This window comes from Lagenorhynchus albirostris, chromosome 1, assembly GCF_949774975.1.
Source record: "Lagenorhynchus albirostris chromosome 1, mLagAlb1.1, whole genome shotgun sequence".
Classification (NCBI taxonomy): domain Eukaryota; kingdom Metazoa; phylum Chordata; class Mammalia; order Artiodactyla; family Delphinidae; genus Lagenorhynchus; species Lagenorhynchus albirostris.
In genome coordinates, this window is record NC_083095.1 from 55,358,730 (window position 1) to 55,430,818 (window position 72,089).

Here is a 72,089-nt window from a genome sequence, read left to right on the forward strand (position 1 = left end):
CTACAACATAATACTTAATATTCCCTAGAGCTACATATTGGCTCAGGTATGCTAAATTTTAAATAATTTTAAATAAATTCATATTTATGGCTAAATTAAAAAAGTTCAATTTAATTTTTAGAATTCTCAAACAGAACAGGTGTAAAGTTCAGGGAATTGAACTATCCAGTTATTATCTCACTGTGGAAAATCTCCCTTTTCCTTTCCTCTCTCTTCCTGCTCTTTCCTTACCTTACATATTTGATGAGCACTGACTATGTGGGTGGCACTGTGTTAGGTGCAGAGGATATAAAAAGATTAAACAGCTCCTGTCTTTAAGGAGTTTTCAATTAAGGGTATAAACATTCTTGAAAATTTAACTTCATTTGAAGAAAGTAAACTCAAAGAGATTTAAAAGGAGAAAAGTCTTTGTGACAGCACACATTCAAGTTTAATTATTAAGAATCCCAGAAGCAAGATATACAACTGTATTCTTTGTCTAATGTGCTTAAGAGTGACTTTACAATCTATTAGCTCAACTACGAGAGCTGTCAAGTTGCTGGAATGAAACAGGTAGCCTTGTTTCTTCCTGAATTATAGAGACAGCAAGTGGGAGTGGAAGACCACAGGGGACAGATCTTTGAAACTGTCTCTGATGTCACATTAACAACCACTTTCCTTTTCCTTCTGAAGTGAAAATAAAGCTAAAGGGGTAAAAAAGGGGGAAATAATAGAAACATTTTTATAGTTGCTCTATATAGCACAAGTCAATAATTTCAGGAAGATATTTGAAGAATTTCTTTGTCTTGTGGTTATTTATCTTTTCCAAGTCAAAAGAGTTTAGCAACATGACAACATAATGAACAGTTCAAAAACACTCATAGGTGACCATTTTGCAATCAAAACATACTTTATAAATCCCTATTATTATTCCCCCTTGCTCTTTTTTTTTTTTTTTAATTTTCTGTCTTATTCCGTTTAAAGGATTTCCTTACTCAACAACACGTCCTTTCAGTAGCTCATGTCTATAAAATCAACTGCCAATGCTAATTGCAGAGGCATTGTACATAGACATTGAGGGGAGACCTCAGGGATAACATTTCTATCTTAAGTTTTGTAGAACCTAAGACTGCTTTTATCTTTTAATTCTCTCTGCAGCAGCTGCATTTATCTTTCAGGAACAGATTTGAAATGTGAGGAAAATGCTAACAAATTTGCCAGTATGTAACCTTTCCTTTCCAATATCATTAAGGATTAGGATGAGTGACTCATTTCTTTATATTATCCATATGCAATTGTAGTCATTACTGACCCCTTAATTATAGCTATTAGATGCCATAAAATTTCAAAACACTTTGCAACCTTCCTATTATTTGCAAACCAAGTCTTTTATTTCAGGGGTGCCAATATTACTGCTCCAATGTTCAAGCATATTTCCTTAATAGTTAAATTTTGTATCCTTCTACTCATGGAGGAAGATAATATTAATGAGGAATATCTCAAATGATCTCCCCACTGCCATGATCCCCACAAAATATTCATTTTTAATGAATAATAAATGTAAAGAAATGGACATTTTAAAAATAAATGCCTAGAAGTCAAAGTCTGCTTTAGTTACAGACAAAATCATTGATATGCCTGATTGAAAATTACCATTTTTTAATTCATTTGGATAAGGGTTATGTTGTCAAACTCAAATTCATGTGCCCAATGCACAGTGAGGCCAAACAAACTGAAACATTGGAGTGTGGAGCAGACAAAGGTTTATTGCAAGGGTCAAGCAAGTAGTATGGGTGGCTCATGCTCAAAAGACCCTGATAAATTTCAGGGAAGGGTTTTTAAAGGCTAGGTGAGGGAGAGAGTCACAGGGTGTGTGATCATCTGGTGCACAATGCTCTGGTTGGTTGATGGTGAGGTAACAGGGTGGTGTCACAAGGGTTAACATCAATGCTCAGGCTCCAGCCAGTCTGAAGGTTATGTGTTCATGGTCATCATGCAGTTAATTTCTACCATTTGGTGGGAGTTTTAGTATCTGCAAAACAACTCAGGAATGTGTATCAGACACTGTTATATATGTCCTTCAGGGAGGAACTAAAGATTCTGTGACTCTGCTATATGGCTGATCTATTGTTTAAATTGTTACCAGTTCTCCTGGCTCAACTGCTAGTTTTTGTTACTACATTTCTTCTGTCATTAATTCTTGAGCCAGTTTTTTTGACTCAGGTGAGGCCTGGGAGACTAAAGTTTTTCTACAGTCATGAGGCAGGCAGAGGACATGAGGAGGTAGGGTCTGTCATGGGAAGACCCCATAGGGTCCTGCTCAGTCACAGTAATAATAATAATAATAATGGCAGCTAACATTCAATTTGTACTTACTATGTGACAGCCATTGTGCTGCCTTACTTGGAATATTTCATTCATTCACACAATAATTGTAATATCTACATTTTATAGATGAGGTTAAACACAGGTGGAAACTGACACAACTAGGATTCGAACCATTGTCTTCTAGAACCTGCTGCTCCCTCCTCCATACTCACATTAATCACTATAATATAATTTGTTCTTTGTTTACCTTTCTATCCAGGTGCCTCTGAAGAAGAATGTAAACTAATTTATTTGGGATGCTTAGAGCTATATTTTGCATGATAATGATTTTCTTTCTATCCTTCAAATTGCCACTTTATTTTCTATCCATAAGGTCTATGCATTTTTATGTAATTGTTTTTTTTTTCTGAGAACATGGTTGCTTATCTCTGTATTCCCTGTTCATAGCACAGTTAGCTCCTGGCAAACAGAAGACACTTAGTAAATATTTACTGAATGAGTAGATCTGCATATAATTTTTATTTAAAAAATTGATCAATCTATGCATGTAATTTTGCTAAAACTTATTATCCAATAACGGTTTCAGAACACCAATAAGGAACATCATCCTAAGTCAATAAGTCCACTTTTGATGCACTAAGTAACTCTGACTAATTTTTTAAGAAATAGCACTACTAGGTCAAAGGGTTTAAACATTTTCAAGTTTTGGTAGATATTGGCAAAATTCCAAAAAGCTACACCAATTTACATTCTCATCAAAGAAGTAGAGGTAGAAAAAAAGCATGATTAGATAAAACATGACTTGATTTACTGCTACAACAGATTACTACAATATTCTGAGCAAGCCACCTGAACTATGTGTAAGAGTTTCTTGATAAGATCCTGGATGGAGATTTCATTGCCTCTTGTAATTACAATTCAAAAGTAGCCACAAGATGTATAAAAAGCACTCAAAATTCAAAAATAAGAAAAGAAACCACCCAATTCAAAAGTAGACAAAATATTTGAATAGACTTTTTACCACAGAAGATATGAGGATGGTAAACAAGCACATGAAAAGATGCTCAACATAATATGTCATTAGGGAAACAAAAATTAAAATTACAGTGAGATACCAGTACACATGTTAGAATAGTTAAAACAAGACAAAACAAAACAACAAAAAGTTGACATTAGCCATTCCTGGTAAGGATGTGAAACAGTTGGAATGATTGTTCATTGTTGATGCAAAATGGTACAACTACTTTGGAAAACAATTGAGCAGTTTATTATAAAGTTAAATGTATTTGTGCCATATGATTCAGCAGTCTCACTACTAGGTATTTACCCAAGAGACACAAAAGTTTATGTGTACATCAAAACTCATAGTGCATGTTTATAGCAGCTTTATTTATAAGTGCCCAAAACAGAGACAATCAGTGTCCTTCACCATGTGAGTGGATGAACCAACTATGGTATATCCATACAATGAATCATTAATCAAATGGAATAAACTATTGATACAAACCAATAACATAGATAAATGTCAAATGAATCATGCTAAGTGAAAGAAGTCAGACACAAAAGGCTATTGTATAATTCATTCTCTTTCTTCTCTCTCTCCCTGTATAAAGATATGAGATAAAGTTATTTTTAAGGCAGGATAAGAAAATTTTTGAATATAAAATTCTCTCTGCCCATTTGGGCCACTATCTCTCTTTAGTGTGCATTGTGCATCTCCATTATGCATTAACTAGACCTCCTTAGAAGACACAGGAATGCCTGCTCAACTGAAAAGAGCAGTTCTCCTGGTGCCAGCGAGGTAACTCCTTAAGAGATAACATTCCTTTCTAAATCCTGTAAGGGGTCACGATGACCCACTACTCGCCTTGTATCTGCAGATCTGGACTATGTAAACTGTCAATCTGTTACTTTGATGTGTGACCCTTTGTTTTGAAAACGTGTATAACTGTGCTTTGACCTCTAACCAGTGGAACAATCCTCAGGGCTTTCTGAAAGACTGTCTGCCAGGTTATAACCCTCAGGTTGGCTCGAATAAAATTCCCTACTTCTTTCTTAGACTGACTGTTAATTAATTTTTCATCGGCAGTATAAACATTCTGGAAAAGGCAAAACTATAAGCACAGAAAAGAAATCAGTAGGTAGCAGGTTCTAGGGATTGGGAGTGTGTGAGATGTTGACCACAAAGGGGCAAAATGGGAAAATTTTCTTTGACTGATAGAATTGTTCTGTTTCTCGATTGTGGTGGTTGTTCTAAGACTTTATGCATTCATTAAAACTCATAGACTTCTATACCAAAAAAGAGCAAATTTATTGTATGTAAATTAAAAGACATAAAAATTCAAATGAATAAAAAACAGAGGAATTACAGAAGCTCACTTTGACACCTGCAAGGCATTGAGAAGGCATTGTGTAGCCTGGTGTGTGCAGGTGTCTGTGTGTGTGAGTGTGTGTATTTTTTGTTGTTGTTGTTGTTATTATTATTATCACTACCATTGCCTTGTAGTACCCAGATTTAGTTAGGTAACAAGAGATGATTAGGCTTGTTTTCTCCTCTATCGTTTCCAATTTGGACCCAGAGAGAAAATTATTGCTAGATTTGCATTTTGTTGCTGTGAGAGTTTGTCTTGATTTACCCCTCTCATTTTATAAAGAGATGCTCATTTAGATTGATCAAGGGGGCTGATATAAAATCATCCAACTTACTTTGGAATCAGAATCTGAAACAGATCTAACTTATTTGTTTATATTCCTATTTAATCAATTTCCCTGTTTTAGCAAGGTTATATACTAATATAACTCCTCATGTATTAATGTTGCTCATAGCTTCAGTCTTTGGAAATCTTGGGTATTTTGTATTGCTGTCATATACTTTTGGAAGTTAAAATTGTCCTTCAGTTAAGTAAAGACAAGATTACCTAACTGCAGCATTAATAAAATTGCAACTAGAAATTCATTTAAGTTCCTCTGAAGAAAATACACTTTTAAATTAAGGTCATATAATTACCATTTTACTCGCCTTAAATTAAACTAGATCAATCCATGTACAAAAAACATTAGAAGTAAAACCATGAATCACTCTTTACTTTAGATGTTTCTTACTTAGATTTTGATTTTTGATTTGACTTTATATTTTGAAGTGTTATAATATTACACATTTAGATTGTGGAGTTTTGTCAAAGTTGGCTGAAAGGTATACCCAAATCAGATTTTTTAGAAGGTGAATGTCTGCTCATCATATAAAAGGATTAGAATCCTGTTTTTGTGTTCAAATTGAGAAAACATTCTTGAGATATAGACTCAGTTCAGGTGTTATCACAGCTGGACAATCTACTTCCCTGGGCATTTATTAAAAGTAAAATACTGTGGAGAGGGCAAACCTCCATAAAGGAGTAGAAAAATGGGAAGAAGCTTAGTCAGTGTCATTAATGTTTATGATAATACTAAGGTGACAGTGAAGGAAGAGAGGTGAGAATAGCATCACCCAAAGTGATATTTTTTCCCCTTAGAAAATGTTTTCCCTGTAGAAACTTTTTAGTAATTATTATTCCATTGCAATTTTGCTTTTTGCCTTTATTTCCAATTAAAAAGATAAAATGTAATCATATAGCTTTTTAAAAAAATGAACAATCTGAACAAGTTTTAAGCTATGGCATTGAGTCAGTTACTAAATCTAAAGTATTATTGAAAAATAAAGGGATTTATCCCTCAAATTATACTTATTGCAATTATAGTTATTCCAACAGCAGAGGTTATTTTACTTAATATTAGTGAGTTTTAACTTTATTAGACAAAGTAGCTTTAGCTATGCTGAGGGGAAAAAAAAAAATCAAACTCTTACCCAGTGGCTTTAAATAACAAAGGTGTACCTCCTGCTAAGGCTATAGCAAGTTGCAGTTTGAGCTGCTGTCCTGCACAGCTCCTTTCCAGGTAGGGGCTAAGAGGCCCAGACCCTTCCATCTTGCAACTTTGTTATCTTGAAGTCTATTCCAACAGCATGGAAGGAGAACACAGAGCACAGAAAAGGCGCACCTGATCTTTACTTCCTCAGGCTACAAGTGATGCAACCCAGCTGCTCACATTCTGTCAGAATTGTCCATATTATGGTCTCTAGATGCAGGGAGGCTGGGAAGTGAAGCTTAGCTGTGCTTGTGAGAATATGAAATAATTGGATGAATAAATAGCATTTTCTCTGCCACATATTAAAAAAAATGTTCATGGCATTTTCTAGTTTCTAGTAACATAAACAGATCCATTTACTTTGAAAAATGAAGTAAATAAAGTGGCTTGATTTTTTTGGATGCCCAACCACCATTTTCTAAGAATAGTTTCAGAGCTAAAATTTGGTCAAAGAATTTCAGACACCTTTGTTTTAGATCCAGTACCTTTTTACCACGGATAATTTAGGAGCTGAGTCATGCACTTGATTCGGAAGGAAGAAATGAGTTCTGATTAACAGTATCTCTGAGGTAGTTAATTATTAACATATATATCATATATATCTATATATCTATATTATATCTGAAAAGAAAATAAATCCTGAAAAACAATGTGCTTATATGAAAGAGATGTGAATGTTGGATTTCTGTGAAGCCATAGGATATCTTTATTTGTATTAAATCTATTTATTATTTTGTTTATTTATCCTCTAATTCATTCATGAACTCAGTAGAAAGTTATTGAGTCTCTAAACATAGGCCAGACACCCTGCAGAGCATAAGGATAAAGATGAAAATAAACATGTTCCCTCCCTTTGAAGAGGTTCTAATCTAGTTGGGGAGAGTTATTTCTCACTACTTAAAAACAAAAACAAAACATAAACTATAGAGTCAAGCAAGCACTTTGAAATAGAAAGAATTTGTTCTGCAGGGGAGGAAAATTTGCCACCCTAAAATATATCTCTTTAGCATATTAATCGTTTTTAGCTGGTTACATTCTGAGAAGTGGCACTCTGAAAGGCTCTGAACACCAAGTAGGAGTTGCCCCTTTGTAAGAAACATTTACATTTGTAAGGGAAATTCCCATTTGTAACGGTGTCTCCCTCTTTGTCCTGGAAGAGGAAGATGACCAAGTCTGTTAAAAGTCTTACCAATGGAGAAGGCAAGACTTAAATCTGCATCACAGTCACCCAGTTGCCAATACTGGTAACCTCCCAAAGCTGACTCTCCCCACCCTAGCATCCTCTTTAGGTGAGGAAAGTATTTAAGGTAAGGACTTTGGCCATTTTTGTGATTTACTCAGTTTTCCTGGATTTCTTAGGTATATATGTTATTAAACTTTGTTTGGTTTTCTCCTGTTAATCTGTCCTATGTCAAGTTAATTCTTAGACCAGCCAGAAGAACCTAGAAGAGTAGAGGAAAACTTTTTCCTCCCTGACAGTTCAAAGTGCCACTGGGGACAGAGATGAGGGTGCTACTAACTCTGCTTGGGAAAGAAATCAGATTATATTCTTACGGAGGGATGGGCCTATGTTTAAGATTGTTGTATATTTTCTATAAAAGTTTTGGAAAACTGTCACTGAATTTGTTTAGAACTGAGTAGGATGATAAGTGTCCTCACAGTATATTTGAATGAATAGTTCACCAACTTCAAAGACCATTTTGGGAATAAACAGATTTTTCTTTCTGGCTTTGGATATATGCTCCTAAATTGTAATTAGGCATACATGACTAGGTAAATATAGATTTATATAATCTAATTGCGGTATTATTTATTTTCAAAAAATATTTTATTTAAAAAATCTTTGAGATAAAACATGGATATATTTCCATTAAGAATAGAGCAATATGGCAGCACTTATGTAAAATCTCATATTTTTCAAAGTCAGTATTCCTTCAGAGAATATGAATCATGAACATGAACATGCTGTTCTTTTGAATTTAATAGCATCACATAACTTTTCTACAGAAAGTTTGACATTAAAAATCATGTTAGTAATGGTACTTATGATGCCGAAATCTCAGCCTCTGTGCACTGGTGCTGAATTGAATATTGAAGACAGAGTTTTGGGTGAAGTAGAAAAGAATAACTTTATTGTTTTGCCAGGCAAAGGGGGACACAGCAGGCTCCTGCCTCAAAAATTGTGTGTTCCAATGAGGGAGGAGTTTTATGGCAATGGCTCAAGGGTGGGGTTGCTGATAAGATTAGGGTGTGTGTAGGACCTGCACTCCTTTAATCCGGCCTCAGGTGGTCTTCTCTGGAATGAAGAATGCTGACATCATCCATTTGTTGGGGGTTTTAGTTCTGCAAAGAGCTCAAAGATATTGTTATGTGTATCCCTTGAGGTGGAACCAGGATGCTGTCCCAAACCTGCACTATTGTTTTTTTGGCTACTCCTCCCTTGTCTCTGCATCCCCTCCCTTCCTTGTAGCAACTGTTCAAATCTGCCCTTTGGGACTTAGGGAAGGTCATAGAGGCTGGAGTCTTTTCCCTAAAGATAAGGAACGGGAACACAGGAGCCCCAAAGGGTCCTACTCGGTTTCACTTACAAAGGATAAAAAGTTACGTTAAATTATATTGTCATTAGTTGAAAAACACTATTTCTGCATTTTTGCCCTTGCAGTTGTCTTCTCGTATACTCTCTTTCTGCCCCCCTAAATTGTATATGTGTTCTTTCTCAGAATTAAAAGTTTTCTTAATATCATTATATTTTATAGATATTATCAAAATTCTTGCAGTCAGGATAGGCATATTTAGGTCAGGTTATGGGGCAAATGGCATAAGACATATTGAGAAAACAGTGGTTCTGGGAAATGACAGACCTAAAGGGTATGACATGTTGTTGGCTTAAACAATAGTCTAGAATGACGAATACCTATTAATATGTGTTCTGAGGGCATATGAACAGTGAGGTGACAGAATATGTTATAGTTTGAATTGGACAGGTCAGGTAAGATACAGAGGTCCAGGAGTAATAGAAGTTAGCATTATAGCATTAAGCTGAATGAGAATAAAAGACATTACATGGTGAGAATAGTTAGATTTTGTTCATTTACTTGTGTGTGTGTGTGTGTGTGTGTGTGTGTATACGTGCACGTATGTGAATGTGTTGAGTGGGTGTGAATTTATTTCCTGACTTTATCAAAAAAGGATTCAAATCAATTATAAAACACACATGCTAAAACCTCTGCTTCTGGTCAAGATGGATTAACAGGGACAGAGTAGGATGCCTGAAACAAATGCAAGACAGGATAAAATGATGTAACCAAAAGCTGGTTCTTTGAGAAGACTAATAATATTGATAAACATCTAACTAGATTAACCAAGGAAAAAGAGAGAAAACACAAATTAGGAATAAAGAGAGATGACATCACTACAGATTCAGTAGATATATTTAGGGAATATTATAAATAACTCTATGCCAATATATTTGACTACTGAGAGAAAATAGATTCCTTGAATAACATAAACTATTAAAGGCTCACTCAAGAAAAACTAGATAATCTTAAAAGCCTTATATCTGTTAAAGAATTGAATTTGCATTTCTTAACACAAAGAAAACACCAGGAAATTTTACCAGACATTGGGAGAAATAATATTAATTCTACATAAACTCCCCTAGAAAACTGAAGAGGACTGAATACTACCCAATTCATTTGATGACACCAACATTTAAAAAAACAAAAAAACAAAAAAGAATAAAACAACTACACAATATCCTTTAAGAATATAGATGAAAAATGAATCCTTAATAAAATGTTAGCAAACCAAATCCAATAATACATAAGTTGAACATATCATAAACAAGTGGATTTTATCTGAGAAGGAAAGGTTGTTTGCACATTTGATAACTAACCAACGTTCAGAAAAAAAATACACGATCATCCCAATAGACACACAGAAATGCAATTGACAAAATCCAAACTCCATTGCTGATAAAACTGCCAGCAAACTGGGAATTGAAAGAAACTTACTTATTGATAAAGACATCTACAAAACTCCTGTTGCTATAGTCATTTTCACAATATTGATTCTTCTAATCCAAGAACATGGTATATCTCTCCATCTGTTTGTGTCATTTTTTATTTCTTTCATCAGTGTCTTATGGTTTTCTGAGTGCAGGTCTTTTACCTCCTTAGGTCTTTTACCTCCTTATTCCTAGGTATTTTATTCTTTTTTTGCAATGGTAAATGGCATTGTTACCTTACTTTCTCTTTCTGATCTTCCCTTGTTAGTGTATAGGAATGCAAGAGACTTCTGTGCATTAATTTTGTATCCTGCAACTTTACCAAATTCATAGATTAGCTCTAGTAGTTTTCTGTGGCATCTTTAGGATTTTCTATGTATAGTGTCATGTCATCTGCTAACAGTGACAGTTTTACTTCTTCTTTTCCAATTTGGATTCCTTTTATTTCTTTTTCTTCTCTGATTGCTGTGGTTAGGACTTCCAAGACTATGTTGAATAAGAGGGACAAGAGTGGACATCCTTTCTTGTTCCTGATCTTACTGGAAATGCTTTCAGTTTTACACCATTGAGAATGATGTTTGCTGTGGGTTTGCCATATATGGCCTTTATTATGTTGAAGTAGGTTCTCTCTGTGCCCACTTTCTGGAGAATTTTTATCATAAATGGGTGTTGAATTTTGTCAAAAGCTTTTTCTGCATCTATTGTGATGATCATATGGCTTTTATCCTTCAATTTGTTAATATGATGTATCACATTGATTGATTTGCATATAGTGAAGAATCCTTGCATCCCTGGGATGTCCCACTTGATCGTGGTGTATGATCATTTTAATGTGTTGTTGGATTCTGTTTGCTAGTATTTTATTGAGGATTTTTGCATCTATGTTTATCAGTGATATTGGCCTGTAATTTTCTTTTTCTGTGATATCTTTGTCTGGTTTTGATATCAGGGTGATGGTGGCCTTGTAGAATGAACTTGGGAGTGTTCCTTCTGCAATTTTTTGGAAGAGTTTGAAGAGGATGGGTGTGAGTATTTCTCTAACTGTTTGATAGAATTTGCCTGTGAAGCCATCCAATCCTGGACTTTTGCTTGTTGGAAGATTTTTAATTGCAGTTTCAACTTTATTACTTGTGATTGGTCTGTTCATATTTTCTGTTTCTTCCTGGTTCAGTCTGGGAGGCTTGTACCTTTCTAAGAATTTCTCCATTTCTTCTAGGTTGTCCATTTTATTGGCATATAGTTGCCTGTAGTAGTCTCTTATGGTCCTCTGTATTTCTGCGGTGTCAGTTGTAATTTCTCCTTTTTCATTTCTAATTTTATTGATTTGAATCTTCTCCTTTTTTTTCTTAGTGAGTCTGGCTAAAGGTTTATTAATTTTATTTATCTTCTCAAAGAACCAGCTTTTAGTTTTATTGATTATTGCTATTGTTTTTTTCATTTCTATTTCATTTATTTCTGCTCTGATTTTTATGATTTCTTTCCTTCTAGTAACTTTGGGTTTTGTTTGTTCTTCTTTCTCTAGTTGCTTTAGGTGTAAAGTTAGGTTGTTTATTTGAGATTTTTCTTGTTTCTTGAGGTAGGATTGAATTGGTATAAACTTCCCTCATAGGACTGCTTTTGCTGCATCCCATAGGTTTTGGGTCATTGTGTTTTTGTTGTCATATATTTCTTTGTATTTTTTGTTTTCCTCTTTGATTTCTTCAGTGATCTCTTGCTTATTTAGTAGCATATTGTTTAGCCTCCCTGTGTATGTGTTTTTTATACAGTTTCTTTTCCTGTTATTTATTTCTAATCTCATAGTGTTGTGGTCAGAAGAGATGCTTGATACTATTTCAGTTTTTTAAAATTTACCAAGGCTTGATTGGTGACCCAAGATGTGATCTATCCTGGAGAATGTTCCATGTGCACTTGAGAAGAAAGTGTATTCTGCTGTTTTCGGGTGGAATGTCCTATAAATATCAATTAAGTCTGTCTGGTCTGGTGTCATTTAAAACTTGTGTTTCCTTATTTATTTTCTGTCTGGATGACCTGTCCATTGGTGTAAGTGGGGTGTTAACGTTCCCCACTCTTATTGTGTTACTGTCGATTTCTCCTTTTATGGCTGTTAGCATTTGCCTTATGGATTGAGGTGCTCCTATTTTGGGTGCATAAATATTTACAATTGTTATGTTTTCTTATTGGATTGATCCCTTGATCCTTATGTAATGTCCTTCCTTGTCTCTTGTAACAGTCTTGCCATCCCTATTAAATACCAATGGCATTTTTCACAGAATTAGGACAAAAAAAAATTTACAATTTATATGGAAACACAAAAGACCCTGAATAGCCAAAGAAATCTTGAGAAAGAAAAACAGAGCTGGAGGAATCAGGCTCGCAGACTTCAGACTATACTACAAAGCTACAGTAATCAAGACAATATGGTCCTGGCACAAATCCAGAAACATAGATTAATGGAACAGGATAGAAAGACAATAGATTATCCCACATACCTATGGTTACCTAATCTATGACAAAGGAGGCAAAAGTATACAGGGAGAAAAGACAGTGTTGCTGGGAAAAATGGACAGTTACATGTAAAACAATGAAATTAGAACACTTCCTATCACCATATACTAAAATAAACTCAAAATGGAATAAAGACCTAAATGTAAGCCTAGACACTATAAAAATCTTAGAGGAAAACATAGGCAGAACAATCTTTGACATAAATCACAGTAAGATCTTTTTTTGACCCACCTCCTAGAGTAATGAAAATAAAAACAAAAATAAATGGTACCTAATTAAACTTAAAAGCTTTTTCATAGCAAAGGAAAACATAAACAAGATGAAAAGACAACCCCCAGAATGGGAGAAAATATTTGCAAATGAAGGAACTGACAAGAGATTAATCTCTAAAAATATACAAACAGCTCATGCAGATCAATATCCAAAAAACAAACAGCCCAATCAAAAAATGGGCAGAAGACCTAAATAGACATTTCTCCAAAGAAGATATACAGATTGCCAACAAACACATGAAAGGATGTTCAACATCACTAATCATTAGAGCAAGGCAACTCAAACTACAATGAGGTATCACTTCACACCAGTCAGAATGGCCATCATCAAAAAATCTACAAACAATAAATGCTGAAGAGGGTGTGGAGAAAAGGGAACCTCTGGCACTGTTGGTGGGAATGTAAATTGATACAGCCACTTTGTTGAAAAGTATGGAGATTCCTTAAAAAATTGAAAACAGAATTACCTTATGACCCAGCAATCCCTGTACTGGGCATATACCCTGAGAAAACCATAATTCAAAAGACACATGCACCCCAATGTTCATTGCAGCACTATTTACAATAGCCAGAACATGGAAGCAACCTAAATGTCCACCAACAGAGGAAAGGATAAAGAAGATATGGTTCATATATACAATGGAATATTACTCAGCCATTAAAAGGAATGAAATTGGGTCATTTGTAGAGATGTGGATGGACCTAGAGTCTGTCATACAGAATGAATTAAGTCAGAAAGAGAAAAACAAATATTGTATATTAATGCATATATGTGGAATCTAGAAAAATTGGTACAGATGAACCTATTTGCAGGGCAGGAATAGATACACTGATGTAGAGGACGGACAAGTGGACATGGCGGGGGGTGTGTGTGTGAAGGGGGATGTGGGATGAACTGAGAGATTAGCATTGACATATATACACTATATGTTTAAAACAGATAGCTACTGGGTACCTGCTGTATAGGGCAGGGAGCTCAGCTCAGTGCTCTGTGGTGACCTAGATGGGTGGGATAGGGTGTTGGTCGGGAGTTCCAAGATGGAGGGGATATATGTATACATATAGCTGATTCATCTTTTTGTACAGCAGAAACTAACAGAACATTGTAAAGCAACTATACCCCAATTAAAATAAAAAATCCCACTGCTAACATAATACATCATGATGAAAGAAGGAATGCTTTTCCCCTATGATCAGGAGAGAATGCATTCCCCTATGACAAAAATCAAGGATGTCTTTCACTATGTCTATTCAGCTTTATATTAAAGCTAGTAAATAAGTTTATCAGGCATGTAGAAACAAGATCAATACATAAGAATAATTGTATTTTGAAATTACTAGCAATAAATATTCACACATTGAAATGAAAAACTATGCCACTTATAGGATCAAAGTTATTAAATACTTAGAGGTAAATCTGACAATATGTAAGATACATACATTAAAATTATAAAATGTTACAGAAAGAAATTAAAGAAAGCCTAAACAAATGGAGAGATATACCATACTCATGGTCTGAAAGATCAATACTGTGATCAACAAATTCACAGCCAAAATCCTAGCAGGATATTTGTTTTGGTAAAAATTACTAAGTTGACTTTAAAATTCATATAGAAATGCTACAGAATGGTTATCACAAAATTGGGTTTGCCTCTTTGTGGGGGTCGAGCCAAAAGACACAACCAAGTGAAAGATCAAGAGAAGGAAGGAATTATTACTTGCAGCAAGTAAGGAGAGCACCAGGGATCTTTCCCAAAGCAACATCTCTCTGAACAGCAAAGTTGGGGAAGTTTTAAGCTAAGGGTACATGTATATTCACGAAGGGACTCATATTCAGTGTCTAAGCTTTAGTTGATTGAAGTCAGGAGGGTCAGAAAAGGTCCTCCTTCCTTAATTTCCAGTTGATCTGGTGGTTGAGCACTTCATGCTAATCTTTAACATTGAAATAGAACTGGGAGTCTTTACAACTGATATATTATCTTTACTATTGTTACTGTTGTTGCCTGATAACAGTCCTTTGTTCCTACATTCTTTTGTTCCCTTAATGTTATTAATTGCTGGGACCTGTTCAAGGACAAGCATTGTGACCAGGCTTAGATCACAAAATGTCTTAGGCCAAAAATATCTTCTCTTATGTCAAGAAAGCTATGCTTGGTTCTCTTTCTCTGGGGACCCTCTACCCTATCTGTGTACAGAACTACATGTAGCCCCCAAATTTAAAGATGCTTAACAAAGAAAAAAAAATGAATGGCTAATACTACCTGATATCGAGGTTTATTATAAAGCTACAATAATCAAGACAGAGTGGTATTGGCATCAAGCTAAACAAATAAAGCAACAGAATAGGAGGAGTCCAGAAATAGACTCATACATATGAAAAACATATTTGACAAGAACACAAAGGCAATTAACTGGAGAAAGGGTCATTGCTTTCCAGAAATAGACTGGTATAATTGGATACCTATATGTCAAAAACAAAACAAAGCAAAGAACATGAACTCTGATCTTTAGCTTGCATTGTATAAAATATTAACACAAAATGGATTATAGACCTAAATATAAAACGTAAAACCATAAGACTTCTAAGAAAATAAGTCAGTTTGGCTAGAGGATTTGGATTTTTTTTTTTTTTCATTCTGCAACTCCATGTGTTCTTCTGAAGTGCCTGCATGTAGTGAAAACACACTCCTTTTAGCTAGAGAAGGTAATAACGAAGAACCTAAAAACACTGGAGACAAACTTGTTCTAAATTATAGTCTTGATTAGGACACTCTATGTTTACATTCAAATGTAATCTCTAAGGGGGAGCATTCATTTTGATAGTGCCTAAGATAGGACCTTGCAAAAAGTTGGCAATTAATGGGTACATTTCTTGGGTAAGGTGAAAAATTCTATAAACGGTGTCAAAGAAAAATTGTACTGGACAGAGTTAAGCAGGAAAGAAAGACATTATTCGAGGCTATTGCAACAGGGTAGAGAGATTAAACCTAATTCTGGGGAACAAAAGGCCAGAGGATTTTTAAGCCCTGGGGCAAGCTGATGGAAAAGTACTGGAGGACTTCAGAGGAGGTTGGTCAATGTGTTAGGCCATCTGTGTTTGCTAATTGGAATTTATGGAAGATAGGCTTCTGTCCTCCCACAAAGACTGGGAGATAGTGTCCCTATCTTTCTTGATGATTACATTTCAAAGGAATGGCTCCCAGGTCCCTGAGAAAAACATTCTTGAATTGTAAAATGGACAAAAGGCTAGGAGAAAATTTATATCTCAAAGGGACAGAGAAATAATTTATGATTGAAAGCTTTCTAAAGTACTTGATCTAAGAAAAGGGAGGTCAGAAGTTTATAGTCTTAAAAAAAAAACCTGTTTACAATTTAGTCAAACTGAGGGGAACTTTAAAGGCCTCAGGCCATCTTGGTCAACAGATTACTGGGAATATCACTCAGAAGTCTAGCCTACTTAACCTTTGCTGTTTTTGACAATTGTAGATTTAACTACTCAAAAGAGGATGAAACTGATTAACATAAATCCATCATCATGATGGAAAGCAATAACTTAGAGGACGGGTATATGTTATCTTTTTATATTAAAATACATGCAATTTTACTTATTTTAAGGACCTGAAATACTGCAGCATAATACAATGTAATAGTTCTACTTGAGGCTCATTACTGTGATTTATGATGATTTGGGTTTTGTAATAATGATTCTTTTTTCTGACAGCTAAATGGATTCTAATTTTTTATCCTTTTAATATATCTGACTTTATTCAACACAGTTGGCTTTACTATGAATATATTCAAAAATTATAAAATATTTTATTTTGTGGATTTTTTAATGTATAAAATTAGAAATTATGTGTTAATCTCAAAAATTTATGCCACATTTTGCTAAATTATCATGTTGAAATAATATATTCTGAAAAGAGTAACTTAAAGTTTTGTTCATTTTTCTAACATAGGGTAGAAGAATAAAAAGTACATACTGCATGTTACTTTCTTTTTGTAATTAATTTTTATTGGAGTATAGTTGCTTTACAATGTTGTGTTAGTTTCTACTGTACAGCAAAATGAATCAGCTATGCATAAACATGTATCCCCTCTTTTTTGGGTTTCCTTCCCGTTTAGGTCACCACAGTGCATTAAGTAGAGTTCCCCATGCTATACATTATGTTCTCATTAGTTGTCTAATAGTACTAATAGTGTATATGTGTTAATCCCAATCTCCCAGTTCCTCCCACCCCCCTCCCCTTTCCCCCTTGGTATCCATACATTTGTTCTCTCCATCTGTGTCTCTATTTCTGCTTTGCAAATAAGATCATCTATACCACTTTTCTAGATTCCACATATATGCATTAATATACAATATTTGTTTTTCTCTTTCTGACTTATTTCACTCTATGTGACACTCTCTAGGTACATCCATGTCTCTAAAAATGACCCAGTTTCGTTCCTTTCAGTGGCTGAGTAAAATGCATGTTACTTTCAAGAAAAACATTCATTTTTTGAAATATTTGCATTAATTAGGTATGGACTGAAAAAAAATGCACAACCTAGAAGTTGAGAATTATGTTTTATTTGGCAGACATACTGAGGACTTAACCTGGGGAGATAGGCTCTCAGATAGCCCTGAGGGACTATTCTGAAGAGGTAAGGGAGGAGCAAGAATATACAGAAGTTTTTGCCAAAAAACAAACAAACAAACAAAAACCAGGTAGTTAGAACATGAAAAGATTACTATTAATTAAAGAAACACCAGAAGTCTTGTGTTCATGAATTTAGTGCTTTTCTATGTATGGGAAGATGCAAGAGAGTCTGAGCTCATTGAAATCCTTCCTTTGATAGGCACCTTAATTATCTAGGTCCAGTATTCTGCTTTCTGCAACCTGAATCCCCTCAGGGTGTCGGCCCTGCTGCAGTGGCCAGTGGCTCGATGGCTGCAAAGTCTATTGTTTTTGATATCACAGGCAACATTCTTTGTCCACAGAGGTGAATTTAAGAATTAAGTGATATCATCAATTATAGGAAATGCTGATTATGTACAACTTTTGTTGTATTATATACAACTTTGTTGTAACTATGGAGGTTACAGTACTTGTGGTAAAAGTGACTTAGAAGGAAACAGAGTGACCCAAGGCAGTCAAACCCAGGCGATCACCTGAATAAGTGAGAATTATTCCCAAACCCTGTAAAAGACTGGAGAAAAATTTACTAAAGAGGTTGGTGATGGGATAAACATTTATCATTTCCTGAGCTGAAATTTCTGCAAGAGTTCATAGGATCAGTTTGGAATCCTCCACAAGGAAAAAGAAGCTCCTATAATGAATTTAAGGATCAAGGCGTAACACAATTATTACTTCTTTCATATTCACTTTGCCACAACTTGAAGACAGAAGCACAGAGCCTGTGAGCAGCGAGGTCCAGGAACAGTTTCAGCCTCCCCACTGCCATTGCTCAGAGCCAGCAGGACTCCTCTCCATCCACCACCATCCACTTCTGGCACAAGCTTCCAGTCACGGATGAAAACATGCTGGTGCAGAGGCCAAACTGAGCAAGCAAGCTGAGTGATATGTTGACATGGCAGCCTGCATGAGGTCTGTAACTGAGCAAGAAGCCAAATTACTCTTCTCTCAGTAGCTTATGAAAATGTTCTGGAGCCCATAGATCATCTTGGAGGTTGTCTCAAGTACTGAGAAAATGATGGAAGGTTCCAATGGCTTGAGAATACAGAGCGAAAATTGAAAGTGATCTCCGAGATATCTGAAAATGATTTACTGTCTCTTTTGGAAAAAATTCTTCATCCCCAGTGTTTCACAAACCCAGAGCAAAGTCTTCTACTTGAAAATGAAAGGAGACTACTACTGTTACTTGGTCAGTTTACTGCTGGTGATGACAAGAAAGGATTATGGGTCAGTCACAGCAAGCCTACCAAGAAGCTTTCCAAGTCAGAAACAGAAAATGCAACCAAAAACATCCTATCGTATTGGGTCTGGGCTGTAAGTTCTCTGTGTTCTATTGTGCGATTCTAAACTTCCTGGAAAAAGCCTGCTCTCTTGCAAAGAGACCTCTTTTCCCCTCCAGTTTTATTTAAATATAATTCACATATAACACTACATGTGTTAAGGTGTACAAGCTTTAAAAAATGTATATGTTGTAAAATGATTAAAATGTAAATGTAAAATGTAAATGTAAAATGATTATCATAGTAAGTAGAGCTAACATCCATCACCTCATAGAATTATAATTTTTTTTCCTTGTGATGAGAACTTTTAAGATTTACTGTCTTAGCAACTTTTAAATACACAGTACTGTTAACTATAGTCATCGTGTTGTACATTATACCCCAGAACTTATTTATCTTACAACTGGAAGTTTATACCATTTGACCATCTTCACCCAATTATGCCCCCACCCCCAGCAACCACAATTCTGACTCTGTTTCTATGAGTTTATTTTAGATTTCACATATAAGTGAAGTCATATGATATTTTTCTTTCTCAGTCTGACTTATTTCAGTTAGCATAATGCTCTCAAGGTCCATCCATGTTTTTGCAAATGGTAGAATATCCTTCTTTTTAATGGCTAAATAGTATTCCATTGTATGTGTATAGTACATTTTCTTTACATATTCATCTGTCAATAGACTTAAGATTGTTAAGTCAGCTTTTGATGAAGCCATTGCTGAACTTGATATGTTAAGTAAAGAATCACACAAAGACAGCATGCTAACAATGCAGTGACTGAGAGGCAGCTTGACATTGTGAACGTTGGATGCCCAAGTGGACAAGGCTGAAGCAGGAGAAGGAGGGGAAAATTAACCAGTCTCCCAACTTTTGTCTATCTCATTCTGAAATTTACACATTTGTTATCCATACTTTCCCACAAATAGATTTTTTTATGACAAGTATATGTTAATTTTATTTGAATTTCTATTTTTTCCCATAAGATTTTTATGATTAATGATAGGGGAATAGAATCAGTTAACATTTAGAAATTTACCTGCTTTTTCCCTTTTCTTTCTGTCTTTTTCTTTTTTTAAAATTTTACATTCAGACTTGCTTTGTTTTTTCATTTATTCAGCTCTTGTTTTAACAAGATATTTTATCTTGCTGAAATAAATTTTGTTGTTTCTTCATATAGGTTTTGAACTTTTGTTACCTTTTCCTACCTATTTTATCATTTGGCTATTGCCAATTAGATTTTTTTTTAATTGAGATATAATTGACATATGACATTAGTTTCAAGGTGTAAAACATAGTGATTTGATATGTATATATATTGAAAGATAATTACCACAGTGTCTAGTTGACATTCATCACCACATATAATTTTGTTTTCCTGTGATGAATAAGTTTTAAGGTCTACTCTCTCAGTAACTTCGAAATATACAATACAGGCATATCTCAGAGATATTGTGGGTTCAGTTCCAGACCACAGCAGTAAAGTGAACATTACAATAAAGTGGGTCACATAAATTTTTTGGTTTCCCAGGGCATATAAAAGTTATGTTTATATGATACTGTAGTCTATTAAGTGTGCAATAACATTATGTCTAAAAAAATAATGTACATACCTTAATTAAAACATACTTTATTGCTGAAAATGCTAACCATTATCTGACAATGCAGGATTGCAACAAACCTGCATTTTTGTAAAAAATGTAATATCTGTGAAGTGCAATAAATTCAAGTGCAATAGAACAAGGTATGCTTATACCATATTATTAACTATAGTTGCCATGCTATATATTATATCCCATGACTTATTTATTTTATAACTGGAAGTTTGTACCTTTTGGTGTCCTTCATCCATTTCACCTGTCCCCCACCCCCTGTTCCCCTTTGGAAACCACCAACCTGTTCTCTGTATTTATGCATTCATTTTTGTTGTTGTTTTTTGTTTTTTAGATTCTACATATAAGTGAGATTGTATGGTATATCTTTCTCTGACTTATTTCACTTAGCATAATGCCCTCAGGTTCCATCCAGGTTGTTGCAAATGGCAAGATTTCCTTCTTTTTTATAGCTAAATAATATTCCATTGTATATATACATACCATATTTTCTTTGTCCATTCATCCATTGATGGACACTTAGTTTGTTTCCATGTCTTGACAATTGTAAATAATGCTGCAGTGAACGTGGGGGAGCAGAGAACTTTTCAAGTTAGTGTTTTGTTTGCTTTGGATAAATATCCAGAAGTAGAATTTCTAGGTCATATGGTAGTTCTATTTCTAATTTTTTGAGGGAACGCCATACTGTTTTCCCTAATAGCTGCACCAATTTACATTCCCACTAACAGAGCACAGGGATTCCCTTTTCTTTATATCCTCATGAACACTTGTTATTTCTTACCTTTTTGATAATAACCATTTTTTTGTGTGTATGTGTATGTTGGCTGCTTTATTTAAGGGCCGGTGACTGACAGCTATCCCCAACCCAGCCCCTCCCTCCTCTACAAAAGTGGCCAAACCTGAAAACAGGCCGCTCTGCCAGGGGGCCTGTGGGGCTGTGGCTTGAATCCCAGGCCACAGGCCTTGGAAGGCAGGGAAGGAGGATGGGCAGTCAGTCCAGTTCAAATGGACAAATGCTGGTGAGGTGGGGGAAGATGCTAGAGAGTCCTGAGGCAGCCTCTGCTGGGCTTGCCCTCACCTAGGATGTCAGGACACTGGTCCCTGGAGGAGCCAAGACCCCAAAGCCAGGGGGCCAGGTGCCAGAGGAGGGAGCAAGTCAAAGGCTTTTGGAGCCAAGGGAGGCAGTTCAGGACCCTGGAGCCCAGCAACCCTTCAACACTACCCCATGCTCACGAGGACACTGCCAGAGTCACACCTGCAGCCACACCCACACTCACACCCACACCCACATCCATGCCAATTCCACATACACACAGGGCTGCAAAGGCCCTGGACCCACATCCTGGACCCTGGAATGTCTCTGGATTGGTACCCAGCAGGTGAGGCTGCCAAGGGGGTGGGTCCTCTGTGTTGCTAGTGATTGGCTGCCTCGCAGGCCTCTATCCAATCACTGTACACGTCCACTGGTGTGTACAGATAAGTGATGGGCATCTGGAATTATTCTAGGCACATGGTACAAGAGATGACTCCAGTGTTGTGGGCCTGGTCCATTTTCATGTCACAAGACTTCTCGTGGTTGCAGAAGGGGCAGGTGAACTGGGCATCTAGGGAGACTGTCATCTTCTTCTTGGGGGGTGGCTTCTGTTTTGACTTTCTGCGCACCACGTCTGCAGGAGGGCAAACCTGCACTTGCCGACCCTCGTTGCAACAGCCTCGTTCACCCGGGAGACAGTGACTTCCAGCTGCCGGCAGAAGCCGATAACAACCATTTTGACAGGTGTGAGGTGATACCTCATTTTGGTTTTAATTTGCATTTCCCTAATGATTAGTGATGTCGATCACAATTTCATGTATCTGTTGGCCATCTGTATGTCTTCTTTCGAAAAATGTCTATTCAGATTCCCTGCCCATTTCTTAATCAGATTATTTGTCTTTTTTGCTATTGAGTTGTATGAATTCTTTATATATTTTGGATATTAACCCTTTATTGGATATGTGATTTGCAAATATTTTTTTTCCATTCCATTGTTTGCCTTTTCATTTTGTTGGTGTTTTCCTTTGCTATGCAGATGCCTTTTAGTTTGATGTAGTACCACTTGTTTATTCCTGCTTTTGGTATCAAATCAAAAAAAATGTCACCAAGACCTATGTCAAGGAGCTTAAAGCCTGTTTTCTTATAGGAGTTTTATGATTCCAGATCTTATATTCAATTCTTTAATCCATTTTGAGTTGATTCTTATGTATGGCCTAAAATAGTGGTCCAGTTTCATTCTTTTGCATGTGGCTGTCCAGTTTTCCAAACACCATTTATTGAAGAGACTGTCCTTTCCCTGTTACCTATTTTTGGTTCCCTTGCCATAAATTAATTGACTGTATATGTGTTGGTTTATTTCTGGGCTTTCTACTCTGTTCCATGGATTTATGTGTCTGTTTTTATGCCAGTACCATACTGTTTTGAGTAATATAGCTTTGTCATGTAGTTTGAAATTGCAGCACATAATGCCTTTAGCTTTGTTCTTTCTCAAGGTTGCTTTGGCTATTTGAGGTCTTTTGTGGTTCCATAAAAATTTTCAGATTGTTTCTTCTATTTTTGTGAAAAATGCCATTGGAATTTTCATAAAGATTGCATTGAATCTGTAAATTGCTTTGTGTAGTATGGGCATTTTAACAATATTAATTCCTATAGTCCATGAGCATTGAATAGCTTTCCATTTTTTTGTGTTGTCCTCAATTTCTTTCATCAATGTCTTATAGTTTTTCAAGTATAAGTCTTTTACCTCCTTGGTTAAATTTACTTCTAGGAATTTTATTCTTTTTGATGCAGTTGTAAATGGGATTGTTTTCTTAATTTCTCTTTCTGATAACTTGTTATTAGTGTAGAGAAATGCAACTGATCATGTATATTGATTTTGCATCCTGCAACTTTACTGAATTTATTTATTAGTTCTCAAGAGTTTTTTGGTGGAGTCTTTTGGGTTTTCTATATATAATATCATGTCATCTGCAAATAGTTACAGTTTTTTTTTTTTTTTAAAGAAGATGTTGGGAGTAGGAGTTTATTAATTAATTTATTTTTGCTGTGTTGGGTTTTCGTTTCTGTGTGAGGGCTTTCTCTAGTTGTGGCAAGCGGGGGCCACTCTTCATCGCGGTGCATGGGCCTCTCACTATCGCAGCCTCTCTTGTTGTGGAGCACAGGCGCCAGACGCACAGGCTCAGTAGTTGTGGCTCATGGGCCTGGTTGCTCCACGGCATGTGGGATCCTCCCAGACCAGGGCTCGAACCCGTGTCCCCTGCATTAGCAGGCAGATTCTCAACCACTGCGCCACCAGGGAAGCCCCAAGTAGTTACAGTTTTACTTCTTCCTTTCTAATTTGGATGTCTTATACTTCTTTTTCTTGTTTGAATATTGTGTCTAGGGCTTCCAATACTGTGTTGAATAAGAATAGTGAGAGTGGGCATTTTTGTCTTGTTCCTAATCTTAGAGGAAAAGCTTTGATGTTAGCTGTGGGCTTGTCATATATGGCTTTTATTATGTTGAAGTATGTTCCTTCTATAACCACTTTGTCGAGAGTTATTTTCATCTTGAGGTGATCAATATGGAGATGTGAAATTTTTATACATAGTACTTTTGCTATGTTGTGGCTTTGCAAGGACTTGTGTTAAAACTGCTTCTATGTCTAAGGAAAGAAAACTGCCTGCCTATTGGTTTGTCCTGGTGTGGGATAGGAGATAAAATCGGTTCCTATCAAAGATTTGGTTGTTGTGGGTATTTTAAGATTTGGAGAAATTATAGGACTATAGTAAAAATAGATTCCCAATGGATATTATTACCAAACATGTTTGTTTTGCCTGATGCACAGCAAGCCAAAAGGCTGAGACACTGAGGTTTGTAGCAAAGAGAGAGTGAATTGGTAAGGCATCCAAGTGAGGAGATGGGAGAGCAAGCCTCAAATCTGCCTCCCCTAAGGTAAGGGGGTTGTTGTATTTGTGTATAAAGAATAAAGCAGGGTGGTCTGAGTCACGGGGAGTGTGGGGAGCTTGGGGAAATGTGATTGGAAAAAAGTGCAATAATCATTGTTCTGCACAGGCGTAACTCAGCTACAGGCCTCTGCACATTCAAAAGGTCACTGAGTGGACACTCCTCCATGTCCAGCTGGAGGGTCAGTGGGCCTATTCAGTCTTAACCAGCTCAGCTGGAACTTGACACAGCTGACTCTCAGCTCAGCTTGTGCTAGACATAGGTGACTGCACATTCCTGGAAAATAACTCGGGCAAACATCTTATTGTTTGGGCTATGTGCAGCTTGGAGGACATATAAGTCTTAAAATGACCTTAATTGGTAAGGGCAGATGAAATGGATTTAACCCAAGATATCATTACATTTTGAACCATGTGTATCTGTGGAGTACAAAATCTCGTCATGCATACCTTTGACTACAGCTGCAGAAGTGTTCCTTTAGACAAAGTTGTGATCCAATTTTGTCTGGAGAAGGGCAGAAATTATTCATATTCCATTGTTTGTAAAGTTACCTGTTGTTTTCTTTCATTAGTTTGGTAACACTCATTTTATTTGCATTTAAATATTTTAAGCAACCTAAGCACAAATGTACAAGTAAAGATGTGTTAAAATGAATTTCTTGATATCCATTATTTCATGGATATCAAGCAGAAAAGTAGAACAAAAGCCCCCAAAAAGCAAAAAATGATTTTTGCTTTTGTGATTTCTTTGAAACTTATCTAACCTGCATGTTCTGTAAAAACAGTGAACAGTGGAATAACTTGATATGGTGGCTAGATTTATTTAATATTTTATGAAATCTTTATGAACAATCCAAGTATAATTGTTCAGAACATGTGTATTAAGTTGATGTAAGTGGAATAAAAGTTTTATGAATGAAAAAAAACTAGAAACATGAACTCTCAATTTTTCTTTTATTCCTCAGTTTAATATTAAGGAAGTACATATTATGTTTTTTTGTGTCAACATTTATCTTAGAAGATGCTTTCATCGTTTTTCTCATGCTTTCAGGTTGTTCTTTTGAAACATGACTGATTTTAATATATACTTTCCACCACTCTTTGCATTTGTTGTATTTATCGATTTACAATGCTTTATAAATTTTAGTTATTTGTTCTAACAAAAATAACTTTAGTATTGCTCATATAGGATCCAAAAATTGTCTTATTCGTTGGTGAGGAAATGAACATGTGAATATCCTAGAATATCTTTTTTGTTTGTTTTTTTGCGGTACGCCGGCCTCTCACTGCCGTGGCCTCTCCCGTTGCAGAGCACAGGCTCCGGACGCGCAGGCTCAGCGGCCATGGCTCACGGGCCCAGCCGCTCCGCGGCATGTGGGATCTTCCCGGACCGGGGCACGAACCTGTGTCCCCTGCATCGGTAGGCGGACTCTCAACCACTGCGCCACCAGGGAAGCCCTAGGCATAAGTTTTTTAATTGCACTTTGCTTTATTGTGCTTCACAGATACTACATTTTTGACAAATTGAAAGTTTGTGTCAATTCTGCATTGTCAGACAATAGTTAGCATTTTTTAGCAGTAAAGTATTTTAAAATTAAGGTATGTACACTGCTTTTTAGACAAATTACTATTGCACACTTACTAGACTACAGTATAGTGTAAACATAAGTTTTATATGCACTGGGAAACCAAAAAATTCATGTGACTTGCTTTATTCCAATATTAGCTTTATTGTGGTGGTCTGGAACTGAATTTGCAAAGTCTCTGAAGTATGCCTGTATTTACTGACTGATTAACAACCTTAGCTTTTTATTTTATGAGATGTTGGGGGAAAATCTCTGAGTTGTATTTGAAGAATTTGATCTACTTTAAGAGAAAATTCATACCTTACAGTACATTTTAGTTGGTAGGTAAGATATAAATAAATATCAGAGGGTTTTAATAAATTAAAGGACAGCTTTTACTATAGACTAATATTTGACCTTATAGTAGAAATAATTTTATAATGAAATACATATGTATCTGTGAGAGGCTGAATATACAAATGGAATATGGCCAGGCCATAACTAAAACATAGAACTCTGATCCACATCCTTACTAGCAACCAGGCAGGGAAGCCAAACCACAACCTCTGTAGCAATCAGCCCCCAAAGGCAAAACTTGATCAATAACTGCCAACTTCCCTAATTTTTGCCCTGCTTCTAACTTCAGACCAACCAGAGGAAATGAAACATGCTTCCCTAGCCAATCACATAGGGTGCCCTTCTTCTAAGTTAGCCTGTCTCCAGATTCCTCATGCTGACAGCTTCCATTCAGGGTATACCTGAAGCCTTTTCTTTTTTCCACTTTAAAGCTTTACACTTCCGTTACTGCCTTTAAATCCCTATGAAATGCAAGTGATGGTAATGGACTCTAGTTCTGAATAAAAAGCCTTTGCTTGTTCACATACAGGTGGTGTTCACTTATTTACACAACTGGAAATGTAAATGTATGGAATACTGAGAATTATAAAATCCAAACTATATCATCTAAGATTTTAAAATAACAATTTCAGGGTATAAATTACTTCGAGTTAAATAATCTCATGATGGTAAAAATTTGCTGACTCTCAACTAGAAATTGAGAAGCAGTCAATTCTAATTTACACACTAGCTTTCCAACAATTTCTTGATTTTGAAATATGGAGTTTCACATCCACACTTATAAAATTAACTGAGATCATCTGAAAGTTATTTTAATACATAATTTATAGTGGTCCTTTGATTCATTAACCCAGAATAATACCTGGTGATTTAAAGTTTTATCCAGAAAAGAATTTTGACTTTCAGTTAGTTGGTAAGGAATATCCAATATTTAGATAAGAAATTCAATTTTCTTTTCATAGAAGCCAAGATGATTAGAGTCAGAGAGCCAGAGGCACTATGCTGTTTCATTTCAACGTATACCTAAACCAATTCTGTTTTTAAGTATATATTTTACTTCAAGAAATTTCATCTGCCTTGAGATCCATAAACTCACACTATTGCATTCATATTTATTGCTTTTAAAGTAATTATTGTGCTAACTAATACATTAAATTTGTTCTGTTAAATATAAGAAGACTTAACTTTATAAAAATCTCCCTGGAGTTTTCTCCTGGACTATTATTTAGTTATGTTCAAACACAAATTATAATAGCCAATAACATAAGAATGTTTCTGGAGGGCTTTTAAAGAAGAAAGAAAAATGAAAAAACACCTGGTAATGTGTATTTCAGTCAGGAAATCCAAGGATTCACTAGTGGTTTTCAACCTTTCCTAGCCTTTGTAATAGTGATAAATACAAACACATATAGTGTTTATTATGTGCCAATTATTGTTCTAAGCACATTATAGGTATGAACTCACTAATCCTTATACCAATTCTAGGAGGTTAGTGTAATAATTCCTTAACACTTCCTTTAGATTTATAATTTTTGTGACCTAAATCAATGGCACTTATATTTTAGATATGAATGTAATTTAAAATTAAAAAGAATGGGAAAGAGTCACAGAGTGTTTTCACCAAGTAAAGTTATAAGAACTACCCACCATCATCAACACAACTACTATCTACTGTCATCACTTTTTCATTGAAAACAAATATTTAACATCAAAACAGTGAGCCTAGGGTGCTTCCCTGGTGGTGCAGCCTGCGCTTCGCTTCTGGAGCCTGTGGTCTGCAACGGGAGAGGCCACAACAGTGAGAGGCCCACGTACCGCAAAAAACACAAAACAAAACAAAAAACACAGTGAGCCTAAACTCAGTAAAGAGCACTCTTACTGAAAAAAAAAAATGCTTTATAGAAAGCTCATTTTATTCCTCATTTTTGTCAGATGTTTACATGGATCAATAAAAGCTTTATTGACAACCAAAGACAATCTGGTTTTACTTGAAAAATATATTAGAAATTTTAAAGGGTCTGACTAGTTGAAGCCAAAAACAGTCAATCCTTTGTGAATGATACTAAAAACATTCAAATTTCCCAAGTTTTGTGTGAATAAATTATAAATTAATTGGCTGGTTGAATTCTTTTTACTTTATTTATTTATTTATTTTGGTCTAATGACTGAGCAGTGTGAACAGTAATAGAAAAAAATAAAGCCACACAAAGAAATGAATGCTCATCCATGCTCATTTGTCTGTAAAATTGTGAAATAAATGTGTTTTGCATATTGAGCAGTCAGTTCATTTTCCTCATGCCTGCCGTTAAGTTATATGGTTTCTTGATCTGTGAGTTAGCACTTGGTTTTCCAGGGTCCTCTACTTTGACTTTAATGTCACTACATCCTTGGGAATAGTAAGCATCACATTTGAAGCTCCAGGGATTTGGTGCCTGTCTGTAGAGCATACAAAGCATAACTCAATGTTTTTTTTTTCAAGAGTTTAGCTTTCAAGCTGTGTTAATTTGTTATTTGGTTGCCACACTGATTTTTTTTCTTTTATTAATTATATCTTCGGCTCTTTGGTTGGTCTATAATAGGGATATATTGATTATTCTTGTGGATGAGTAATTGAAGTATAATAGTTCCAAATTCTATATCCAGAAATCAGGAAATAGCTAATAACTTGAATCAGTGTCAAACTGTACATTATTGGTTGAAGAGAGTTGGATGATAATTCAACTCTGCAAAGGGATAAATGATCACTTGAGAATAACATTAGTACTGGATTAATGTCTTATTGATTTCTGAGAAAGAATGGAAATGTGGTCATGTTTTCTGCTTTTAAAGAGGATATTTCTGGGGCTTCCCTGGTGGCGCAGTGGTTGAGAGTCCGCCTGCCGATGCAGGGGACACGGGTTCGTGCCCCGGTCTGGGAAGATCCCACATGCCGCGGAGCGGCTGGGCCCGTGAGCCATGGCCGCTGAGCCTGCGCGTCCAGAGCCTGTGCTCCGCAACGTGAGAGGCCTTTGTATCGCAAAAAAAAAAAAAAAAAAAAGAGGATATTTCTTTTGGAGAGGTTATTTTTATCACATTAACACCTTAATCAAAATAATCAGAAAGTGACATGATTACGTGACTATCAACTAGCAAACTGTTACTCAAAAATAACTGAAACAATATTGTGAGTGTGACTATGGAAATACCAATTAGGACAAGTGGATTTGGTTGGTGATTCATATATAGAGTTCATAGAGGAAAACATCCTAGTAAAAATAGTTTTATACCACATAGCAATATGTTTGATCTCAGATATTTCATTTTATTTGAAAAATTAGTTTAAAATAATTTGTAATAAAACATACTGTAATGGGCTGAATTGTGCCCCCCCCCAACAAAAAAAAGATATGTCCTAACCCTAATGCCCAGTACCTGTGACTGTGAATTAATTTGGAGAAAGGATCTTCACAGATACAATTAAGTTAAGGGTCCCAAGATGAGAGCATCCTGAATAACCCAGGTGGACCCTAAGTCCAATGAAACATGTCTTTCTTAGAGACACAGGGGATAAAGCCATGTGAAAATGGAGGCAGAGATTGGAATGATGTGTCCACAAACCAAGAAATGCCAAGGAATCCTGCAGCAACCAGAAGCTAGGAGAAAATCATGGACAGATTCTCCCCCAGAACTTCAAGAGTCAGCCAATCCTACCAGCACTGATTTTGGGCTTCTGGCCTCTAGAACTGTGAGAGGATATTTTTTGTTTTTTTAAGCCATCAAAATTGCTGTAATTGGTTGCAGCAGCTCTAATAAACCAATACATACACTTATGCAGAGACTAAAATGTCAGAAAATTGAAAAACTAAAATAGGAAAGTAGTTATATCATATTGATTCAACAAGAGCTAAGTAGAGAATTAACTCTGAGTCATCCCAACTTTTATCTCATATCTATATTAACAAGCTTAAATAAAATTAATTGAATTTGCAACAACTCATGATTTCATGTTACATTCCAAAATCATTAAAGATAGAGGAGTAATACAAATGAATACAGTGAAGTCCAAATTTATAAGCAGAAACTGATTAAAAATGAAAATTAATTTGGAATTCAACCATTTAAAATATCTAGGGAAAATACTTCCTGAAACAAATATTTAGGGGGAAAGTCATTTGGGAAACCTTTAAATGCTTAAGCAGAACATGAAAAATATTAACCAAATGTGATATTAATTGCTGTGAGGTTAAATAGCTAACAGCAGAACAACCATCTTTATGCACAAAGTCTTTCTAGTTTTCAGTCAATTATTGTTTGTATAATTAGTAAGCAATTTCATCATCTATGTTATAGTTATTTAAAATCAAGTCAAAAATAATTCCATTATAGTTTGGGGAGATGTTCTTATGCCTTAAGTTAGGCTGACTCATAAAAAAATGCTCCAAAATTTATCTATTTAGACTTAACCAAATATGTTTTTAAAAGAACAACTAACTGACATAATTTAGATCATAATCCTCTTAAAAATATTTTAGAAAAGGGTTACGTTGTATTTAAAAAAACTCTATCCAAATTATATAGAATCTGGATGGTTACTGTCATTGCCAAGTATTATCAAAATAATTGTATTCATATAAATGCCCGAATTTTAAATCCTTCATAAGCTTCACAGAACATAGAGTTCTCACTAAACAAACAAAATATGGCATCAAGCCAAGGGAATGAAGAGAATTGAAATCTCACTTTGGATAAATGTGTAGTTAATTACTGTTGACTGATTAATTCAACCCTTTTATTTCTATTCTAAGCTTTTCTTATTTGATATTAGAATATATAACAAATGGAGTTTCAAGAATATATTTTGAAAGACACTGTGTCAAAGTAAAGGTTATCTCCTGATGAGATTTTTAATTAATTAAAGTTCAATAGAAGTTTAATATTAAAAATGTTACTGTAAATATGTTTGGTAATGCTACAATTTGTTCTGATGTGCTACTGAGTAAAATAAGTTTGTAAGGCGATATGAAAATATGTTTTAATAACTGAAGTTTTCTTCATCACCTTGTATTAAGCATATTCTGTAAAAGTTTTTAAGTTTTATAAATTTTTATTGCAGATGAAAGTAAGTATTTAGAAAGGGTATTGGAGAGATATGTTTTAATGGTTTATCAGTTTTAGATTTGATTCCTTGTCCTACAACCTACAATACTGAATAAGCTAATCAATGTAATCACATACTAAATGAAGCAGATTAGGTACTCAATAAATGCTATTTATTATTTATTTTTTAAAATTTATTTTATTGAAGTATAGTTGATTTACAATGTATTAGTTTCTGCTATACAGCAAAGTGGTTCAGTTTTATGTATATATATATATATATATATATATATTCTCTTCTACATTCGTTTTCATTACAGTTTATTACAGGATATTGAATATAGTTCCCCATGCTATACAGTAGGACCTTGTTGTTTATCCATTCTATATATAATAGCTTGCATCTGCTAATCCCAAAATCCCAATCCATCCCTTCCGCACTCCCCCTCCCCTTTGGCAACTGCAAGTCTGTCTTCTATGTTTGTGTATCTGTTTCTGTTTCATAGATAAGTTCACTTGTGTCATATTTTAGATTTCACATATAAGTGATATCATATGGTATTTGTCTTTCTCTTTTTGATTTACTTCACTTAGTGTGATAATCTCTAGGTCCATCCATGTTGCTGCAAATGACATTATTTCATTCTTTTTCAATGGCTTAGTAGTATTCCATTGTATATATGTAGCACATCTTCTTTACCCGTTAATCTGTCAATGGACATTTAGGTTTTTTCCATGTCTTGGCTATTGAGAATAGTGCTGCCACGAGCATAAGGGTGCATGTATCTTTTTGAATTATAGTTTTGTATGATTATATGCCCAGGAGTTGGATTGCAGGATCATATGGAACTCCATTTTTAATTTTTGTGAAGAACCTCCATACTGTTCTCCATAGTGGCTGACCAATTTACATTCCCACCAACAGTGTAGGAAGGTTCCCTTTTCTCCACACCCTCTGCAGCATTTATTATTTATAGACATTTTAATGATGGTCATTCTGACTGGTGTGAAGTGATACCTTATTGAAGTAGTTTTGATTTGAATAAATGCTATTTCATTTTTTCTTTATTCATCTTTCCTAGATGTTCTAAGTTTTTTGGAGTTGTACCCATTCTCTCCTTTTAATGTCTGAAAAAAATTGAAGATATTAGTGGATTTTAATAAACTTATTGATTATTAAAAATATATATCATATCTTTTAAACTTTATTTATTAAGTAGAAAATCGGCATGGATTAGAGTTCATGTGTTCTCTTAAGTAGTAGGATAAATAGCTGGGTATTTCTGATATTTTCCTGACTGATGTCAACATCAGGGTGGAGACATTTATAAATATCTTTGCCTTAACATTCCTGACCTCTTGAACTCCATTAACCTTCACCTTCATGCAATTTCAACAACCCAGTCCCATGAACACACATTGAATTTTGTTATCTTTTAGAATTGCTATTTTTCAAAATTTTTAGAAACATAGTGTTTTTTTGCCTACCACTTTCACTACTGTTGCCCCACTTAATGGAATCTTTGACCTCATGGAGACTCCTAAGTCCTTAATCACCTGACTACTTATTTATAATTATTTTTACTAATTTTGGGCCTTTCCTGCCTTCACTTTCTTCTCATATTAAAGCATATCATATGTTCAATATGAGCCAACGCTGTTTTTATTACAATCAGTAGAAAAACAGTTAAGTCTTTTTAAGGCAAAAACATTAATAACTACAGGAAAGGCAAGGTTTAGCTGGTGCTCGTGGAGCACTGGAAATGGATGGTTTATTCAATAAATGGTTCTAAAACAATTGGCTAACCAGGTGGGAAAACAAACTAAAATATTAATTTAATTTGTATTTTATTTTTTACATGGAAAAACAAATTTATAACTCTAAAAGGAATTACAGAAACATTTTAAAAAATAAAATCAGGGTAGAGAAGAATTTCTTAAAGGACAAAAAGGGAAATATTTCACAACCTTAAATTTTTTAATTTATATATATCTGTACCACAAGAAATATTATAAACTCAGTTCAAAGCAAGCTGTAGATTAAACATTTGTAATGCATACAAGTGATAAAAAGTTGATAACTAGAGTATGAAAGTAATTTCTACAAATCAATAAGAGAAAACAAAAAGAATGGAAAATGGGCTAAAGAACATTGTATCAGTCAGGGTTCAATAGGAGTCATATGGTACATTCAAAAGGGGCTTTGACGAGAGTTCAATACAAGGACTGTTTACAAAGGTAAGGGCATGATTTTGTAAACCAACTAGGAATAGACTAATTCTGTAGGGCCAGCAGAAGAAGAAAGAAAAATGAAGGGGGAAAGAGAGAAGTTATCAGAACACAAAAAGAATAAGAGGGTCACCTGACAGGAGCTGTAGCCCTTGGCAAAGGAGCACAACCAACCCACGGGCAGTCTGCAGGGGAAATGCCAATGGGACAAATATCCAATATCACTCCCTTCCTAATCTCTGAGATTTTTGCTAATGGCTCCGATGGGCAAAGCCACCTGGAAGCCAGAGGGCATGGAAGCCAGCACCTAACTTGCACAATTAAATCTCCAATTAAGGATGTCAAATCTAAGTTTCCAACAGCCTAAATTTTTGCCCAGATGGGTGATAAGAGGGATTCTGTTACAAATAGGTTTTAAATCAAAGGGACTGATTTGGGTGTATGTCGTTAATAGGGTGTCAGGTTGTTTGCCAATTAAAATATCCATGCCTGAGGATATTACAGAGTTCCAGAATTTGCCTATAGGCAGGCCCTCCAATTGGACCAGTTACTATGGGCGCTTTGCTCCAGTACTTTGTTTGGTGATGGGCAAGCCAGCAAGATCTCTGAGTGTTAGAGATTATATTAACCAAACTGAATGAAATGGAGAGAGAGAGAGAGAAGAGAGAATTTACCATAAGCTAGTTAGGTTGAGAAATGAAAGGCTATAGAGTGGTGAAAAAGAAAGACATTTTTTCTCATTGACATAGGACACATTTAAGATGTAATAGAGAATGTGTATCCCATATGTAAGCCTTATGAATTTGGTTCATGACACAGATATTGGCTATTCTGAAAAGCCTTACATTATATTCTATGTTTATAAGCCACATCCAGTCTTGCTGCAAATAATGGTGTCAACCAACAGATAAATTAGTGAAACTCTTGGATGCACTGCTGATACTGTGTTGCCATAGTATCACCATGATATGTGATCTAAGTTATTTTTTCCTACTCATCTACCATGGGATCTATCATATGCATTACACACAGTGTTTTGATGTCTGAGAATGTTTCTGAACTTATGGGACTTTGAATGACCTGAACCACTATCAACCCCTGTGATGAAGACTGAGTCTTGTGTGGAAGCACCCAGTTTCAGTAGGGAACAATAATAAAGTAGTACCTCATTGGCCAGGTAGTAGTAACTGCCATTGTTTAAAGAAAACTGCATTATGGTGGAGGTAACCCTACGGCTTCTTAGTTACCTGATTGATATGCATGCCTGTGAACAGTGCACTTAAAACACTTGGAAGACACTTTAGCATCTTAGTGCAAAATCGTTCCATAACATATTTTTTAAATTAAATCTTAACATGATACTCTATAGAGACTATTCCTGTGGCTGATTAATTATATAATCTGGGGGACAGAGGAGCACTTTCTTTGAATAGTGGTAAGCATGTAAAAATATTAGCTGTGCCTTAGACTTTTCTTTAATTGCTTAGAGTACTATCAGTTTGTGTGACACAGAGGGAAACAAAGCTAGAGATTTGCTTTAAAACAAACAACAAAAACAAATCTTATTCCTCCATGTAAAAAGCATAATATGAGCCAGAATTAGCATAAAACTTGCCAACTGCCCTAAGAAGAGAACTTCTCCAGACTATAGTAAAATCAGATTAGAGTAAGTCATTCCATCTGCAGGACTTGCTAAAGATATCAGTGGAGATTTCATCTGTTTTGAGAGAGAAAGGGTAGGCTTCTTTCACAGCGTTTCTTATGAGAACCTTATGAGTGTTCTTCAGCCTCTGTTTAAAGTTGGAGGTACAATAAAAGAAGAAAAATTAATAATTATGCTACTTAGTGATATGCTAGTTAGTGTTGACACTCATTAGTGACGATACTAGGAGGTAATATTATCTATTAGTAACCTCAATCTCCTCCATGCTATTACAGATATAGAGTGTTTCAATTATTGGACTTGTTACAGAATCTTAAGATTGGAAAGGGCCTTAAATGATCATCTAATCACACCAACAAGTTGGTGTTTGAATAATTTCTATAAAATTCCTGATGGGCACAGCCCAACCTTTGCTAGAATACCTACTATGAAAGGGCATTTATCTATTACCTTCCAAAATTGCCCACTCTCATCTATGAATAGGTTTGATTTTAGATGTTCTCTCTTGTGCATATGTCTCCTTATGACTTCTATTTAGTGTTCTTGGTTTGACCTGTATGAACCATAATAAAAAATGTCAACTCTATCTTCCACAGGAAAGCCTGTCTATATTTAAGGTATCATGATTTTTGAGATTTCTTTTCATCTTGGGCTGAATCTTCTGTACCACATAAAAAGTGAAGCTTATGGGTAGGGTGTGCCTTTAAAAAGTTGTTTATCAGGTAGTATTTGTCTTTAATAACACCTTTCTAGAGCATTTACACTGGTACATCTTCTTCATCCCAATAAATGCCATGTTCCACTTAAGGTACAGCCTTATTGCCACTTCTCATCAACATCTCCATCCATCCCAGCATTCACTGAGCAGTGAGATGGTAACATCCTTTTGATACTAGTTCTCCTATCATCAATTATTATTATTTATTTTATAACTGTGCTCGTGTTTCTATTTTATATTGAAAGGTCTTAAGAGTGGGGAAAAGCTGTATTTTTATCTGTATCATCCTCAATAATCATCTTCATCTTTGCAATAGCTAACATTTATTACCTGCTTACTGTGTGACAGACCATTTTCTAAGTCTTTACATGTATTAACATTTCAAAATAACCTCATGAAGTAGGTACTAGTGTTACCCACATTTTACATATGAGAAAACTGAGGAATAAGAAGGTCAAGCAATTTTCTCAAGATTACATGCATCATAAGTGTTGGAAACATTATTCGAACCTGTGTGGTCTGGCTTCAGTGTTCAGCATCATAACCACTCTGTTACACTGTCTTCTACAATCTAAAACCTTCATTGGCTCTCAACAGACTTTCCTTGGATGAGTTCATCTGTGCCCCGGTGTTTAACTATCACTTAGATACCAGATCTATTATCTTTTGTGCTTCAGATCTTTATTTTGAACTGTAAAGTGTGCGACTCTATATGGAAGCACTATGTCCAACTTGATCTATCCTAAAATGTGTTCATTATTTTGCATTCAAAACCCTGCCTTCTCTTGTGTCCCCTCCTTTCATTAAATGGAATCATCATATATCAGTTTGCCCAAGCTAGAGATCTAGGCTTCCTCATAGATTCCTCCTATTCTCATGCTCTACCACTTCCAATTAATCTCAGAGTCCTGTAAATTCTAGTTCTTCAATATCTGTCTGATCAGCCCTCTCCTCTCAATTTTTACTGTGATTACTTTTGTTCACAATTTTTCACTTGGAGTATTGTAACTTTAGCCTCAGAAAAGTCCTCTACTCAAATGTTGCTCCCTTCTAGTGGATTTACCACAGCACAGCCAGGGAATTTCATAACATAAAACTGATACTCTCATGTATCTGTTTAAGATGCTTAAATGCCTCCACCTCCCCCTTTCAGAATAAAAGACAGATTCTAGCAAGTCAAAGAAACCCTTCATAATCTGGCTTTGTTCACCTTTCCAGTCTTACACGTTGTCATATATTCTTAAGCAACTTGCTATACACTGTTTTCTCTGCCTAGGATGACCTGACCCTCATGGCCTGTCCTGGACCAGTTCCTGTCTATTTTCTGAAGATTAGTTCAAATGTCACCCTCCCTTGGAATTGTTCCCTACAGACATCTCCACTCCAATATCTGATTAATTTCCCTCGTCGCTCTGTTATGTACATCTATGCTTTTTCTATGTGATTTCAGCAGCATAGTAATGGTTGATTTTTACATTTTCATTCCGTTTACCTCATAGCCTGTGAGTTCCTTGAGGGCAAGTATTACATTTGCTGTTGTTGTGGTCCTAGTATTTAGTGCCTGGGAAATAGCAGACCTACAACAAAACTTAGCTGGATGAAGGTCAATAATGCCTCCCAGTCTATTAACAGAAATGAGAGGGCCTACGTCCAGGATGGGAAAAGGTTCATCCGTGCGCTAGTTCTCACTGTTTGAGGAGCTGCCTGGAGCATAATGCTGACATGGATTCTAAGGCGACATTTAGGCTCAGTGGAAGTGTATTAGAATTTATTACTGGTATTTATTATGGGGGATACAGAGAAGTGGCATTTGCCTATCTTGATACTGATCTAACAATATTTTTCATTAGGATTTGCCTTCAGATAGGAAATACTCAAAGCCTATGAAGACATTAATATTCCCTGGAGTTAATTTTTAAAAATAATGACATCTTTGGGACTTGTTCCAAGGGCTGGAAACTTGCCTTTGTCCTTCAAATTATACCAATTCTTCCAAAACTAGGAAGCAGCATAGTATGGTATTTAATTCCCAGGGTTGGGACTTAACTTGAAGCTTGAAGCTCTATTTTAAGCTCATTAGCTTGAAGCTCTATTTTACTTCTTATTACTTGCTTGACCTTGAGCAAGTAGCTTAAAACTTTCTGAACTCAGTTTCCTCATCTAGAAAATGGGAGTAATAGTGCTAATATCTACTGTTATTATAATTCTACCAAACTCTACCAGAATAGTTCTAAACAAGTGTGTTCTATATAGAGACAAACCAAATACAGAGCATTACAGTTTAAATCTAATTACATGTGCCATTGGTAAGTATACTCAAGTTATATAGTGTAGGACTTCACCAGTGCCTTTATGTAATGCAGAGTGTAATTGATTCACAGTAGAGCTAAGTAATTCTAAGCAAGTCAGTTTATACTCTGAAATAGGCAAATAATGGTAAGTATCACTATTGAGTTCCTTCTGAATGCTGGGCATTATTTAGGTCCTTTATACATCTGCCGAAATATGTGTAAAAGTCTTAGAAGAGTGTTTGACACATTAATAAATGTGCTACTAATAGTATTATTTATAATCTTCACAAAACTAAACAGAGAAGGTGAATTTATTTGATGTTGAGATATATGTTAAACTATTCACTATAGTTAGCAAAGGTAGAGTCAATCCTTGTATTTACTGAGCAATTCATATGTGACAGATACTGATTCTAACTTTAATAATCTCTAGATAATATCTTACCCCATGTAACCATTATGGGACCATGTGATAGTTCCAAACATTGGTGAATGACCACAGTAATAGTGCTCGGGTTAAGTTGAATATAATGACATGTTACTAAGAAGAGTTAATAATGCAAATGCTTTTCCAAGGAGGAACTTGGGGATACAAGCTTATTGTGGAAATCTCATCCTGTGGCCACTATCCTAATACTGGGTTATATAATATTATTACTATTACTAATCTCTCACAAAGATCAGGATTTTAAGGGAGTGTGAAATTATTAGAAGGAATGTATTTCTTACCAAAGTAGATAAGATAATAATTTCTTGATTTTACCTGGAGAGGGGAAAAAGACAGCTTTAGGAAATCTGAACCTATCCTTTAAAGCCAAATTTCTACATAACTGAAAGTTACCCTTGAAAGGGTTTGGCCTTAAGAAAAGCTGAACATTTGATCATGCAGACACCAAGCCCGTGATGCCTCACAACGCAAGTGTTTGAACCAGGCTTCTCAAAACAATAATGAAGTGTGTTTAACAGCTCTTTCATTTCATTTTGGAGTTGTTAAAAGAATATTAAAGTCAAATCATGGAAATGAGATTCATCTGTATAAGTACATTTAAGTCGGGATTACATAGAGATGAGTTTTCTAAAAGTATCTCCACTTCTAAGCGTTTGAAGGTGGTTCTTAGTCACTTACCCCAAGTTAAACTTCATTGCATTGGGATCAGGCTTTTGTCCTTTATTTTTAATAACAAAAATCACACCCAGCAGTGTGACAGCTAAGGCAGCCCTGGAAATTAGCATTTTGCTGAGGAGAAGGAAAACCTTGTAAGTAGCTTGGTTAAGGTATTTTTTAAGCTTTTTTTTTTTTGTAGCTTTTCGTGGTTTTAGGACTACTGGCCCGTGCAGCTGAATGCGCTGCAGTGGCTAATTTAAAGTTCTAAGGGAGTTTAAAGCAGCATGCATTTTTCATCACAGATAGATTAAAAGGTTTTTAAAGTATTCTACTTACTCATAGGCAGCTGGAATCCAGTAGGATTGCATATCTGCTACGACTTCAGCAAATATCATTCCCAATTTGGCCCTTAAAGGACAGCACTAGAAATTCTTTACACTTTTCCTACCTAGAAATAGACGGCAAATTTCGTGGCAACTTTAGCTGTGAACTCTTCATTTCAGGGCTCTACATCTTTATTTTAATATGTATTGCAGTTCTTTATTTGTGTGCCCAAGAAATACTAAATTCATGGTGGCTGTGAATGATACGGATCATTGTAGCTCCCTTTAAACTGGGACTACTTATAGCATGTAAGAACTCGTGACCACAAATTACATTAGTGTAGTTTTCACTACTTTCAGTTCTCCATATAGGCCGCAGTAGATTGATTTCTACACACAAAAAAATGTACTTTTGGTGGTCTCACTGCCATATATGAAAATGCATCCTATAAGTATATTGTCTAGGCAGTGCACTGTATTGATATCAATACTGCCTCTTTATTCAAAATGAGAATGGTTTAACAAATGTAGGCATGTGTAAGAGGGAAAAAAAGATGTCACAACAGAGGGGTCCTTCATATAGCAGAGACGTTGCTGTCCCCTGATGTCTTATATAAATCCTGCAGCCTCAGACCTACTGTAGATATATAATGACATGTTATCAAAACCACATCATTGAGTTAAAATGGTCGATGTCAAACTAATTCTGCCTCACCAGGTATTTCTTCCCATTTATAATACCCTTTTTAAAATAAAAAAGGGTCCAACAATTCAGAAGTGTATATAATAGGGATGATATACAATTGTACTTCAAGCTGACTGCAAGCAACGTGTCAAAAAAACAAAGCTAAATTCTGAGTAATAAAATCCATCACATGATTGATATCTTGCATTAAGTGTAAGTTGAAGAAAGCAATTTTGTTTATGGGGAAAGTCTTGGCTTGGCACGTTTTTCATGTCACATAAAGATGGAAATCTTACCTTATGGTTGTAGATTACAGTTATATTTCAGCTTCTGTCATTGTAAAAGGACACACATCTCTTTTAAAATAAGAACCATTTTCTTCTGATAAAAATGAGCTCATTTTAATATAGTTCTTTCTTCCAGTACATATCATGTTCTCCTTTGCTTTCATTCCCATGTTAACTCTTTTATGATATTGATTTTACTGTGGTTTAGTAAACGAATGCATCGTCTAAGAATTTTCAGAGTTTCCAATTGCTGTGTGTTTGTGGGCACTTCATGGCAGAAACAATGAGTTACAGGTAAAGAATTTACCTAATATTTAAGAATACTGCGAATTGAAGAAAACTGGGTCAATGTATTCTCATTTTTCTGTGTAGAAGAGAAATGAGTGGTAATATTAAAAATCTTGTATAATTTTGGAAATTTATCAATTCTGATTTCTTTGTATTTAATACTTTAAAGTAAAGCTTTCTAAAAATGCACAGTATTTTATAGTTTACAAAATGCTAACACATATATCATTGATCTTCATCTGTCCTTTGAAATAAGAATTAATATTGTTATGATTTTTATCTTCTTGTTTTATATACCAGAAAACTAAGGCTCTATGAGGTTAAATAATCTGCGCAAAGCTGACCCTCTAGAATTTAGCAAACTCTAGTATTTTGATGTAGTAGAATTCTAAATGATTTAAGCTCACTTGACTTCTGACTAAAATATGGGTACACCAACTCTAGCATTGGTGTTAACCTACTTTGGCTAAATTAGAGCTAATCAAAAAAGTTTTAAATCAAAGTTTTGTTTTTGTCTTTTTTTTTTAGAGGTATAAGAGAATGGGAATCGCTATTGAAAGGGATGAGGAAGAGAATTCTTACTTCTGAAGTAGTAAATGTTTTCAATATATAGTTAATTAATGCTTAATAAATATTGAGGAAAATAGAAGTATCAATGCTACATCACACCTGTGTAAAATTTGTGAAAGCTGAGCTGTGTATTCTCTCTTTGGACTATCTTTGTATATCATGCAAAAGTTACTTTGTTAGGAGACGGAGATTAGCTAAATCTGGATTCACACCAGTATTATTCAGGTCTGCATTTCTCTTTCTGATAGTATCACAGCTGCATGTTCTTTTCTGCCTTTCTGATTCCCTATGGGGTAGGCTGGTTCTAACATAGTTCCCAATGATCAAATCCAGACTTCTGGTATTCACATTCTTGTGTAATGCCCTCCACTTCTGTGTGGGCTGCTCCTAGGGACTTGCTTCTAATAAATAGAATATGACAAAGTGACAGATGTCATTTCTGAGATAAGGCTGTAAAAGATTGACTTCTGTCTCTCCCTTTCTCTTGGTACTCCTCCCAGTTTGGCTGACTTCGATGAAGCCAGCTGCCATGTGAGCTGCCCAGTGGAGAGAGCCATGTGGCAAAGGACTGAGATCCTCAGTCTACTAACCCACAGAGAACTAAATCCTACTCACAACCACCAAGTAAGCCTGGAAGCAGATTCCACACCAGTCGAACTTTGAGATTACTGCTGCTTTGGTAGACTCTTGGCTTGCAGCCTAGTGAGAGACCCTAAATTGGAGGACCCAGCTAATCTGGGTCCAGATTCTTAACCCACAGAATATATGTGTATTGTTTTAAGCAGCTACACTTTGTTGTAATTTATTACCCTCCTAGATATTCTATGTCACATCATCTTATATTATTTCCGTGAAAACTCATCATTATTTGAAATTATCTTTATTTATTTGTTATTTATTCTCTCTCTTCCTCCAATTAAACTATAAATCTTATAAGACTTGGGACTTTGTCTATCTTGTTCATCTTTAGTTCCCCGCAGTGTCTAGAAGAGCACCTGGCACATAGTTACTGGTACTCTGTAATTATAGGTTGAATGAATGAATAAACAAATTTTACTTAGAGTTTTATTTCTAGGCCCTCATTTTTGCCTCCCTCTAAAATAGTGAAATAGCTTAAGACAAGAACATTTGATTTTTCTTTTTATCTGTACCTACAGAAGGATTATTTCTCAAATATTTTTTAACCTGCTGCTAATCTTCCTTCTAACAGCTGTCTCACTATTCTCCATGTCCAAAGGTCTTCAAGAACAATATTCTCATCATTTTTAATTTGCATAAAATTAGGTAAAAACAAAAAAATTGATTCTTTGATATACAGTACATTTTCAGATTTGCTTTTCTTTGGATTCTGAGCTTGTGTTCACTAGAATTTTGATGGAACAATATATTATCTGCAGTATTAAAATTGTTTCATTTTCCATGTGAAAGGTGTTGGCTTCCTGAGTAAAATTCATAAAAGTGAAAATAAATACCGTCTCTCTCTCTCCGTCTCTCTCTCTGTCTCCTTGTAGCTCTTTCGCTCTTCTTGTTTGTTTTTCCTAGAATATTGTTGGTTTCATAAAATAAATTTCTGGCTTTTGGACCAAATTCGGTCCTTGGCTTCATTTCATCCAGTTCTCAAAGCAATTTTGCTGTTGTCACTGCTGTAGAAACTTGTAAAATAAAGGACTTCCTTATTCTTTCATTTATTGTAAAACCTCTTAGGATTTAAAATTACAATAGTAAAATAGTTATAAACAGTAGTTCAAGGTTCAGAAAGTGTTGGTGGTTGTGTTCTAAAGTTGGACCAAAAAAAAATATCACATGTATTGTTACCTATCTTTTGCCCATCGTTCCAGGAGCATGATAAGGGGTACATAACTAATCCCATGCTCCTCCCTGTTTAACAGTGATTTCTACTGATGATGATTTTAGCCTAAAAAACCAAAGTATTCAGCTGTCAGTGAGGTAAAAGCAATTAAAGTTTACAGTCATCAGTTGCCTAATATTATATTTAACTACTTTGAAATTTAAAGTAATTAAAAATTCCAGTCAATAAATTTAACGCATGTAGTCCTGTGTTAGGTCAATGTGTGTTTGGCCAGTTAAGGGAGAGTGTAAGAGGGGAAGCAAGTTGGGAGAAGAAGACTGATAGAAAGACATAGTCCTAAAAGTCTTTTTAATCATTTTCAATAGACTAATGTCCTAATAGTCTTCTAGTGAGTTAGGAGTTGAAGAATTCACTTTACAGAGGAAAAAGACAAAGTATGGGAGAAAGTGATAAAACTTACAGGGTATCTATGATATGCTGGATACTAGATTAGCCACATCATGTACTTTATCTTATTAAACACTTACAAGAGTCTTACAAGGTACTTTCACCATCCCTAAGTGAATCCAACTCTCTGTCTTCCAACACAGTCAGAGCCGAAGTAAACGACACATGATCTTTCTATAACTTCAACCTCAACCAGGCCCTTAGCCAACTCTGAGTTATTTTACTTTCCTACTTACCCAAATAAGATTTCACACATTCTGTACTTTCTTTAAATCTCTCACTCTACCCTTTCCACAGCACTCTCAGTTAGTGATTTTGTATCTTCAGAGAGGAAATAGAAGCCATCAGACATTGCCTACTTCATTTTCCTATCCCTCTCCCTTGCTACTAATTTACTGTCACCTATTCTCTCCTCCTTCTCCCCTGTTAACATGGGAGAATTATGTTTCTTTCCATGATGTGGATTAGATACTCTCTTGCCTTTTCAGAAATTAAGTTATTAAGTACTCCCTTTCTCTCCTTTATCTTTAATATATTCCTCTCATCTGAACCCTTCTTATTAGCAATTAAATATTCTACATGTGAGTATATTTTCAATTTTAAATGTAATATTTAAATATGTATTATACAAATTTTTATACATTGTATTATATGTTAATTTTATTAAATATGAGTCAATAGAAAAATTAATAACTATTTTCTTCTCTACTGAGGAAAATAATCATTCCCCTCCTCATATGAGCATACTGTTATTTTTTTAATCTAAAACCACCTTCTCTTTGCCCATTTCTACATCCAACTGTTACTCTATTTCTGTCCTCCTTCCAGAGTAAAACATTTGGAAAGAGTATTGTATACACCTGTTTCTAATTTTTTTTCTCTTCTTTTCTCTTATCAAGTTTCTTGTATCAAGATCACCAATAGATGTTATTAAATTCAGTAGTCACTTCTCAGTTGTGATATTTCTTAAAATTTTAGCAACATTTTCCATGGTTGATAATTCTTTTCCTTGAGCCACTTTCATCTTTCGGCTTCCAAGATGCTGTCTGGTTTTCCCACCAATTCTCTGGCTTTTCCTTCTCATTGCTCTTTGCTGAGTCCTTCTCATCTTCTTGACTACTAACATGGGATTGCTCAAGGCTTACTACTTGGACTTCTGCTCTTCTCTATTTAATCTCGCTTCTTTGGAATTCTCATCAAGGTTCAGAACTTTAAATATAAGCTGCCAACTCCCAAATGAATACCTTCAGCACAGATCGCTTCCCTGACTTCCAGCATCACATAGCCACCTGACTACTTGTTCCCTCAACTTAAATATGTAACATGCATCATAAACTGAACATGTCCCAAACTGAGCTCTCACAGTGTTCTCTAATGCAGTAAATGGCAAATTCACTGTTCTAATTTCTCAGGACAAAAATCTTAGAATCATCTTTAATGTCTCTTTTCCTCCTCACACTTGGTAACTTAGGCTCTTATCTAGGACACAAATTCTTATGCCTCCAGTGTCATTCTACGCTGATCAAAATCATAAAGTCTCTTAATTTGTCTCCCAACATCTACCTTCAATCTATGAAGTCAGAGTAAACATGGTGAAACCCAAGGTGGATCATGCTCAAAATCTTCCAGAAGTTTCCCATTCTAATCTGAATAAAAGTCCAAATCCTCATAGTAATCCACAGGACCCTACATTATTTGTTCTAATTTCAAATTACCTCTATTTCGTCATCTCTAACTTCTACTTCAACCATAATAGCTCTTTAGCTCTTCAGCTCATCCTTAAACATGTCAGCATATTTGGAACTGAGACTTTTCCACCTGGTATTGCTTCAGCCTGCAATGGTCTTTCCCCAGATATGTTTACCTTACTACTTTGATCTTTTCCTTACAGAAGATATGCTTTATTTATTTTGTTTTTGTCTGTCTCCCCCAATAAAATATACGGCCCATGTATTGGCTAGAGTAACACTAGCTGTTGCAACAAATAAACCCCCCAATTTCAGTAGGTGAACATAATACAGTTTATTTTGGGCTCATACAGGTGTTCAAATATTTTTAAAGTGAGTAATTTGAGAGGGTGCTTTGCCCCACTTAGTCATTCAGTGACCCAGGCTTGCAAAAACCCTGTCATTTCTAATGTCATCATCTAAGGCCATTCTCAGGTCACTCCTGTTTCTTAAAGGCCATAGCACAGAAATGACCAACTTTATTTGCATTCCAATTTCAATGAAGATACCAAGTAAGATAGCCATATCTGGAGGAAAGCATGCAGGGAATGTAGCCCTTGATTGGGCAGCTACGCTCCTATGGTAACAAAGAGCCTGAATATTTGGTAAATGCCTAGCTGTCTATGCCACATTCCATAAGAGCAGTGATTTTTGATTATTTTATTTACTGCTATATGCCCAACACCTAGAAGAGTTAAATGAATAACTGAAATATAAGCAAATAAATAAAACAAATAAACAAACCATTTATGGATCTATAACCCCTGTCCTTTCCCTTCTCAGGATTATCAAAATGGCAGTCCAGACGTCCTGCTTCACTCTAACTTTCTAGTCACTCATCCTACTCCAATCTGAGTCCCAGCAAACCTGAACTTCCTCCTTGTAGATAGATTCACTAGAAAATGTGCCAGGATGATATTTTTGAGATATATATATATATATATATATATGTATATATTTTACATAGCAGAAAAGCATACTTGGAAATATGTCTTTTGCATTTTAATCTAAACTATAGAGTAGACACAGTGTGACATGGAAATGGTTTCATTTCACTCTGGAAGGAGGTGACAAATTGTCCCTTTGTTGCAGTGAGAGTGTAATCTGGAGTGGGGGGCATCTCATCTTGGGTTTTCAAGAACTGAGGCTGTGATAAGGGTTTAACATGTAACTTGTTTATTTGGAGAGGTAATCGTCAGGAACAGAAAGAGGAATTGGTGTGAGTGCGATAGAGAAGCTGACAAAGCCAAAGTAAGTGTATTATTGAAGTTCTTATTGTGAGCAATAGAGATTTTATTTTGCTGGAACCTCCTGAGAAATCCAGAGACTGCCTTCTAAGACTATCTTTCCAAGGATGGGAGACAGAAGCATTTTATTCATTAGCTCCCATCCCAAACTGGTTAAGATTTACTTCTGAGAGTGTTAACTTTCTTGTTCTTCTGAGCTATATATAACATTCAGGCTATCACAACACTAGAAAATGTCCTGGGGGAGAAAGCATAAAATGTGACAGTGTGTCTTAGTAGTGGGATGCCAAAGGCATGATGGGACTTAAAGCCATTATGGAACTTTCTACTCCTGTTATGACTGAAGTGAGATGAGGCCTTAGGGATATGCACTGGACACCAGAGCATCTCATATAGAGAGATTCTGAGGTGATATGACAGACATTTAAAATTAGCAAAGGACCTTACTAATTTTTGCCCTTCCCAGATTTTTGGACTAGAAGAAACTGGAGTTTGAAGTTGGATGGTCATACTGTACAAATATTGTGCAAGTTAGGCATGGAAGGGACTGTGTATATCAGCAAGTGCACGCCATCCCAAGCAACAAAAATCAGGCAGGACAAGCTATACAATAGCTGGAGGACATTGAAGGTCTGAGGGCTATACAATTACTAGACCCTTGACATTAGACTGCCCCAAGCATGGATAAAGGAGAGGAGGGCACAGGGTGAGAACTGTGAATTTGACTGAGTACTTGACTAAAATAATGTTTGTAAAAGGGAATTCACTTCATACTTCCAAAATTTATTTACCACCTCTGAAACAAAAAAGAATCAGGAGAAATAGGAGCTTATGAATAAGCTAAATTCTATTACGGAGAAATAAAGGTGTATTTACATTTTGATCACCTGAGTTATACTTTCAGAACTAAAATCTAGAACTCACTAGAATTCTTTTGTCTCCATCGGCATTAAACTAACTTGGCCACTGTTGCTTGCAACCAAGGAAGCCTAAATAATGCAAAAATTGCTTCCATAGAATGAATTAGCTGTCTATACAATTCTCCTGGAAATGGGACTTGGTATTCTGATACTATGAGATTCCACTTCACATTCTGGGAAGGGGAACTAATAGCCCATGAAACAGAAAGGAACCATGAGAGTGAAGCTCTGGGATCCAAGCAGCTGTCACCATAGAATAATTTTAAGAAGAGTGTGAATTCCAGAATCACTGTATATGGTGAGTGCTTCTGACAACACTGGCTAACTTAAAGCCAATGAGAAGCTCAGATCACTAAATTGTCACCTTGTATCATGGAATGAAACCTATGAGCTTTCTGACTCTGCTGAAAGACATTTTTTCTTTTTATAGCAGAAATGCTGAAGTCACTAATGGATTATTGATTCTGAAGATTCAGTTGAATTTATAACCTCATCAGGTCTCTTGTATGAAAGTTAGGGAACTAATCAATAACTGATCAAGATTTGACTATGTGAAAAAAATATCTTCTTAAAAGATCCGGATATGGAGCTTGCCAATTTGGAAGTCATCTGAAACTCCCTAATGGCCTGCTATTCACTAGGAAAAAACCCTCCTCTGCTAACTGGAGGAAGTAACAGTTCCTTTTATGCCCATGCCGTTACTTATGAGTAGCCGGAATCCAAATTCTTCATTGCCAGGACACTGAAATGCAGAGTCAGAGGAGGGAATGAAAGGTACACAGAGACAATCTTGAAAAATTTGCCAATTTGGTGAATCAAAATCTGAAAAAATTGAGGGAGTTAGTTTAGAGGGTAGATCAACTGAGGCAGGTGTAGCCAAATTGTAATTATGCCTTATTTATTGAGATGGCTATCCTTTTCTGAGATTATAAATTTAATGGATTAGCCAGAGTTACAGCCGTGATTCTAATGATTTCTGGGCTGAATAGTAAAAACCTGAACTCAAAATTGGCCCATGCTAAAAGACATGAATTGGCCAGGAATCCCTGTGCATCCTTCTGAACAGAGGTTGCAATCTGGGAGACTGCAGCCTGGATCTGGCCTGTTGACATGCTTTGTTTATAGACCTCATAGTTTTGGCCCACACAGTGTTTTTAAAACAGTTAATTTAAATGCCAAGAAACCTACATAAAAACTTTGATTTCTACCCTCCTTTTAAAAGATCTGGCAACATTGAGCTCATATTCCTATGTGGCAACAATTTGCTGCCGTCTACTTAAGATGGGGCAGGTATACATTTTTCTATAGGTTCATCACTTTCTACAGCAACTCTCTTCCAGTTGACTGCACTAGTTTAAATTTGATTTTGTGATGCCTATTAATAAGGAAGGAATAAAAAGACTGTGAATAATAGAACTCTGATTAAATTTGCCCTATATCCTACCTGCCCACCCAGAGAGACCTGGAAAAATGGGTTGATGAAGAAGAATCTATTTAAAAAATATGTTTAATGACTCTCTAGGCCTGGAATACTGGTGAAAGTGTTACTGAACCAAACTTGGGTCCACTCACCCATGCACAATAAAGCCAATTTCCTGACACGGGTTGTGATGAAGGAAAGTGCAGCATTTATTGTAAGGCACCAGGCAAGGAGTCTAGAGCAGCTAGTGCTCAAAAAACCAGAACTCTCCGGTAGGTTTCAGCAAAGCATTTTTAAAGGCAAAGTAAAGGAGGGGAGTCCCAGGGTATGTGAATAGCTCTTGCACAATTCTCTGATTGGTTGATGGTGAGGTAACAGGGCGGTTACCTTATCAATCCTTAGATGCTAGTACGTCTGGAGTCTACTGTGCTCATGGTCATCAAGTAGTTAATTTCTTCTGTTTGGTAGAGGTTTTAGCATCTGTAAAACAACTCAGGAAATATGCATCAGATACTACTATCTAGGTACTTCGGAATGGAACTAAAGCAGAGGATATGGGGGAAGGTTCTGTGCTGGGAATGCCACATACGGTCCTGCTCCCTTAAAAAAGGGCCTGCAATTGAAAGGGGCTCAGATTTTAGCAAGAATGGGGAATCTCACAGTGGCAGAGCCCAGGGTGTAGCAGTAAAGTAACGGAAGAAAAACAGAATATACCTAAGAATATGACCTAATTCAGAAAAAGGGTATTTGCAGATGTATTTAGTTAAGATGAGGTCATATGGGAGTAGGGTAGACCCCTAATCCAGTATCACTAGTGTCCTCATAAAAAGGGAGAATGTGGACACAGACACATACACAAAGAGACATCATGTGAAGATGAAGTCAAAGATTGGGGTGTTGCAGCAGAAGCCAAAAAACACCAATGATTGCCAGCAAACCACCAGAAGCTAGAAAGGAGACATGGAACAGATTCTCCTTCATAGCCCTCAGAGGGAACCAACCATGCTGAAACCTTGATCCCTAACTTCTAGCCCCCAGAACGATGAGACAATACATTTCTGTTGTTTAAGCCACTCAGTTTGTGGTACTTTCATTTCAGCCTTAGAAAACTAGTACAGTTCTAATACTTGGTGAGAACAAGATCTTCAGCTTTTCCTTCCATTTGTTATCCAATATTCTTTGAATTATTTCCTTTTTTAAGGGGAGGAGGCTTAAGATAAAATCTGTTTTGTCTTCTTTTTATTTTTTTTTCAAAGACAGTAACACACACACATACATATATCCCGTAATGCTATGAATAGGTCACTGTGGACCTATTCAGTATCACTACCCCTTACTCATACTTACAATCCCAGCTAAATCAAAGAAAGGGGGGAAGAGAAATCATCACACACACACTAGCTTAGCACTCTGTGTTTTTCTTCTCTAGAAAGATTTTAATTTTAATGAAAAACAATTATATAAATATATCAATGTATATCTCCCCACTTGACTGAGATCTGTTACAGCAAGCAAGAATTGTGTTTTATGTCTACTTACTAGTATCTGGAATATGGTAGGCACTCAAATATTTGGGAATGAATTAAATATTGTTTGTCTTATTCTTAAAGTCAATAATAGTCACTAAGTATAATTAACAATGAAAAATCTCTAATAATTAATTAAACTAAAAAGTTTAGTATTTGTGTTAGAGTTCTTAAAATATCTGCCATTATTGCTTTTGTGCTAGAATGTAATTGTTCAGAATTAATTTTAAAAAGGTTATTTCTCCTCTGGTCCTCTATTCCTTTCATGTGTGACTGTGGCTATGCAATAATATAGAATATATTTACATATTATCAAGTTGAGTTGTCTGGAATTAAATGGAAGCTCCTTTTTGTGATTTAAAAGTAGAAAATAGCATTAATTATAACTGAGATGAAAAAGCTATAAACCATTTGTTTCCTGATTGGAGATCACTCAAATTTAAATTGATTTATCCATCTGAAAATTACTGTAAAGGAAATTATCAAGATTACCCTTGCCTTGTCAAAACCATGTCAATGGAGAGTTGAACATAATTGAAGGAATCATTTTCAAATATAATATTAAATGCTAGTAAAAAATGTTCAAATGCTGGTTTCACACCAAAGAAAAAAAAAAAAACCCAGCAACAAACTTATAAAACAGCTCTCTTTTATAATGATATTTCTACATATGTATTTATCCAAGTGTCCACCTGACACCGCCACTTCAATGTGTAATAGACATTCCAAATTTACATGTCTAAATAGAACTCTTGATTTCCCCTGCCTTTCAAAGGTGTTCTTATCTTTTTTGTTTGTTTGTTTCATAATTTACCCAGTGTCTCAAGACAAAAATCTAGAAGTCAACCTTGTTACCATGCTTTCCTTGATCTTCACATCCAAACCAATAACAAATCCTATTGATTTTAGTTTCAAAATGTGTATTTAATATGAATACTACTCTTGATCTCTTTTGCCACAACCTAAGCCTATACTATTATTTTGTCAGGCCACATCAATAGCCCCCTAAGTGGTCTTCTGCTTGTACTCTTTCCCTCTTAAAATCCATTCTTCACACAAGAAATCGTCTCACCATTAATGGCTTCCCATTGTATTTAGATTAAAATATAAACCAATTACTACAGTCTTTGTATCAGTTGGGTCCTTGCTGAAATAGTTAAGAATGCTAAGGTTTTGGGGGAGAAACATTTTTGAAAGAAAAAGGGACAGAGCAGGATTTGGTAGAGATAGCAATGAAAGGCAATGCAGATCTAAAATGTCTCTGCATGCCAAACAGCTTTCTGTGGAGCAACAATTGTTCCCTAAATGAGTCCTGCAATGGGTGGACATGGCTATGACCAGGCCTTGTACTAGATTCTTGCTCAGTCACTGGCTGAGACCACCCCAAGAAAATAATGCCATTAGCTTAAGAGGTGAAGTGGATCTGAGGGTGCTTGCTGACAGCTTGAAACTGTCAGTTAACCACATTCCTTTGCAACTGGGCAGGGAGTCATCTCTCTATCTCTATCTCTCTCTTTTTTTTTTTTTTTAATTTTTATTGGAGTATAGCTGATCTACAATGCTGTGTTAGTTTCAGGTTTACAGCAAGGGGTTAGTTTACGTTTTAATTTTTATTGGAGTGTAGCTGATCTACAATGCTGTGTTAGTTTCAGGTTTCTACAGTTATACATATACATACATCCACTCTTTTTTAGATTCTTTTCCCAAATAAGCCATTTCAGAGCACTGAGTAGAATTCCCTGTGCTATGCAATAGGTTCTTATTAGTTATCTATTTTATATGTAGTAGTGTGTATATGTCAATCCCAATCTTATCCCAAATTTATCCCTCCCCCTCTTTACCCCCTGGTAACCATAAGTTTGTTTTCTACATCTGTGACTCTATTTGTGTTTTGTAGATAAGTTCATTTGTACCCTTTTTTTAGATTCCACATATAAGCTATATCATAAGATATTTGTCTCCTATAGATGAATTTAGCTAGTGAGTTTCTGTTCCTGCTTTGTCTTAAGGCCCTAGGTGCTTTGGGTCCTCATTCAAATCTTGAAACTCATCTCATGGCACCCTACTTTGCAGTCACTGCCTTCTAATTTTCTTGTACACACGAAACCCTTTCCTGCGTCAGAATCTTTGAACATTCCATTTCCTCTGGAGTATTTCTGATATGTATTAAGTTACTTAATTCTAACAACAAGCCTATCAGGTGGGTATGATGATTATTACAATTTTACAGACTAGGAAACTGGCACAAAGGGGTTAAGTAACTTCCCCAGGGTTCCTCGCCTAGGATATTATAGAGCAAGGCTTCTAACCCAAGAGTCTGTCTCCAGAAGCCTTGCTGTTAATGATTATACTTCACTGTCTTTACAAATATTACAAATATTCTTATGGCTCAGGTTTCAGCTCAATGGTTACTTTCTCAAGGAAGCATCCACTGACAACCCTAACTTTAGTAATAGCCACCCCGGTTCCTATCTGTAATTCCTACTATATTTTCCTAGACTTAACACAATATAAAATTATCTTCTTGTTGTTGTCTTTCATATTTAGTTTGTCTCACCATATGAGTATGTACACTCCTTGAGGTCTGGAACCATGTCTGTCTTCAATTCATTGTGTTCTCCCTAGTACCCATAAAAGAGCCCTGACCATCAGAGAAGCTCTTTAATTTTTTTTTTATGAATGAATTACCAAAGCTTTCATTCTCTAGAAAAAGGAATATTAGGCTGTATTCATCTTGGAAATGAATTTAGCCATTATATTGAATAAGTAGATATTGAAATCTATTATATTTCCTTTTTCCTCTTCCCTAAGAAGGGTTTCATGTTAATTCATCTCTGAAAAACATATTAAAAGGGAAACCTAGAAAATATTTGGGCTGTTGAAGGTAATATACGTATCTCTCTGTTTCTTTTTCTAATTATCTATCATCTATCACCTCTCTCTCTCTCTCTCTCTCTTTCACTTACCTATTTACAGACACATGCACACACACACACACACACACACACACACACACACAGCCTACAAAGGAGCTGCTTCACTAAAATAGAAAAGTCTTGGTCAGTGAGCATTAACATAATTTGAGGTGCTTTACTGGAGATTCATAACTTCTTATCCATTTCTCAATAAGCCAGTTTGCATTGTAGGGGTCTCTGATTGAGAGTGGTGCCAGGTCCATGAGAAAGGACCATGTACCATGGTCCAGAGGTATACACACCATTGATATTCCCTCAAGCTTATCCCAAAGGGGCCTGTGGCTTTTAGCCACATTGGAAAAAAGAAAAAACAGACATTTCAGGGATTATTAGATTAGATTAAATTAGATCTGAACTAACACTAATCTTTATTGGAAATAAATTCTGTGTGGTTCACCAGCCAGAATGGTGACCTATAGATCAGATGGTGACCTATAGATCAGACAAAATCCAGCCCACATTGGGTTTAATGCTGTCACAGAACCATCCTCAGAATGTATAATAATAATTGATATACTAAGTAATTGGAAGAACTCCAAAATTAGTTACATGATTCATGGAGTGAAGGCCATTAAGGTAGGAAATGTCAAATAAGCCCTAGGATTTCCCTTCTATTTTTCTCCCACCCCTCAAGCCCCAAGATAGTGAATTAATACTGAATCCCTGGGGAAACTGAGAGTTTAAATGCACCAACAAAGACTTGAAAAATGCAGGTTTAACTTTTTTGTTGGGTGAAAAACTAGGTAAGTCTTAGAGATTGTGGATTATCACAGATGGAGATACCAGATACAGCTGTAGTTCCAAATTTGAATTCTTTATTGGAGGAAATAAAAATATTCCCTGCACCTAATATACAGTTATTACAAATCTTTTCCCCCAACCTTATCAGTAAAATAATCAGAAACATGGTAGAGACAGCAGATTATCTTTACTGATTTCCCATAAAGCTATGCCAATTCTCCTGCTCTCTATCATATCTTTTTCCTTTAAACTTTCTAGAGTATTCATACCCATGTTAGTGTCTTAAATAAAATGTGTGTGTTCTTTCCTTACTATAGTTATCTTCAGTAGAACATTGATATTCATCTGAACATCTTTAAATGACGCATGTCTTCTAAAATTTTATATTTCTTAAATAATTAGGAATAGTTATATCTAGTTGAGGTGTTACTAATTAAAATATTAATTGTAATTTAAAAACACATAATTCAGATTATTAGGAGTCTTGACAATTTTTTACCATCCCATTAATTGAAGGGCTCAAAAAATTTAAAGAAGATAAATTTTATGGTACAAACTGTAATTATAATATCCTTAGTATTTCTCCCTGTGCAGTTCATGCCCTTTAACCCTAGGACCCTAAGGTAGATCAGTTCCTAGGCTGTATGTATACTCTGTTGTCTCTGGAGATGTAACTCATCAATTCTGGTGCCTCCACCTTTTTCTAGATATCATGGTACAGTTTTCTTTAATTTTTAACTAAATGGCATACTGCACAATGGGGTTGCAAGCGAGGAAGATATTCCGTGTTTGTGTTTTTAAAAAACAAAAATTAAAAAAATATTATACTGAAGAGAATTTTGGGAAAATGTAGTAGCAGTGGCAGCATATGTTTTGGATCTTCCCAAATCCTGTTGCATAAAACAGAGCAACCAGAAAGCAAAACCAAAAATCCATGGATAATATTTTCAACCAAACTACATATCTTTTCAGTTCCCAAAATGAGTTGGAAGAAAGTACCAATAGCTACCAGACATGCCTGTTATCAACATGTGTGCAAGGAAAAGCAGAGGGAGTTACCCTTTTGGTGGGAGAAAGTTGTTTTGTTTTGTCTCTTGTCTTTTTGTGTCTCATTTCATCTTTTCCTAGGCTGGGCTTTCATATGTGTGTGCAATTAGGGAGCAGAGAGCTGAGAGCTGTAATGGAGTAGGAGGTAGTTCAACATCTGCTTGGCCAGTGGTGTGCTTTCAAGTCTGATGGTGGCTGAGGCCCACCCCTTGGGTTTAGGTGGATAGAGCCCAGGGCACCAATACTAGATTAAACTGGGGGCTTTAATTCCTACAACACAAGCCCTGTTGGCCCAGGGGCATCCAAGCCTTAGGGAGCTGCAGGGAAAAATGAAAACAGAAATGTCCTGGGTCTGGTCTGAGGCTGGCTGCCCCCAGGCATGCATCTGTGTGGTGTGCAGTTCTGGGAGTCTGGTACCTCTGCCCAGAGCAGGAAAACTCCAACATAGTCAACTTGAAAGTGAAGTGGGAAAACATTAGGACAGCAGCTGCAACTGGGGGTGGGTGTTACGCTCTTTAAAGTGAGTGTAAGGGGTTTGTGTTCAGATCTATAGGGTATGGAGCAGTATAGCCCCAGGAACTTTCCAAACTGATGTTCTAGGGCTCTTTTTCAAGGTAGGTCTCTACCATGAGGGGAAAATACTGACATCGGGATGTAAATTGACAGAGACAGGAGTAAAAAAGGAAATATAATTAGAGGATAGGGCAAAGGCATCAGAGAATCTCAGAAAACAAGGTGCCATGTTTTTAACACTATACAAAAGCAAGAGAAGAGAGGGCTTTTTTTTTTTTTTCGGTACGCGGGCCTCTCACTGTTGTGGCCTCTCCCATTGTGGAGCACAGGCTCCGGACGCACAGGCTTAGCGGCCATGGCTCACGGGCCTAGCTGCTACGCGGCACGTGGGATCTTCCCGGACCGGGGCACGAACCCGTGTCCCCTGCCTCGGCGGGCGGACTATCAACCACTGCACCACCAGGGAAGCCTGAGAGGGCTTTTTGACATTAGAAAATACCTGAATAAAAGTCTACTAAGAGTGAAGAAAAATGAAATTTACACAAAAATGAAATACATAAAAATGATCAAATCTCACATACAGTTGCCATAGGAAAAATGAGTATAAGGAGAAAAGAATATTCCTACAGAGATTAAAGTCTGTCAGTAAGGTTTGTTCAAAATGCAGATCAAAACTGTAATATATTATCTTAAAATAAGCCAAAAGACATTAAGAAAATGATTAAAAACTTTAAAGAACAACATAAATCTGAATTAGAAAGCCTCAGAAAGGGAAAAAGAATTCAAGTAAAATTAGAAACAAAAGAAAAAACATTTTAGAAATGAAGACTAAACTAGAAGAAATATAAAAAGAAACAAATATTGAAGACAGGCATGGTAGGTGAATAGTGTCCTTGCTTCTCTCCCCTCATTGCCCCCCTCCCCCAAAGGTATCAGGTCTTAATCCCTGGAACCTATAAATGTTTCCTTATATGGAAACAGGGTCTTTGCAAATGTGATTAAGTTAAGGGTCTTGAGAAATCAGGAGATTATCCAGGATTATCAGGGTAAATCCTAAATTCAACCACATGTCTCCTAAGAGGGATAGAAGGGAAGATTTGATGATACATAAAAAAGAAGGCAATGTGGTGAAAATGAAGGTAGAGATTAGAGTGATGTGGACACAAGCCAAGGAATGCTGGCAGCCATTAGAAGTTGAAAGGGTCAAGGAAAGGATTCTCCCACAGAGCTTCTAGAGGGATGGTGGGTGCCCCGGCTAATACCTTGATTTTGATCCAGTGATACAGATTTTGGACTTCTGGTCTTCAAAATTGTGAGAGAATAAATTTCTGCTGTTTTAAGGTACTAAGTTTGTGGTAATATGTTACAGCAGCCATATGAAACTAATATAACATACAACTAACACCACATGTGGAAAATAGGAGTCTAAAAAAGAAACTCAGAGCAAGGAGAATATAGCAAATACTAAAAACTATAATTCAAGAGAACCTTACTGAAATAAAAAAAAAATGAAAGTACATATTGAAAATATTAAAAGAACACACCATATATCTGATAGTATTAACCTAAAATGACTAACACAAAGATATATTTCAGTAAATTTACTGGACTTTTAAGAAAAGGAAAAGAAATCATTTGGGCATCCACCCACAAAAGGTACCTGTAACTTAGAAGAAAAATAAAATGGAAGCATCATCAGTCTTTCTGATAAAAATTTTTTGTGCCAAAGAAAATATAGTAATATATTTGAGATATTTAGGGAAAGCATATGTGAGCCAAGGATTTTTAGCCAGAAAAGCTGCCCTTCAGATAAAAAGGAAACACACACATTGTTATCATTATTCAAGAAATCATGGAATATTATTTCCATAAGTTATTTCTAAGGAATCTACTACAAAATTAATTTCAGAGTATCAAAATTAATTGAGATATTGATATAAGACTGGAGATAATCATGTATGGTTTTTGGTAAAACTAAGATTAAATGAGAATATGAAGAGAAGGATATTATAATATGCAATATATAGTGGATACATGATTCAACAATATAAACATAATATAATCATAAAAATGGAGAAAGTGTGGAGATGATATATGCAAAAAAAGTAACTGCTTCTATTATTTTATAATCAGTGGTTGTCCTGTTAATATTCTTATTTCTGAAACATTTGTATTTTTAATATGGGATAAAAAATAATTATGAGATAACCTAATTTCATCATCTGTGTTCTTGAGAACCATAATCCTCAGTATGGAAGAAAGGAGATAGAGTAATGTAGATGAATTTAGGCAAGAACCCTGTAGTACTGTTTTTGAATTGGAAATATTATTCGCTCATAAGGTATTTTATCTATCAATATCTATCTATATTTATCTATATCCCATTCTGTCCACTGAAAAGGAAACAATGACCAAATCAGCAGGAATGAGCATGCTTTGTACAGATTGCCAAACTGAAATATTACTTCTCATTAAAAGGAGCCAGGGCTTCTTGGATAGATGGCTGATTTTAGAGTAAGAATTGTAACAAATGAACCTGGAACATGTTGACATATAACTATCAAACATACTATGGTCATATCAAAAAGACTTAGGAGCTGTTTTAAAGAATCTTTCACTAGGTGTAGATTTCGCAATTTGAGGTTAAAAAAACATAAGCGTAAGACTGGATTTAAACTCATAAACTTTTTCATCCATGAGTTTATAATATTTTTAAAAAACCCTAATTTTTTTACATTTTGAAAACTAGAGCGAACCAATTCTTTATCTTGAAAACAGGTTAAATAAAAGTAAGAACTGAGCATTTACATAAGAACCATTCCACTATATAACCACATAGAAGTGTCTTATTATAAAATTATTGCAGATAATACATGAAAAAAATGATAGAATTAGAATATCACCTTTTTACAACCTCACTGAATTGATGGAGCCAGTCCTGAGCATCAACCTATGCTAGCATCAGAAAGGAAGCCACCTGATATAATATGCATCCTGATGACAGAAACCCCTTTTCCTTGTCAAAGGGTTAGAATCTGAGTTTGGTCAAGCATCTTAATCCAGACGCCAATTTGCAGGAAATTCAGAGAATAGGTCGAACTGCACTGTGGGTATACAATTAGCAAAACAAATACTGTGGAAAATCTACCTGTCAAATGGCCCAGGTTCTTCAACATATAAACTAACAAAATAATGAAATAGAGGAGAGACAATTGTTGCCTTAGGCTTTCCTTTCACACCATCATCCCATCTCTTTACTGTCATATTTGATTAAATGTTTAACTGGATATAAAATCCTAGGTTGACAATAATTTTCCTTCAGTATTTTGAAGATATTGATCCATTGTCTTTTATCTTGCCATGTGACTATTGAAAAGTCAGAAGCCATTCTGATTCCTGTTCATTTGCTTTTGAGTCTTTTAACTTCTCTCTCTGAAAGTCTTTTGGATATTTACTTTGTTTTCAATATTCTTAAATTTCACAGTGATGAATTTCAGTGTGACTTACTTATTCCTTATGTTGGAAATTCTGTGGAATTTTTAACTTGAAAAATCATATCCTTCAGTTCCATAAAACATTTAAATATAATATTTGATGTTTTCTTCTGAGAAAATCCTATTACTTTAATGTGGAAGTTCCTGGATCAATCAAGACATTAGCAAGTTAAGTCCAGTGATATATAAAACAAATGTATCATGACTAGATGGGATTTATTCTAGGAAGGCATGTTGGTGTAAATTTGATTAATTTGCCACATTAACAATGCAAGAAGAAAGCCATGGGATGGTCTAAATAGATACAGGAAAGGCATTTAATAATTTCAATATCCATGCATGATAAAAATCTTTCAGCAAGCTAGAAAAACAAGGCAATTCCACAAACTAATATATCCCCAAACTTGCTGGTGACCTCAGACCCCTAGTTCCTCTGCATGCACAGATTCAACCAACAAAAGACTGTGTAGTACAGTAGTATTTAATATTGAAAAACGTTTGCATATAAGTTGACTGGTGCAGTTCAAACCCACACTTTTCTGAGTCAAATGTATAAAACATTGAATACTTTAGAGTTTTGGAAAAAGACAAGTTATGTAGACCCACTCCATTCCCAATTCTTTTTCCTTTCTCATATTCTAGACACAGATTAGCTTTCTCCTAAGATTTATCCAATTTGGGAGAAATTTCTCCAGTTCTCTTAGGAAGCCTAAGTGTCTGCTTCCTCACATGGGTTCAAACTTCCAAAAGTTTCTGTTTCTTGTCAATTATTTTCTTTTTTCCTGTGTTGGTTTTATTTATCCTTATAGTTTTTTTTCCCTCCCTGTACTTAAAAATAATCTTTTTTCTGTTGTTGTAATGGGGTTTCAGGTGAGGCTCCAATGTGCCATGATTAGTGGAAAATCCAATAAGCAGTCTTTTAACTTTGTTTATGGTATCTTTTGTAGTAGATAAGTTTAAAATTTTTGAGGTTTAAAATGTCAGTCTTTTCATACAGATTATTGAAGTTTTTGTGTTTTCTTAGAAAGTTCATTTCCAACTCAATATAATTAAAATATTTGGAGTCTAATGCTTTACTAATTACTTTAATGTTTAACCCTTTAATCAATTTGATGTGTGTATGTGTCTGTGTGTGTGTGTGTGTGTGTGTGTGTGTGTGTGTGTGTGTGTAGAGGGATAAATAGAATGGGTCAGGGGTCTGATATGATTTTTGCATGGATAGCAGATTGCCCAGTGTAATTTCTTAAATGATCTATTCTTTCCCCACTAGTGTCAATGCCACTTTTATTTAGACTAAAGTTCTATACATGTGATTTTATATGACACCTATATTGTGCTCCCTTTATATCTTCATCAATTCCAGTGCCAGTTCATAGTGTTTCATTTACAATTTTTTTAAACATTTTTATTGGAGTATAATTACTTTACAATGGTGTGTTAGTTTCTGCTTTATAACAAAGTGAATCAGCTATACATATACGTATATCCCCATATTTCCTCCCTCTTGCGTCTCCCTCCCGTCCTCCCTATCCCACCCCTCTAGGTGGTCACAAAGCACCGAGCTGATCTCCCTGTGCTATGTGGCTGCTTCCCACTAGCTATCTATTTTACATTTGGTAGTGTATATATGTCCATGCCACTCTCTCACTTAGTCCCAGTTTACCCTTTCCCCTCCCCGTGTTCTCAAGTCCATTCTCTACCTCTACGTCTTTATTCCTGTCCTGCCCCTAGGTTCTTCAGAAACATTATATTTTTTAGATTCCATATATATTTGTTAGCATATGGTGTTTGTTTTTCTCTTTCTGACTTACTTCACTCAGTATGACAGACTCTAGGTCCATTCACCTCATTACAAATAACTCAATTTCGTTTCTTTTTATGGCTGAGTAATATTCCATTGTATATACGTGCCACATCTTCTTTATCCATTCATCTGTCGATGTGCACTTAGGTTGCTTCCATGTCCTGGCTATTGTAGATGGAGCTGCAATGAACATTGTGGTACATGACTTTTTTTGAATTATGGTTTTCTCAAGGTATATGCCCAGTAGTGGGATTGCTGGGTTGTATGGTAGTTATATTTTTAGTTTTTTAAGGAATCTTCATGCTGTTCTCCATAGTGGCTGTACCAATTTACATTCCCACCAACAGTGGAAGAAGGTTCTCTTTTCTCCACCCCCTCTCCAGCATTTATTGTTTGTATATATTTTGATGATGGCCATTCTGACTAGTGTGAGGTGATACCTCATTGTAGTTTTGATTTGCATTTGTCTAATATTAGTGATGTTGAGCATCCTTTCATGTGTTTGTTGGCAATCTGTATATCTTCTTTGGAGAAATATCTATTTAGGTCTTCTGCCCTTTCTTGGATTGGGTTGTTTCTGTTTTTGATATTGAGCTGCATGTGTTGCTTGTAAATTTTGGAGATTAATTCTTTGTCAAATTTTTCATTTGCAAATATTTTCTCCCATTGTGAGGGTTGTCTTTTCGTCTTGTTTCTGTTTTCCTTTGCTGTACAAAAGCTTTTAAGTTTAATTAGGTCCTATTTGTTTATTTTTGTTTTTATCTTCATTCCTCTAGGAGGTAGGTGAAAAAGGATCTTGCTGTGATTAATGTCATAGAGTGTTCTGCCTATGTTTTCCTCTAAGAGTTTTATAGATGTCTGCTCTTACATTAAGGTCGTTAATCCATTTTAAGTTTATTTTTGTGTATGGTGTTGGGAAGTGTTCTAATTTCACTCTTTTACATTTAGCTGTCTGGTTTTCACAGCACCATTTATTGAAGAGGCTATCTTTTCTCCATTGTATATTGTTTCCTCCTTTATCAAAAATAAGGTGACCATATGTGTGTGGGTTTATCTCTGGGCTTTGTATCCTGTTTCATTGATCTATATTTCCGTTTTTGTGCCAGTACCATACTGTCTTGATTACTGTAGCTTTGTAGTATAGTCTGAAGTCTGGGAGCCTGATTCCTCCAACTCTGTTCTTTTTTCTCGAGATTATTTTGGCTATTCAGGGTCTTTTGTGTTTCCATATGAATTGTGAAATTTTTTGTTCTAGTTCTGTGAAAAATGCCATTGGTAGTTTGATAGGGATTGCACTGAATTTGTAGATTGCTTTGGGTAGTATAGTCATTTTCACAATATTGATTCTTCCAATCCAAGAACATGGTGTATCTCTCCATCTGTTTGTATCATCTTTAATTTCTTTCATCAGTGTCTTATACTTTTCTGCATACAGGTCTTTTGTCTCTTTGGTAGGTTTATTCCCAGGTATTTTATTCTTTTTGTTGCAGTGGTAAATGGGAGTGTTTCCTTAATTTATCTTTCAGGTTTTTCATCATTAGTGTATAGGAATAGAAGGGATTTCTGTGCATTAATTTTGTATCCTGCAACTTTACCAAATTCATTGGTTAGCTCTAGTAGTTTTCTGGTAGCAACTTTAGGATTCTCTGTGTATAGTATCATGTCATCTGCAAACAGTGACAGCTTTACTTCTTCTTTTCTGATTTGGATTCCTTTTATTTGTTTTTCATCTCTGATTGCTATGGCTTAAACTTCCAAAACTATGTTGAATAATAGTGGTGAAAGTGAGCAACCTTGTCTTGTTGCTGATCTTAGTGGAAATGGTTTCAGTTTTTCACCATTGAGGACGATGTTGGCTGTGGGTTTGTCATGTATGGCCTCTATTATGTTGAGGAAAGTTACGTCTATGCCTACTTTCTGGAGGGTTTTTATCATAAACGGGTGTTGAATTTTGTCGAAAGCTTTCTCTGCATCTATTGAGATGATCATATGGTTTTTCTCCTTCAATTTGTTAATATGGTGTATCACGTTGATTGATTTGCAAATATTGAATAATCTTTGCATTCATGGGATAAACCCCACTTGATCGTGGTGTATGATCCTTTTAATGTGCTGTTGGATTCTGTTTGCTAGTATTTTGTTGAGGATTTTTGCATCTATGTTCACCAGTGATATTGGCCTGTAGTTTTCTTTCTTTGTGACATCTTTGTCTGGTTTTGGTATCAGGCTGATGGTGGCCTCATAGAATGAGTTTGGGAGTTTTCCTCCCTCTGCTATATTTTGGAAGATTTTGAGAAGGATTGGTGTTAGCTCTTCTCTAAATGTTTGATAAAATTCACCTCTGAAGCCATCTGGCCCTGGGCTTTTGTTTGTTGGAAGATTTTTAATCACAGTGTCAATTTCAGTGCTTGTGATTGGTCTGTTTGTATTTTCTATTTCTTCCTGGTTCAGTCTCACAAGGTTGTGCTTTTCTAAGACTTTTTCCATTTTTTCCAGGTTGTCCATTTTATTGACATAGAGTAGCTTTTAGTAATCTCTCATGATCCTTTGAATTTCTGCAGTGTCAGTTGTTACTTCTCCTTTTTCATTTCTAATTCTATTGATTTGAGTCTTCTCCCTTTTTTTCTTGATGAATCTGGCTAATGGTTTATCAATTTTTTCTTCTCAGAGAACAAGCTTTTAGTTTTATTGATCTTTGCTATTGTTTCCTTCATTTGTTTTTCATTTATTACTGCTCTGATCTTTATGATTTCTTTCCTTCTGCTAACTTCGGGGTTTTTTTGTTCTTCTTTCTCTACTTGCTTTAGGTGTAAGTTTTGGTTGTTTATTTGAGATGTTTGTTGTTTCTTGAGGTAGGATTGTATTGCTATAAACTTCCCTCTTAGAACTGCTTTTGCTGCATCCCATAGGTTTTGGGTCATCGTGTTTTCATTGTCTTTTGTTTCTATGTATTTTTGGATTTCCTCTGATTTCTTCAGTGATCTCTTGGTTATTTAGTGGCGTATAGTTTAGCTTCCATGTATTTGTATTTTTTACAGTTTTTTTTTCCTGTAATTTATATCTAGTCTCATAGCGTTGTGGTCAGAAAGGATACTTTATATGATTTCAATTTTCCTAAATTTACCAAGACTTGATTTGTCACCCAGGATATGATCTATACTGGAAAGTATTCCATGCGCTTTTGAGGAGAAAGTGTACTCTGTTGTTTTTGGATAGAATGTCTTATAAATATCAGTTAAATCCATCTTGTTTAATGTCTCATTTAAAGGGTGTGTTTATCTGTTTATTTTCATTTTGGATGATCTGCCCATTAGTGAAAGTGAGGTGTTAAAGTTCTGTACTATTATTGTGTTACTGTCGATTTCTCCTTTTATGACTGTTAGCATTTGCCTTACGTTTTGTGGTGCTCCTCTGTTGGTTGCATAAATATTTACAATTGTTATATCTTCTTGGATCGATCCCTTGATCATTATCTAGTGTCCTTCTTCATCTCTTGTAATAGTCTTTAAAGTCTGTTTTTTCTGATATGAAAATTAATACTACAGCTTTCTTTTGATTTCTATTTGCTTGGAATATCTTTTTCCATTCCCTCACTTTCAGTCTGTATATGTCACTAATTCTGAACTGGGTCTCTTGTAGACAGCATATATACGGGTCTTGTTTATGTATCCATTCAGCCAGTCTATGTCTTTTGGTTGGAGCATTTAATCCATGTAGTTATTGATATGTATTTTCCTATTACCATTTTCTAAATTGTTTTGGGTTTGTTATTGTAGGTCTTTTCCTTCTCTTGTGTTTCCTGCCTAGAGAAGCTCCTTTAGCATTTGTTGTAAAGCTGGTTTGGTGGTGCTGAATTCTCTTAGTTTTTGCTTGTCTGTAAAGGTTTTGATTTCTGCATCGAATCTGAATGAGACCCTTGGTGGGTAAAGTAATCTTCGTTGTAGGTTTTCCCCTTTCATCACTTTGAATTTGTCCTGCCACTCCCTTCTGGCTTGCAGAGTTTCTGCTGAAAGATCAGCTGTTAACGTTATGGGGATTCCCTTGTATGTTATTTGTTGCTTTTCCCTTGCTGCTTTTAATATTTTTTCTCTGTATTTAATTTTTGATAGTTTGATTAATGTGGGTCTTGGCATGTTTCCCTATGGATTTATCCTGTATGGGACTCTCTGTGCTTCCTGGACTTTATTGACTATTTCCTTTCCCATATTAGGGAAGTTTTCAAATGTTTTCTCAGTTCCTTTTTCTCTTCTTCTTCTGAGACCTCTATAATTCAAATGTTGGTGAATTTATTGTGGACCCAGAGGTCTCTGAGACTGTCCTCAATTCTTTTCATTCTTTTTTCTTTATTCTGCTCTGCTGGAGTTATTTCCACTATTTTATCTTCCAGGTCACTTATCCGTTCTTCTGCCTCAGTTATTCTGCTATTGATCCCATCTAGAGTATTTTTAATTTCATTTATTGTGTTGTTCATCCTTGCTTGTTTCATCTTTAGTTCTTCTAGGTCCTTGTTAAATGTTTCTTGCATTTTCTCCATTCTATTTCCAAGATTTTGGATCATCTTTACTATCATTACACTGAATTCTTTTTCAGGTACACTGCCTATTTCCTCTTCATTTGTTTGTTCTGTTGGGTTTTTACCTTGCTCCTTTATCTGCTGTGTGTTTCTTTGTCTTCTCATTTTGCTTAACTTACTGTGTTTGGGGTCTCCTTTCCGCAGGCTGCAGGTTCTTGGTTCCCGTTGTTTTTGGTGTCTTCCCACAGTGAGTAAGGTTGGTTCAGTGTGTTGTGTAGGCTTCCTGTGGAGGGGACTGGTGCCTGTGTTCTGGTAAATGAGACTGAATCTTGTCTTTCTGGTGGCAGGACCATGTCTGGTGGTGTGTTTTGGGGTGTCTGTGGCCTTATTATGATTTTAGGCATCCTCTCTGCTAATGGGTGGGGTTGTGTTCCTGTCTTGCTAGTTGTTTGGCATAGGGTGTCCTGCACTGTAGTTTCCTGGTCGTTGAATGGAACTGGGTCTTAGCATTGAGATGGAGATCTTTGGGAGAGCTTTTACCATTTGATATTATGTGGAGCCAGGAGGTCTCTGGTGGACCAATGACCTGAACTTGGCTCTCCCACCTTAGAAGCACAGGCTTGACACCTTGACAGAGTACCAAGACCCTGTCAGCCACACAGCCCAGAAGAAAAGGTAAAAAAAGAAAGAAAGAAAATAAAATAAAGTTATTAAAGTGAAAAATTTTAAGATTAAAAATTAAAAAAAAATTGAAAAATAATTTAAAAAAAAAGAAAGAAGGAAAGAAAGAAGAGAGTAACCAAACCAAAAAAAAAATCCACCAATGATAACAAGTGCTTAAAAACTCTACTAAGAAAAAAAAGAACAAAAAAATAACCAGACAGAACCCTAGGACAAATGGTAAAACAAAGCTGTACAGAGAAAATCACACAAAGTCCATCACCTCAATTTTGTGATGATTCATTGTCTATTCAGGTATTCCAGAAATGCAGGGTACGTCAAGTTGATTGTGGAGTTTTAATCCACTGCTCATGTGGCTGCTTGGAGAAATTTCCCTTTCTCTTCTTTGTTTGCACAGCTCCTGGGGTTTAGCTTTGGATTTGGCCCCCTGTGCATGTAGGTCACCTTAGGGCACCTGTTCTTTGCTCAGACAGGATGGGGTTAAAGTAGCAACTAATTAGGGGCTCTGGCTCACTCAGGCGGGGGGAGGGAGGGGTACGGAATGCAGGGCGAGCCTGTGGTGACAGAGGCCGGCTTGACGATGCAACAGTCTGAGGGCGCCGTGTGTTCTCCTGATGAAGTTGTCCCTGGGTCACAGGACCCTGGCAGTAGTGGGCTGCACAGCCTCCCAGGAGGGGAGGTGTGGACAGTGACCTGTGTTTGCACACAGGCTTCTTGGTGGCTGCAGAAGCAGCCTTAGCGTTTCATGCCTGGTTTTGGGGTCCGTGCTGATAGCCGCGGCTCATGCCCTTCTCTGGAATTTGTTTAGGCAGTGCTCTGAATCCCCTCTCCTCGTGCACCCTGAAACAGTGGTCTCTCGCCTCTTAGGTACTTCCAGACTGCTTTCCCAGACTCCCTCCCGGCTTGCTGTGGTGCACTAGTCCCCTTCAGGCTGTGTTCATGCAGCCAACCCCAGTCCTCTCCCTGGGATCTGAACTCTGAAGCTGGAGCCTCAGCTCCCAGCCCCCACCCGCCCCAGCAGGTGAGCAGACAAGCCTCTCAGGCTGATGAGTGCTGGTCAGCACTGACCCTCTGTGCGGGAATCTCTCCTCTTTGCCCTCTGCACCACTATTGCTGTGCTCTCCTCCGTGGCTCCAAAGCTTCCCGCCCCCCCAGCCGCCCCCCCACCCCCCGTCTCTGCCAGTGAAGGGGCTCCTAGTGTGTGGAAACTTTTCCTCCTTCACAGCTCCCTCCCAGAGGTGCAGGTCCTGTCCCTATTCTTTTGTCTCCCCTTTTTCTTTTTTCTTTTGCCCTACCCAGGTACGTGGGCAGTTTCTTGCCTTTAGGGAAGTCTGAGGTCTTCTGCCAGCGTCCAGTAGGTGTTCTTTAGGAGTTGTTCCACATGTAGATGTATTTCTGATGTCTTTGTGGGGAGGAAGGTGATCTCCACGTCTTACACTTCCACCATCTTGAAGGTCTCTCTCATTTACAATTACTACATATTTTATTTTAATAGCTGGTGAGGCAATGTTTTCTTGACTGTATTTGCTAATTTTTTTCCATATGCACTTTACAATTAGATTTTAATGTTCCATAAGTATTCTGTTGAGATCTTATTTGAGAATACTTTGAATTTCTAGATGTATTGTGAGATAGTTAATTTTCATTCTCAGTCCGGTCAGTTTAAGTCTATCAGCTCTCTGAAGGTTGTGATCATGTGTGTTTGGTTCATGACTTAATCCTCATTGCCTGACCTGGTGTAGGGACCCAATAATATATTTATATGTAATACACTATGTGTAATAAATAAATAAATAAATTTTTAAAATGTGTAACCTTTCTTTACAACTGATATACTATTCACTGCAATAAAAAAGATATCGTTAGCTAGTACCAGGACCACTGAGGCAAAAATATCTCCCATCATTAAAGCATTATCTCACTGAATTCAGAACATCTCAGGTAAGCAAGAAAAAATAACTTGCTCTGTGTATGTTTATGAACATACATTTATGGTGATTTGTGCACAACATAATAAAAAAGCACGTTTGGTTTTATTTAAGAATTACTGCTAATTACCTTGTTTGGACTAATGCCAGTAATAGTAATAAAAGTATTTAAAATGTTAGCTGTATGCTGCTTTGTGACTTTAACATTTAAGTAATTAGGCTTTAAAAAGAATCTGTTATAAATTTGACTTTGTTAACTTTGTTAAGGCAAATATCTGTCATATATTTCATATTATTACTTAGGTAGGGTTGTGTGTTTGTTTAAAAATTTTAGCCTTGGCTTTTAAAATGAATATTCCTTTATTTCACCCAAAACACTAGAGGATACTTTTTCTTTCTCCTCGTTTCACTTTGTTGACCGATTGCTGTATGTACTACAATCTTACTATAGATTTTTCTGTATTCTCTGTACATCTATCTCTCTAAGATTTGGGAACACAGAACTACCTGGCTTTGGCATTGTGCCTCTGGCTGCTGACTATAAAAACAAAAGTACCTCATGTGGTACTTTTGACAGGGCCCTGATTTAACAAATGGAGGATTCCAAGTTTACAATTCATTCAGACTCTCATTATGTAGGACAGGGACCCTAAAGCTGCAAAGATAATAAAATAAAAAAATTAGAAACCTTTAGGGACAGATGAATTGCCTTCCTTATGTTATCTGAATTGCTGTCTGTTAATCTTTGGGAGACGTTTATTAACTTCATATATTTTTGAAGTGAAAGGGATGTTGGTACATTTCCCTTTTCTGATCTAGATGTTGCACATGAAGTAAATGCTTTGATAAAAAGCCATGAGGGAGAGTATGTTTTACTATAGTGTCAATTCTCTGATGTAAATATTATTTGAATTTATTGATATGTTAAGCTCCTAGCTCTTGGGTTCATATCAGATCAATGCAGGGAGGTATTGAGAGGCTGACCTATGTAAATTTCTTTCTGTTGTATTGTTTGACAGCATGCCAACTTAAATCTTTTCCACTATTTATTTTGAATTTTGAAAATATTTTTGTTCATGTATTTTAGGCTGCAAAAGAACTTAAACAGTACTTTGCTCTTTAGCAGCTATTTGCACACACATTAAGGACAATGAAATAAAAGTAAAGCAAAATCCTTTCCAACTGATTAAGAAACAATTTAATAGAGCTGTTTCAAATATATGTTACATTAGGTTTTTAAAAATATTATGAGTTTCTTTAAACTAACTTGAGATTATTATGTTTTTTAAATGAATTTTTTTCACTAGTCATAATTGTTAAAATTTACTAGGTTACTAAGTCTTCTTAGAAAATGTAAGCCCTTGTTTAGAGCTGCATAATATTTCATATTGTGATTGTATAGTGGTTTATTTAGTCATTCTCTTATGGACTGAATTGTATCCTCCCATAATTCTTATGTTAAAGCCCTAACGCCCAATGTGACTGTGTTTTGAGATAGAGCCTTTAAGGAGGGATTTAAGGTTAAATGAGGTTATAAGGGTGGAGGTCCTAATTCAGTAGGACTGGCGAGCTTATAAGACAAGCAAGAGTTGCCAGAGCTCATTCTCTCTCTCTCTCCACAGAGGAAAGACCATGTGAGGACCCAAAAATGGAGGCACCATGAGGGGTAAGGAGAGAAGCCTCACCGAAAATCAACCCTGGTAGTGCCTTGATCTCAGACTTCCAGCCTCCAGAACCATGAGTATAAAATTTCTGTTGTTTTAGTCACCCAGTCTGTGATATTTTGTTATGGCAGCACAAGCAGAATAATATATCCTGTTAGTGAACATTTACTATTACATTTTGTTTTGTTTGTTTTATATGTTTTACTATTACTATTTTGCTATTATATATTACTATTATATTTTATTTTACTAATATATTTACTATTATATTTTATAATATAGTGACTAAATAGTAATTTTATATTTTTTACTGCAATGTTTTACTATTATATTGTTGCAATGGGAATTCTTGTCATAAATATTTATGTATATCTAGTAAAATTTTTTCTAGTAAAATTCAATGTGTGGCAATGCTGAGCCAAAAGCTATACATTTTGGGTCAAAGCTAGGGGAAATTTTTATCAAAAATTTTTGTCCAAATGTGTTTTATACAAGTTTATATGGCCATCAGTTGCATATGAGAGCTCCTTTCATCACAGGCTTGCCCAAACTGCATTTTAACAAAAAAAATGTTTCCTGAAGTAAAATGTAAAGAGCTTTTTTTCTCCTTTGAATATATATTTCTTTGATTATTTTTGAATTTGATATTCTTTACATATTTATGCGTTAATTTTTATTTCTTCTATACTGGATTGCCATTCATGTTCTTTGCCCATTTTTCTGGGTGAGTATCCTTTGGATACTAATGATAAAACTGATGAAGCTATGGTCAAAAAAGAGGTCTCCCGTTTTCATTTCTTAGTACAGAATTGATGTACGGCATAAGGAAAAAAATAACTACCTATGTTGCATCTCCAATAGACATTTAAAATATTCATTTATTCACCTATCATTTGATGAATATTGAACGTCTTCTATGTGCCTGGCAATTCTCTATGCCCTAGTATTAGAGAACTGAGAAAAATACTGTCTTTACTTTCTGAAATTTATGTTCTCAGGAAGAAGTGACAGGAAGAAAGCAATGTGTTGGATGGTGTTAAGAGCATAGAACAGAGTAAAGGGTATAAGAAGGGCTGGGAGTGGGGAGGGTAGTTGCTATTTTACAAAGGTGTGTCAGGGATGGTCTCTAACAACGTGACTTTTAAGATCTGAAGAAAGTTCAAGAGTGAGCCAAGTAGCTGTCTGGAGGAAAAGCTTTCCCTGAAGTGGGAATTGCAAATGCAGAGGTCTTGAAGCCAATGTGTCCTTGTATGATATCAGTTTTTAAAAATTGTATATTGTTGTTAATGTTGGAGAGGGGAAATTTCCTGCTCTTGAGTTCTTGTGGCTGGACTGATAATAACATTGACATAAGGCAGATTAATAGGAGAAAAAGAAAAAAAAAATTTGTGCACATGGAAGTCTCATAGGAATGGGACCTAAGAAGTGGCCAAAGCTGGCACCTTTTATACTTTTCCACAAAGACAATTAATTTGTGAGGAATTGACAGGACAAAGAAACTTAGGTTTGGGTGCTTAATTAGTACAGAATCTAAACAGAATTTGGACTTGGAGTACTAAATTAAAGAAGTAACAAAATTTGTTTATATAGTCTTCTCAGTCCAAATTCCCTAACTCTGGTGATAAGGGTGTCCTTCCACTCCAAATACAGAGTGCACCTTTCACATGAGAGATTCATTTCCTGCTTTCAGGGAGACAGAGAGGAGGATCAAAGTGTCCCTCTTGCATTAGCTGGTTCTTAAGTAAGTTTAATTCAAAATAATCAATATGCCACTGAGGGAGAAAAGACAGTCTTTTCGGCAAGTGGTGTTGGGAAAGCTGGACAGTGCATGTAAGTCAATGAAGTTAGAACACACATTCACACCAAACACAAAAATAAACTCAAAATGGTTTAAAGACTTAAGTATAAGACATGACACCATAAAACTCCTAGAAGAG

General features: G+C 35.8%; 2 pseudogenes; one reads left to right on the top strand and one right to left on the bottom strand.

Moving 5' to 3' along the window:
• Positions 1-18,502: 18,502 nt before the first annotated feature.
• LOC132530414 (14-3-3 protein zeta/delta-like) lies at positions 18,503-19,805 on the top strand (annotated as a pseudogene).
• Positions 19,806-21,973: 2,168 nt separating this feature from the next.
• LOC132526017 (transcription elongation factor 1 homolog) lies at positions 21,974-38,895 on the bottom strand (annotated as a pseudogene).
• Between the last annotated feature and the right edge of the window lie 33,194 nt (positions 38,896-72,089).